The 68,823-nt window shown below is 48.3% G+C and overlaps 2 protein-coding genes and 1 long non-coding RNA gene across 4 annotated transcripts; 2 read left to right on the forward strand and 1 right to left on the reverse strand.

Moving 5' to 3' along the window:
- The first annotated feature begins 1,451 nt into the window (after nucleotides 1-1,451).
- Nucleotides 1,452-8,582, forward strand: LOC130212241 (mitochondrial fission regulator 1-like). Its single transcript, XM_056443434.1, has 5 exons — nucleotides 1,452-1,482; nucleotides 1,762-2,019; nucleotides 2,108-2,368; nucleotides 7,078-7,218; nucleotides 7,668-8,582. The coding sequence occupies exons 1-5, from the start codon at nucleotides 1,452-1,454 to the stop codon at nucleotides 7,712-7,714; spliced, it is 738 nt and encodes a 245-aa protein (XP_056299409.1). The 3' UTR covers nucleotides 7,715-8,582.
- Nucleotides 8,583-11,417: 2,835 nt separating this feature from the next.
- LOC130212267 (uncharacterized) lies at nucleotides 11,418-13,482 on the forward strand. Its single transcript, XR_008835266.1, has 3 exons — nucleotides 11,418-12,800; nucleotides 12,882-12,959; nucleotides 13,397-13,482. It is a non-coding gene; the product is annotated as an uncharacterized LOC130212267 (long non-coding RNA).
- Nucleotides 13,483-13,554: 72 nt separating this feature from the next.
- On the reverse strand, nucleotides 13,555-36,793 carry LOC130212230 (guanine nucleotide-binding protein G(q) subunit alpha-like). 2 transcript variants are annotated; one of them, XM_056443421.1, is made up of 7 exons: nucleotides 36,629-36,793; nucleotides 35,931-36,115; nucleotides 35,164-35,318; nucleotides 34,908-35,036; nucleotides 33,228-33,357; nucleotides 32,933-33,086; nucleotides 13,555-13,728 (listed from the first exon to the last, which is right to left on the reverse strand). In XM_056443421.1, the coding sequence occupies exons 1-7, from the start codon at nucleotides 36,762-36,764 to the stop codon at nucleotides 13,568-13,570; spliced, it is 1,050 nt and encodes a 349-aa protein (XP_056299396.1). In that variant the 5' UTR covers nucleotides 36,765-36,793; the 3' UTR covers nucleotides 13,555-13,567. The 2 variants fall into 2 exon arrangements, with proteins under 2 accessions (XP_056299396.1, XP_056299395.1); XM_056443420.1 differs by lacking the exon at nucleotides 13,555-13,728 and adding an exon at nucleotides 28,400-29,005.
- Between the last annotated feature and the right edge of the window lie 32,030 nt (nucleotides 36,794-68,823).

Genomic DNA, 68,823 nt, shown 5'->3' on the forward strand with positions numbered 1-68,823 from the left:
GTAGTGACTATTCTCTGGTGTAATGAAGTCTCTACATAGTTAATGTGGTAGTGACTATTCTCTGGTGTAATGAAGTCTACATAGTTAATGTGGCAGTGACTATTCTCTGGTGTGTAATGAAGTCTCTACATAGTTAATGTGGTAGTGACTATTCTCTGGTGTAATGAAGTCTCTATATAGTTAATGTGGTAGTGACTATTCTCTGGTGTAATGAAGTCTACATAGTTAATGTGGTAGTGACTATTCTCTGGTGTCATGAAGTCTACATAGTTAATGTGGCAGTGACTATTCTCTGGTGTTAATGAAGTCTCTAGGCTTCATAGTTAATGTGGTAGTGACTACTCTCTGGTGTGTAATGAAGTCTCTACATAGTTAATGTGGTAGTGACTATTCTCTGGTGTAATGAAGTCTCGACATAGTTAATGTGGTAGTGACTATTCTCTGGTGTGTAATGAAGTCTCTACAAAGTTAATGTGGTAGTGACTATTCTCTGGTGTAATGAAGTCTCTACATAGTTAATGTGGTAGTGACTATTCTCTGGTGTGTAATGAAGTCTCTACATAGTTAGTGTGGTAGTGACTATTCTCTGGTGTTAATGAAGTCTCTACATAGTTCATGTGGTAGTGACTATTCTCTGGTGTTAATGAAGTCTCTAGGCTACATAGTTCATGTGGTAGTGACTATTCTCTGGTGTAATGAAGTCTCTACATAGTTAATGTGGTAGTGACTATTCTCTGGTGTAATGAAGTCTCTACATAGTTAATGTGGTAGTGACTATTCTCTGGTGTAATGAAGTCTAGATAGTTAATGTGGTAGTGACTATTCTCTGGTGTAATGAAGTCTCTACATAGTTAATGTATTAGTGACTATTCTCTGGTGTAATGAAGTCTCTACATAGTTAATATGGTAGTGACTATTCTCTGGTGTAATGAAGTCTACATAGTTAATGTGGTAGTGACTATTCTCTGGTGTAATGAAGTCTCTACATAGTTAATGTGGTAGTGACTATTCTCTGGTGTAATGAAGTCTACATAGTTAATGTGGTAGTGACTATTCTCTGGTGTAATGAAGTCTACATAGTTAATGTTGTAGTGACTATTATCTGGTGTAATGAAGTCTCTACATAGTTAATGTGGTAGTGACTATTCTCTGGTATTCATGAAGTCTCTATCATATTAAATATTAAAATAGACAATCTTCTCTCTGAAGGTCTCGTATAGTCAGTTTCATAACCAGTTATAGGTGCCTCTCGTGAAGCTCTTTATTAAAGCTTATAACTCAAGTCAGATTATTTAATTTATTTAAATGTGTGAATTTCGTTGCAGATCCGAGGCTTTGTTCTTCGCTGCCTTGTTTCCTTCTCGCGAGGCGATGAGCGTCAGGACTTCCTGTGGGTCCAGGATGTGGTCATCCGCCCTGTAGAAGCTGATGAAGACGGAGCTCGACGCAGGATGGAGGTCGCTTCCCTCTGCCTACTGCTCTGTAAGTAATCCCCTGAACGTCCCTGTTAACTAAATATGAGAAGATGCTAAATGTATATTGCTCAAAGAAAATAAAAAACCCTCTTGTAACTGAACAAGCTGATAAAAAGGTGAATTTCTAAAGATGCAAATCGAGGTTTCAACTTTGGTCTCCAACCTTCTGGAGCTGCTCCGCTCGTTTCCACCCGAGTGTCTGCCGCTTCATGCAGGAGGCGCAGTGGGTGGAGACGAGCTGGAGGAGGCGCAGGTGGTAACTCGGTGGGCTCCTCCTCCCTCTCAGCCACGCTGAGCGTCACTCCCAACAGATCCCAGTTCTTCCGGCACGACCAGATCTCCTTGAGGTGTGAGGCGGACTCCGGCGGCTGGACGGTGAGGCGGAACGTCTCGTCTCAGACGTCGGACCCGTGCAAGTTCGGCTGGGGGATCCCGGGGGAGTCCTCCTGCACCCTGAAGGACGCCTACCAATCCGACACCGGGGTGTACTGGTGCGAGTCTCTGCAGGGGGGGTGCAGCGACGCGGTCAACATCACCGTGACGGGTAACGTGTGCACCCATTGGTTGAGCCATCCAACAGGAGTCTACGAGTCTTTAACACGAGCACGGGACTGCCTTCTGGTGCTCGGCAGGCGGGGAAGTGATCCTGGAGAGCCCGGCGCTTCCTGTGCCGCAGGGGGAGGAAGTGACGCTTCGCTGCGCCCACAAGGAAGAAGACGAAGACGAGGCCACGTCGGGGTTCTCTGCCGTCTTCTACAAGAACGATGTGTTCATGAGCACTGAGGCTGCAGGAAAGATGCAACTCCCAGCGGTGTCCAGGTCTGACGAAGGCTTCTTCAGGTGTGAGCACCCCACGAGGGGGAAGTCCCCCCAGAGCTGGCTGTCGGTGGCAGGTGATGTTCCGCTTCCTGTTTACTTCATCTTGTTCTCTCCACTGGGAAAGCATCTTAGAGGGCACATCATCATGTTCTCTCCACTGGGAGAGCATCTTAGAGGGCACTTCATCATGTTCTCTCCACTGGGAGAGCATCTTAGAGGGCACGCCATCATGTTCTCTCCACTGGGAGAGCATCTTAGAGGGCACGCCATCATGTTCTCTCCACTAGGAGAGCATCTTAGAGGGCACGTCATCATGTTCTCTCCACTGGGAGAGCATCTTAGAGGGCACTTCATCATGTTCTCTCCACTGGGAGAGCATCTTAGAGGGCACGTCATCATGTTCTCTCCACTAGGAGAGCATCTTAGAGGGCACTTCATCATGTTCTCTCCACTAGGAGAGCATCTTAGAGGGCACTTCATCATGTTCTCTCCACTAGGAGAGCATCTTAGAGGGCACTTCATCATGTTCTCTCCACTAGGAGAGCATCTTAGAGGGCACGTCATCATGTTCTCTCCACTAGGAGAGCATCTTAGAGGGCACTTCATCATGTTCTCTCCACTAGGAGAGCATCTTAGAGGGCACTTCATCATGTTCTCTCCACTGGGAGAGCATCTTAGAGGGCACTTCATCATGTTCTCTCCACTAGGAGAGCATCTTAGAGGGCACGTCATCATGTTCTCTCCACTGGGAGAGCATCTTAGAGGGCACTTCATCATGTTCTCTCCACTAGGAGAGCATCTTAGAGGGCACTTCATCATGTTCTCTCCACTGGGAGAGCATCTTAGAGGGCACTTCATCATGTTCTCTCCACTGGGAGAGCATCTTAGAGGGCACTTCATCATGTTCTCTCCACTAGGAGAGCATCTTAGAGGGCACGTCATCATGTTCTCTCCACTAGGAGAGCATCTTAGAGGGCACGTCATCATGTTCTCTTCACTAGGAGAGCATCTTAGAGGGCACGTCATCATGTTCTCTCCACTGGGAGAGCATCTTAGAGGGCACTTCATCATGTTCTCTCCACTAGGAGAGCATCTTAGAGGGCACGTCATCATGTTCTCTCCACTGGGAGAGCATCTTAGAGGGCACTTCATCATGTTCTCTCCACTGGGAGAGCATCTTAGAGGGCACTTCATCATGTTCTCTCCACTAGGAGAGCATCTTAGAGGGCACGTCATCATGTTCTCTCCACTAGGAGAGCATTTTAGAGGGCACGTCATCATGTTCTCTCCACTGGGAGAGCATCTTAGAGGGCACTTCATCATGTTCTCTCCACTAGGAGAGCATCTTAGAGGGCACTTCATCATGTTCTCTCCACTAGGAGAGCATCTTAGAGGGCACGTCATCATGTTCTCTCCACTGGGAGAGCATCTTAGAGGGCACGTCATCATGTTCTCTCCACTGGGAGAGCATCTTAGAGGGCACGTCATCATGTTCTCTCCACTGGGAGAGCATCTTAGAGGGCACTTCATCATGTTCTCTCCACTAGGAGAGCATCTTAGAGGGCACTTCATCATGTTCTCTCCACTGGGAGAGCATCTTAGAGGGCACTTCATCATGTTCTCTCCACTAGGAGAGCATCTTAGAGGGCACGTCATCATGTTCTCTCCACTAGGAGAGCATTTTAGAGGGCACGTCATCATGTTCTCTCCACTAGGAGAGCATCTTAGAGGGCACTTCATCATGTTCTCTCCACTAGGAGAGCATCTTAGAGGGCACTTCATCATGTTCTCTCCACTAGGAGAGCATCTTAGAGGGCACGTCATCATGTTCTCTCCACTAGGAGAGCATCTTAGAGGGCACTTCATCATGTTCTCTCCACTAGGAGAGCATCTTAGAGGGCACGTCATCATGTTCTCTCCACTGGGAGAGCATCTTAGAGGGCACTTCATCATGTTCTCTCCACTGGGAGAGCATCTTAGAGGGCACTTCATCATGTTCTCTCCACTGGGAGAGCATCTTAGAGGGCACGTCATCATGTTCTCTCCACTGGGAGAGCATCTTAGAGGGCACTTCATCATGTTCTCTCCACTGGGAGAGCATTTTAGAGGGCACGTCATCATGTTCTCTCCACTGGGAGAGCATCTTAGAGGGCACTTCATCATGTTCTCTCCACTGGGAGAGCATCTTAGAGGGCACGTCATCATGTTCTCTCCACTAGGAGAGCATCTTAGAGGGCACTTCATCATGTTCTCTCCACTAGGAGAGCATTTTAGAGGGCACGTCATCATGTTCTCTCCACTGGGAGAGCATCTTAGAGGGCACTTCATCATGTTCTCTCCACTGGGAGAGCATCTTAGAGGGCACTTCATCATGTTCTCTCCACTAGGAGAGCATCTTAGAGGGCACGTGATCATGTTCTCTCCACTGGGAGAGCATCTTAGAGGGCACGTCATCATGTTCTCTCCACTAGAAGAGCATCTTAGAGGGCACGTCATCATGTTCTCTCCACTAGGAGAGCATCTTAGAGGGCACTTCATCATGTTCTCTCCACTAGAAGAGCATCTTAGAGGGCACTTCATCATGGTCTCTCCTTAGAGGGCACGTCATCATGTTCTCTCCACTAGGAGAGCATCTTAGAGGGCACGTCATCATGTTCTCTCCACTAGGAGAGCATCTTAGAGGGCACTTCATCATGTTCTCTCCACTAGGAGAGCATCTTAGAGGGCACGTCATCATGTTCTCTCCACTGGGAGAGCATCTTAGAGGGCACTTCATCATGTTCTCTCCACTAGGAGAGCATCTTAGAGGGCACGTCATCATGTTCTCTCCACTAGGAGAGCATCTTAGAGGGCACTTCATCATGTTCTCTCCTTAGAGGGCACGTCATCATGTTCTCTCCACTAGGAGAGCATTTTAGAGGGCACGTCATCATGTTCTCTCCACTGGGAGAGCATCTTAGAGGGCACGTCATCATGTTCTCTCCACTGGGAGAGCATTTTAGAGGGCACGTCATCATGTTCTCTCCACTGGGAGAGCATCTTAGAGGGCACGTCATCATGTTCTCTCCACTAGGAGAGCATCTTAGAGGGCACGTCATCATGTTCTCTCCACTAGGAGAGCATCTTAGAGGGCACGTCATCATGTTCTCTCCACTAGGAGAGCATCTTAGAGGGCACGTCATCATGTTCTCTCCACTGGGAGAGCATCTTAGAGGGCACTTCATCATGTTCTCTCCACTAGGAGAGCATCTTAGAGGGCACGTCATCATGTTCTCTCCACTGGGAGAGCATCTTAGAGGGCACTTCATCATGTTCTCTCCACTGGGAGAGCATCTTAGAGGGCACGTCATCATGTTCTCTCCACTGGGAGAGCATCTTAGAGGGCACGTCATCATGTTCTCTCCACTGGGAGAGCATCTTAGAGGGCACGTCATCATGTTCTCTCCACTGGGAGAGCATCTTAGAGGGCACTTCATCATGTTCTCTCCACTAGGAGAGCATCTTAGAGGGCACTTCATCATGTTCTCTCCACTAGGAGAGCATCTTAGAGGGCACTTCATCATGTTCTCTCCTTAGAGGGCACGTCATCATGTTCTCTCCACTGGGAGAGCATCTTAGAGGGCACTTCATCATGTTCTCTCCACTAGGAGAGCATTTTAGAGGGCACTTCATCATATTCTCTCCACTGGGAGAGCATCTTAGAGGGCACGTCATCATGTTCTCTCCACTAGGAGAGCATTTTAGAGGGCACGTCATCATGTTCTCTCCACTAGGAGAGCATCTTAGAGGGCACTTCATCATGTTCTCTCCTTAGAGGGCACGTCATCATGTTCTCTCCACTGGGAGAGCATCTTAGAGGGCACGTCATCATGTTCTCTCCACTAGGAGAGCATCTTAGAGGGCACATCATCATGTTCTCTCCACTAGGAGAGCATCTTAGAGGGCACTTCATCATGTTCTCTCCACTGGGAGAGCATCTTAGAGGGCACGTCATCATGTTCTCTCCACTGGGAGAGCATCTTAGAGGGCACTTCATCATGTTCTCTCCACTAGGAGAGCATCTTAGAGGGCACGTCATCATGTTCTCTCCACTGGGAGAGCATCTTAGAGGGCACTTCATCATGTTCTCTCCACTGGGAGAGCATCTTAGAGGGCACGTCATCATGTTCTCTCCACTGGGAGAGCATCTTAGAGGGCACTTCATCATGTTCTCTCCACTAGGAGAGCATTTTAGAGGGCACTTCATCATGTTCTCTCCACTAGGAGAGCATTTTAGAGGGCACGTCATCATGTTCTCTCCACTGGGAGAGCATCTTAGAGGGCACGTCATCATGTTCTCTCCACTAGGAGAGCATCTTAGAGGGCACGTCATCATGTTCTCTCCACTAGGAGAGCATCTTAGAGGGCACGTCATCATGTTCTCTCCACTAGGAGAGCATCTTAGAGGGCACTTCATCATGTTCTCTCCACTAGGAGAGCATCTTAGAGGGCACGTCATCATGTTCTCTCCACTAGGAGAGCATCTTAGAGGGCACTTCATCATGTTCTCTCCACTAGGAGAGCATCTTAGAGGGCACTTCATCATGTTCTCTCCACTAGGAGAGCATCTTAGAGGGCACGTCATCATGTTCTCTCCACTAGGAGAGCATCTTAGAGGGCACTTCATCATGTTCTCTCCACTAGGAGAGCATCTTAGAGGGCACTTCATCATGTTCTCTCCACTGGGGCCTTATTTTTAAAAGTTAAATATAATTCAGGACTTGTGTCTCTTTGGTCCTCCCAGTGAGCCCTCCTCCTCCTCCTCCTCCTCCTCCTCCTCCTCCTCTCATGTCTCTTCCCCGGCTGCTGTGCTCCATCCTGCTCTTCGTCCTCTACACCGTCCTCCTCCTGGTCTCCATGTACATGTACCGGAAGACGGCTCGAGGTGAGAACCCCTTTAGGACCTGGGGGCCACCTCAAGGCCCCCTTAAGGTGCACAGGTTCTGTCACACGGATGTCATCTGCTGCCTCACCACTAGATGGCACTACATCCCACACATACCACAGTACTGATGCCACACCGGGAACGCTCCTTCATTTCGTAAGAGCCTCAGAGTATTTGAAGTCGTCAGTAACATGTTGTTATGTTTCTGATGTTTATGGATTATAAAAACAGAAACAGTTTGCTGTTCAATGAGAGGTGAAAGTCTCGTGTGGCTGAGGACTCGTTTGATTCGGTGGTTTTCGGTGTGAAGTTGTTCTCTTGAAAGTCGACGCGGTCGGAGGCGCGTGGTTTCCTCTGGAACCGGTTGTCACGGCAACAACGATGACGCCACACTGAAGGCGTAGCTCTCGCTCTGCTTGACCCTCTCTCTCTCTCCGGTCGCTCTGCAGCTCGAGCTGATGCCAAACAGAGAGCTGAGCATCTCGTTATGGAATGACGACGATGAGGAAGATGAAGAAGACGATGATGAAGAAGACACTTTTTAGTCATCTTTTTTTCTAAAATTGCGTCTATTTTTTTTTTCATCTCTTAGCTACTGTATGAAGGATGGAACCTGAAAAAACAAATAATTCATTAATTAAAACAAACAAATAGATAGATAGATGAATAAAATCAAAATACATAACAATGTAAAAATTATATATTCTTTTTAAAAAATGAAATAGCTGAATTAAAACAGAAATATCAATAATTACGAATTATTAATGCATTAATTTAAAAAAAAAACATTTTATACTGACTTTATTTAACCAAATAATTCAATTGAGAACCAGTTATATATATATATATATATATATATATATATATATATATATATATATATATATCCTTCATCAGCATTAGATCTTTTTTTGGAGAGATGCAGTACTACCAATCGGCCAGCAGGTGTCATCAATGTACCGTTTCAATGCTTTTAAATCAGCTGTAATGAAACGTGTGTTGCGTTCATGGGTCTGAACTTTGCAGAACTCGCACATAACTTTGCTTCATGGACAGAAGTGACTCAAGTTGATGGGATGACGTCACAGGAAGCAGAGACGAGGAGGAGGAGTCAGAATGATGGCTCTGCAATCAGTGACGTGTCAGGTTACCTGGGGTCAGGTGTGGCTCACAGGTAAAGGATTCCCTTGATGACTCAGTGAAGGAATGAGGACTCGAACTCGTTTGTCAAATAGTTTCCAGAAGCTGCGCCCTGTTGACTTGTTTACACAAACAACGTAACAAATATATAATTTAGTTGAAGTTCAAAGTGTGTTCCTTTGTGTATTGTGTTGCTAAGGCAGACGAATAAAAAGATAAATGGGTGTAAATGTGATTTTATTTAAACAATAATCTGCGGCTTGTTATTCAGTCATCAATAAATATTATATAGTTTAAATCAATGGGCAGCACGGTGGCTCAGTGGGTAGCACTGTCGCCTCACAGCAAGAAGGCCCTGGGTTCGAATCCCGGTCGTTCCAGGTCCTTTCTGTGTGGAGTTTGTATGTTCTCCTCGTGCCTGCGTGGGTTTCCTCCGGGTACTCCGGTTTCCCCCACCATCATAAAGACATGCACCGCAGCCTCACCCCGGTTCGTATGGATGTGAATGAATGTTGGTGGTGGTCGGAGGGGCCGTAGGCGCTGATTGGCTGCCACGCTTCCGTCAGTCTGCCCCGGGGCAGCTGTGGCTACTGATGTAGCTTTCCACCACAGGGATGACTGTGTGTGTGTGTGACTACTGGACTCTGTACTCTGTAAAGCGACTTCGGGTGCCTTGAGAAGCGCTATATAAAATAAATGATTATTATTATTATTATTATTATTATAATTTGCTTCGTTTTCACTATTTATCAATTCTTGGTGGAACTACATTATTTATATATTTGTATTTTGTCCTATTTATGTATATTTTATTAGGTTCTGACACACTCAACTTTTGTATATTGTTAATATATTAAAATAAGTAAAAATTTAAGTGACAACAAATATATATCAATGAACAAAAAATAAGGTAAATGTACTTTAAAAACTTTTAAACCGTTAAAAAAAAAATATTATAAGAATTACTTTAAATTGTCACTTTCGGAAAATAAAATAAATAATCAAAGTTAAATTTTTACAATAATTCCTTGTGTAATCTAAAACATTTAGATTAAATAGTTGCATTATATTTATTTTACATTTGGGTTTATAAATATAATTTCCGAAGGATTTCGATTTTATTCATTTTATTTGTATTTATTCTTATTTATTGGTTGGTTTACACATGTTTCTCTACGTCAGGGGTGTCAAACTCATTTTTTTAAGAAAAGGCATCATATTTATTTCATGCCGTCGCGGCCACATAAAATGACGTGGCGGGCCACATTTGGCCCGCGGGCCTTGAGTTTGACACGTATGCTCTACGTGTACGCACGAGGTCGTTGAGCCCATTCATAAGAATGTCACATGATACTCATCGATGACTCATCGAGAGTCGATTACAATCCAAACAAACAATTAAAATGACAGCAACCACTCGACGCAGCGTTATGACGTCGGACGTGTGACGTCAGGTCACGTGCGCGTGGTCCTCCGTACATCCAGCCCGCTGCCCCGGCAGCAGCGCTCCTCAGGCGGCTCCCGGACATCTCTCTCCCCGCTGCATGCTTCAGCTCCGCGGCTTCCAGCTGCTCTCCGCGTGGCTCGCGGTGACCATGGCGGTCCGGACCGGAGGTGAGTCAGGAGGACAAGTTATGATCTGTAGTTCTGATATAATAATCCGGTTTTATGTGTGCGTGTTTGTTTATGAGTGAAGTTAACACGTTGTCTCTTTTTTAAATGTATTTTATTTAAAAGAAACAGCTAAACAAACTGATATGCCATGAATAATGTAGCTTCAGGTACACACATATATAATATATATATGTGTATGTATATACTATATATATATTCAGTCCTTCAGACATGTGTGAACGTGGTTCCCTGGTGTCTGACTCAAGTGACTCAGAGGAAATCCTCCCTGAGCTTCCAGAACCTTCCAGACCCGTGGCCTCTGTCTAGGTTCTGAGTGGACCTACTTGAGGCCCTCTGTCCTCTTGTGTTGACTCTGTTGGTGTTCTTCTTAATCCAACTCTTCCTCCTTCCTGCCGTCGTCCTCCAGCTCCCCCTCGGGTCATCGGGTCCGGCGAGCCGGTCCGGGTCTCGGCGGGCGCCGACGTGGTCCTGCCCTGCCGCCTGAAGCCCAGGTACGACGCGGAGGGCTTGACGGTGGAGCGGACCAAGCCCGACGCCGCGGCCCGGCCCAGCCGCGTGGAGTACTGTTAAGAGAGACGCGTACGTGAACCGATTCGGTCGCCTCGGGTGGGAGACGGAAAGAAAAGTCACGCCGCAGTCTTCTCGTGTAGGGGAAACCGGGAGAGGAGAGGAGCGGGGAGGGGGGGGGGGGAACGAGACGGGAGAGGAGAGATGGAGAGGAGGGGGGGAAAGGTTTGAGGTGCGAGTCAGCTCACACCGGGTACTTTATTGAGGGAAATAATCGTGCTCTAAGGACAGACGTGTAGCAAACTGTCGTAAAAGCACGTCGGCGGCGCTGCTAACCTGTCGCACTGGAGAGGACGCGGGTCCACGGGTCACGATGCCCGGCCTCTCTTCTGACGACCGCCCCGGTCACGGTATCCTCGCCGTATGCTTCGAGGGGGAACGGGAAACTCGAGCGAGGGCGAAGACCGAGTTAAGGGGGTGAGGAGGCGGAGATCAGTAACTCCCTCTATATGATTCTGCGATCGTTCGGGCCTGATGAGCGACGCGCGTGCACCTCGACAGTGGTTGCTGTTTGGCTCGGCGCGCGACACCCCGGATGATGTCAGATCGATCTCCGCGGAGAGAAACGCTGTGTATTCAATTATCTGGTCTCCTCCCAACCCGCTCGAGGGTACAAGGCTCGTAGAGCGGCTGGCGGGACACTTATTAATATCCTATTTTTAGGACAACCTCCGCGACGAGGACTCGGTGTTACGAGTCCCTCTCTTGGTCCCCGAACCACCCACGGCTCGGCGGAGAGACGGAGGTCTACCGGCTGCAGCGATATCTCTCTTTAGTACAAAATGTCAGTTACCAGTGTGTGAGAAATCAGTATGTGCCCTGAGTGACGTAGATCAGTGGGTGTAGCCGTGCAGATGTCGCTCAGACTCACCTCGGGGGCGGCGGGGGTCCGCTCTCGGGTCTCCGCCTTTGGTCTCCTCGGGTGGGTCGACAGGTGAAGAAATAGGGCTCACAAAAAAGTAGGTCCACGAACCGAATGTAAAGTTTAAGACTGCAAGGCAGCCAAGTATTTTATTCAAAAAAAAGAAGAAAGAAATAAACAAAGTACAATTATAAGTGAGTTCCCTCTCGGGAGCCTGACGCAAAAGTCACAAGAACTCAAAAAAACTCTCCTTTTCTTCAGCACCGAAGAAAAGAAGAAAAATAGACAAAGTACGTCAGGCGCCCGTGAGTTCTTCACGGACGCCTGACGCAAACCACAGCATATGAAAAAACCCTTTTTTCTCAAAAACTCTCCCAAAGACCCTTTTTTCCTTTTCCCTGTTCATCACCTTTATACCCTCGGCTCCTCCCACTTTTACCGGATATCCGTCCCCCTCTTTGGGGTGCTGATGGGGGGTTCATCCCCCCCCCCCCTCTCTTCCTGAGAGGTTCTGGAGAGACTCTCTGTCCCACTTTAAAGAGGGGGACCGTTGTCTTCTCCTATCTCTCAGGCACTTAGGGTACCCTCTTTATGATCCTTTCAGACTTGGTGAGACTTCCCGATGCCAGTGACATCAAACACACTCTAACCGGGGGTCAGGATACAGAACATATTGGGAGACATATATTACATTATCATATCAAAGACCATTGATCTACAGGCAGGTTAACACACATGAATCCAGGCTGGTGTTTATTCACTCCGTAGTAACATCCTCTCTGGCCCATTTGGTCAGGATTTGGGCTCCTGAACACACAATCAACCAGGTCTTCATTTGAATATCACAAGAGGTGCCATGGTTACCTCTCGTGTCGAGCCGGTTGTAAACGCCTCCGCTGACCCCTCAGGACCCCTGTTCTGTCACACCTGGCCCTCTGCTTATCGTCCCAGCGATGGCCTCGACGCTTTTATTTGATCTTACAGCCACTCTGCCTGTCGGCCGGCCTGATGGATGCCTTGTTGCTTTCCTGTTGTTGTAGTCTAATGGAACTGGGGTCCCCTTTGATCTGTTTTATTACTCACATTCCGCATTCACTTTTCCCGGCCTGGTCTACTCTTGCTAATCCCAGAAAAATTCGCATTTATTTGTCCCACTTCTAACAGTACGTCCTCTTCTACCGGGACGGCCGCGAGGTGCCGGACCTGAAGCTGGCGGCGTACGTCCGCCGGGCGGCGCTGTTCCCGGAGCGCCTGAAGCACGGGAACCTCTCCCTGAGCATCCGGAACGTCACGCCGGCCGACCAGGGGAGCTACCGCTGCTTCGTGCCCACGCTGCGGGGCCCGCTGCCGGCCTCCACCGTGCAGCTGCTGGTCGGGGGTGAGCGGGCCTCGTGGTGGTGTTGTTGTTGTTGACGCTTTGTGTTCTGTGATCTTCCATCTTTAATATGGTTGTTTTCAGCAACGCAATCTGAGGAAACCACAGCGCCGCCCAGAACCCTCCCAAATCCAGAAGAACACCGAGAGACGGATGTTACAGGTGAGAGAACCGTCTACTCAGACCTGCATTCTGTCTTCTGACCACCAGGGGGCGACTCCTCTGGTTGTATAGAAGTATATGCTTCATGTGTTGGAGCTGCATTCTCTCTCCTGACCACCAGGGGGCGACTCCTCTGGTTGTATAGAAGTCTATGCTTCATGTGTTGGAGCTGCATTCTGTCTTCTGACCACCAGGGGGCGACTCCACTGGTTGTATAGAAGTCTATACTTCATGTGTTGGAGCTGCATGCTCTCTCCTGACCACCAGGGGGCGACTCCTCTGGTTGTATAGAAGTCTATGCTGCATTCTCTGTCCTGACCACCAGGGGGCGACTCCTCTGGTTGTATAGAAGTCTATGCTGCATTCTCTCTCCTGACCACCAGGGGGCGACTCCTCTGGTTGTATAGAAGTCCATGCTCACAGCTCTTGCCTCTCAGTTTCTCCGTCAGGTGGGCGCCTCCATCACGGCGCTCTGGTCCCGGTGGGCGTCGGCCTCCTGCTGGTCGGTGGCGTCGGAGTTTGTTTACACAAATGTAAACCTGGAAAACCAAACGTGAGAACGAGTCGTCTCCTTTAGTCGATCCTGAGCGGCTCTCTGGGACTTTGTTTCATACGTCTTGTTTTTTGTCGCCGCCCCGCTGACGGTGTAGTGCCTTGCTCAAAGGCCGGTGGTTTGAATGCAGAGCAGCCCGTCCTGCCTCGTGTGTTGAGGTCTTCACGATGACCTGAAGCCGACCTCTAGGGGTCTGGGGCTTCGGAGGATTCTGGTCTAGGAAATAAGGAAATGATGGCGAATTGAAAAGACACTTGCTGGATTATTTTCTCTGGAAAACGTCGAAGGAAGGAAGGAAGGAAGGAAGGAAGGAAGGAAGGGGGGGGGGGGGCAGGTTTGAAGCCTCAAAGCTTTTAGAACCACAACTACAGTCATTTTATTGTTCTGACCACAAATCTAAATAATGATAAACAGTTTAAGAACAAAAGGTCCTCCGCTCTGACTCAGCCCTATAATGATAGTAATAACAAATATACATTGTCATTATATATAATATGGTTAAAGTCATTCATGAACCAACTTTGTTTTTCCTGAACAGTCCTCATGGACTTCTCCCTGAATCTGTTCTGTCTCTCCCTGTTTGTCACGATACTCATATTATAACTTCTATACATATTACATACCTGCCATAAATATCATGATACCCGATACCAGAATTCAATACAATACCATAAAAACAATATGGTACCATAAATACGAGACTGGTATATTTATCTATTATAGTAATAAATAAAACATCTGTATGGTTCACTTTTTACCAACTTTTTCAACTTAACAAATGACAGTAATATTAGTATTAATACAGCCAGATATGAATGAAACTACATGGTTCCATCATAGCATTGATGATCCACTATGAGGCCGTTAGTCTCTGACCAGATGATCCACAGTTCATCAGGATGAGCAGCTGGAGAGTTACACAACTTTACACACTGAAACATTTCAATTCAGTTTATTTGTATAGCCCAATTTCACAAATTACAAATTTGTCTCGGAGTGCTTTACAATCTGTACACATAGACATCCCTGCCCCAAAACCTCACATCGGACCAGGAAAAACTCCCAAATAACCCTTCAGGGGGAAAAAAAGGGAAGAAACCTTCAGGAGAGAACAGAGGAGGATCCCTCTCCAGGATGGACAGATGCAATAGATGTCATGTGTACAGAAGGACACTTCTGGCATCTTTTTATTTTTTAAGCCGAAGTCTCTAAGCTCCGCCACTTCTCTCGCTGTGAGCTGCGCAGCGCAGTGTGCGCAGACAGCTCGACACGGAGCAGCGTGTTAAGAATATAAAAATACATACATAGTACCCCATGTCCCTCACTTTGCATTAAGGCCCCGAAGCACCAAACCTTGTGTCCTTCTATGACTCGATTCCGTTTTCGGGCTCTGACCAGAGAGAACAGCTCATACTCAGCTCACCCACATGTTTTGGAACATACTGTCACTGCTGGATAAGAAGCACAGATACTGTAGGAACAAACACTTCTGGACCTCGGCCAGAAGATCACACATCCACACAGGGAAGATAATCAGGAACTCTGTGCAACCCTTGGCTCTGACCTCATCCTGACTGCTCAGTCGTAGAATTGAGAATTAAATAAGAGCCGTACCTGTCACCGTCAAAGAACTTGTCTATGTAAGCAACAGATAGTTTCAATGCCTTTTAGTTTCTATTATATTAAAGAAACTGCACAGCTCCTGCTTTAGATGGAGAACAACACACACACACACTGATTATGATGATGACGAGAAGATCGTGAGCCAAGAGGGTGGCACCACCCTGAGCTCCATCAGAAGGTGTTCAAAGTCTAAACCAGGAACACCTCCATCTGTTTTAACCAACCAGTGCTGCTGTCGTGAGCCCAGAGGGTGGGACCACCCTGAGCTCCAACGATGAGACGGACAAAGATTAAACCGAGTGACGTCTCCATCTATATTATCTAATCACGCTGCTCTTAAAGATATAAAGAGTCATGTTCTCCTGGAGAACTCCAGTCTGTTACTGAACGATGCTTTGAGCTGACTTCATCCAGGCCCGTGCTGCACGTTAAATGTTTTGTGTCTTTGAGACTTTTGTTCTACCACACTTAATTAAATCCACTTTGTTTTGAATTTTACTTTGCCGTCCTGGTCATCTTTTCCCAACCTTCGACAAATTGGTGACCCTGACGTGATATAACGGTGAAAAGGTGACCATTTTTGGACGAAGAGGTGCGAGTCCCCCGACCCGTGCCTGGAGATCCAAGAAACCTGAGAGAAGTCCATCGGCAGATTACACATCCATCCTCAACTGGTCTCAGGCGCCTGAACAAATAAAAAGGTACGCAGAAACCTATTTAATTGAATTCTGTATATTGTAGTTATAGTAAAAAAAACAAATTTGACCAGAGGATGCGTGAGTAAAATGTCATAGTCATTGTAGTGTGTTAAAACAAAAAATTTAGATTTACAGTGGTAAAAGTGTGTTAGAAAACTGTTCCAGGGCATTGTTGATGACTATGTGATAAAAAAGAGAAGTTCCGCGTCGTAAAACGAGCGTGTAAATTGCTTCGGAGTTCTGATAAAAACTCTGGAAGTTTCGCGTCGTAAAACGAGCGGGTAAATTGCTTCAGAGTTATGATTAACTCTGGAAGTTTTGTGTCATAAAAAAGAGAAAAAGAAACGAGCGGGTAAATTGCTTCAGAGTTCTGATTAAAACTCTGGAAGTTTCGCGTCGTAAACATATTAAAAGCACGAGCGTGTAGATCGTGTATGAGTCTCTGTAATACTGTGCCGTATCTGGAAGAGATCGGACAGGTTTCTACGGAGGTGCTCTGGACGTTGCCGTCGTTGCAGATCAAAATGATGAATGTGTAAATTGCTTCTGTGAGGTTGGATACTGTGCCGGGTTCGAAGACCGGACAGGTGTCTGGATGCCACTCTGGGAGTTTCATGTTTTTATAAGCGTGTAAATTGCTTTTGTGTTTTTTGTGTTTTTTTGTGTGTTTTTTATTTTATTTTATTTTTTACATTTTTTTTTAACACGTTTCTGTAAATACTAGTTTTGAGTCGTAATATATAAGATGAACATGGTTTAAAATGATTCAGTCGGATGTTATAGAATTTGAAACGGAGGAAGATTTTAATAAATTTATAATTGATGAAGACATATCTGTGATAAAACAAGACGATACAATTACGAGTCCTGACACTGAGGTTGATATAACTGAGGTTCGATCTGCGGACGATTTGAATAAACTGCTTAGACCTAAAGTTGAAAAATCCCCAGAAAAAAAGCTGAAAAAATAAAATAACAGGAGCGGCCCCTCCCCTACCCACTTAGGATGATAGCCTCGCTGTGCTCAGCTGCACTCTCTGCGTCCCCCCGCAAAGCGCGCCGCCTTCACAGGACGGAGCACAGTCCACTTTCCGCCTCCACCTGAACTTGAGCTCTGAGGGAGTTCTCCTCTCTTCTTGTGGTTAAGTACACACACATACTACATTAGCCAAACTGAGGTCGACATACTATGAATTGGAAGTGTACGACCATTTTTTATTAAATTTAAAAAAATGTTTTAGATAAATGCATTATTTTAAATTGTTCTTTACATTTATTGATCAATTGATTCATTAATTGTTTTTTTGCCTGGCTAGCTCAGTCGGTAGAGCATGAGACTCTTAATCTCAGGGTTGTGGGTTATTAATTTTTTAATTGATTTTTTATTTTATTTTTATAGTTATTTATTTTATATTTTTATTATCATTTTTCCTCAATCTCTCTAAAAGATTTGACCCCTTTCAAGCATATCTACAGTTTTTCAGCCACAAGGCACCTCGGTGCAGCAGACAGCAGCACAAACACCTGGACCATACGTCCCTTATAATCCGTATCCAGCCCCTCCGCTACATCCATACGCACCGATCTATCATCAGCCACAGCAAGCCGCGTTGCGCCGCAGTTCCCTCACACATTATGTCCCGCAACAGGCGGGTCAGCAGCCCCACATTGGGCGCCACCGTAGGGAAGACGGTGGGTGAGGGGAAGTTGGCGCAACGGAGGCTTTAGACGGAATATTAATAACTTTTAAATTATAGTCAGGCTGGACATTGGGCTAATGTTTGTCCTTTTCTACCACAGGGTTAGCAGTCTCAGTCAGGACCGCTTCAGTGCTCCCATAATGTCTAACCCCGCCATAACAAGCATCCAACACATAGCCACAGCCACAAGGCAACAGTGATCCACGGCACCAGGCCCGGACCAGAGACACAACATTAGGCGTGCCCAGATCCAACAGCTGACAGCGAACTGTATCCACTGAACAGAAATGTGCCACGCCCACGGGTCAGCCAATGATTCAACTGGAGACTAAAGAGACACTGAACAGGAAGCAAAGGTCTGGTGAGACAGAGTAGATGATGATGACATCACACCTCTGCATGACACCAGCCAGCAGTGGAGACTTTGGTTCAAAGTCCTGCATCCCTACTCGCCACCAGGGGACCAAAGACATTGTGCCCTTAACTCCTCCTTGATACAGGATGAGATCTGAGATCCTGAGGGACTGCCTGCAACACGAGATTGAGGTTCGTGAAGACCCAGCTGAGGAGGCTTGGAGATCTATGCAGAGAAGCAAGGAGTAGCAGCGGCCGGTGAATGAACACCAGAGCTGCAGACTGTATGCAGTCGTTGACACCGCAGCTCCACATCACAGTGTTGGTCCAGAGTGGAGGCAAAGAGAAGAACAATGGTGAAAGCAGAGGTTGAGGCTATGGACTGGGTGCACACACACAAATTAACACTGGCATTACTCCACATTTGAGAACATGTACAGAATTGCACACACATCGGAGGTCCATTTAGTATTAGAAACACATGCTTAGCCACACACATAGTAAGAGAGAACACTGATCATGGGGACACTGACAACATGCTTAGCTTATTTCCAGACACTTTGTGGACTAAAGGGTGAACTGATGTGTGACTGACTCCGATGGCTCCCGTAGAGATAGAATTAAACCCGCGTACGATTCCATTTTAATCGTCATCAGCATCCCTTAAGGATGAAACAGACTGTAGGAATTTCTAAAACCATAGAATGGCTGTTATAGGCAGGTGTACTGGAGGGGACGAGGGCTCCCTGGAATACACCAATTAATTATTTTTTCTTCTAGATGTCGACTCTGTTCATTAAGAGTATTATTATTGAAAAGGACGGATTTAGGAATTCCGTCCTATTTCAAAAGGGGGAGGGAAGCACATGACAATCTATGTTGACGCCAGAGTCCCCAGAGGAGGGCCCCCGAGTACAGACCAATATATCAGATATCAGTAGGTTTAGAATCAGGGACCCTGACGGGAACCATTAGAAAATTGAAAAAAATGTTGTGCACAAATATATAGTGCACACGCACACACTCAAGGTATAGAGTTTCAAGACGCATCAGGTCTGACAATGGAACACATTTCAACAACAAACACTTGGCAGAAGTTGAACGAGCACTGGGCATAACCCACAAGTTTGGGTCGGTATATCATCCTCAGTCTCAGGGGCTAGTCGAAAGAGCCAATTAGACGATAAAATGGAAGATAGCAAAAATGTGCGATGGCACCAAGATTACATGAGTGGAGGCGTTACCACTGGCATTGATGTCGATGAGAACATCACCAGGTGGGGATACGCATTTGAGACCGCATGAGTTGTTGACCGGCAGGAGAATGCCGGGCCACCCAGAGATGGAGGTCATATGCCATCTCTGGATGTTAGCGAAATCGAAATGAGTGAATACATGGCTGCACTAATATCTCTTATCAAAGATCTCTCCAACCAGGTTGTTCGTGCCCAGTCGATTGATCCGGAAGGAAGAGAGTCAAAGGTAAAGGTAGGAGACTGGGTCAGAGTTCGAGTTCACAAAAGAAAGTGGACTGAACCCAGGTGGACTGGACCGTACGAAGTGAAGGAGGTTACGTCACACTCGGTCCAGGTCAGAGGCAAGGCGGGTGCGAAGTGGCATCACCTGACACATTGTGCCCCAGCTCCAAGTCCGTTAAGGACATTGAACGAAGTAAGAACTGATTTGGAAAAATGCCAAGAACAAACAGAGTCTTCGGACAATGTTCCGGAAAAGCCGGAACTCGGGTGAACAGTGATTGGGAAGGCGGGTGGAAAATAGAGTCCCCTTCAAAATCTTCAGATGTGATAACATACGTGGATTTGACCAACTTCACTGCTAACGACCAATTAGAAATAGAAACAGGTTTCAATGGAGACCAAAACCTCTGGTTACCACAACTTAGTTATACCACTAGAACTCAAAATGGATCTAGCTGCTTAGCATGCGCTGCTGCCCGCCCCAGATGGACAACTGCCCCAATCAACCCTGTTCATGATATTGTCGGGTTTGAATGCATGAGGAGATTGTTTTCGCCCCGACCAGGGGTCATAACTAACTGTAAAACTCTCAGCATCTTGTTCCCTGCAGTTTCTCCCACAACGCCGCCCATGGGAGTCCTGTCCCACCAGGTCCCTTACAGTCCGCCTGATTGAAACTACCAAAGAGAAAAAGATGCTCTACATAGCCAACAGATGTCCCTGTTAGGACCATGCAGTGTTCCTGATTGGGCATGTATTGAACCATATGAGGGACTAACAGAAGATGTAAAGGGGGAGGGTTTGATAAATGACACTTTTGAAAAGAAAGAAGATTAAAAGCCCAGTTATAGAATAACACTAAATGATAGAGTTCACACCATTAAGGTGTGAAAAGGGGGATTTGTTAAGAATATAAAAATACATACATAGTACCCCATGTCCCTCACTTTGCATTAAGGCCCCGAAGCACCAAACCTTGTGTCCTTCTATGACTCGATTCCGTTTTCGGGCTCTGACCAGAGAGAACAGCTCATACTCAGCTCACCCACATGTTTTGGAACATACTGTCACTGCTGGATAAGAAGCACAGATACTGTAGGAACAAACACTTCTGGACCTCGGCCAGAAGATGACACATCCACACAGGGAAGATAATCAGGAACTCTGTGCAACCCTTGGCTCTGACCTCACCCTGACCGCTCAGTCGTAGAATTGAGATTTAAATAAGAGCCATACCTGTCACCGTCAAATAACTTGTTTATGAAAGCAACAGATAGTTTCAATGCCTTTTAGTTTCTATTATATTAAAGAAACTGCACAGCTCCTGCTTTAGATGGAGAACAACATACACACACACTGATTATGATGATGACGAGAAGATCGTGAGCCAAGAGGGTGGCACCACCCTGAGCTCCATCAGAAGGTGTTCAAAGTCTAAACCAGGAACACCTCCATCTGTTTTAACCAACCAGTGCTGCTGTCGTGAGCCCAGAGGGTGGGACCACCCTGAGCTCCAACGATGAGACGGACAAAGATTAAACCGAGTGACGTCTCCATCTATATGATCTAATCACGCTGCTCTTAAAGATATAAAGAGTCATGTTCTCCTGGAGAACTCCAGTCTGTTACTGAACGATGCTTTGAGCTGACTTCATCCAGGCCCGTGCTGCACGTTAAATGTTTTGTGTCTTTGAGACTTTTGTTCTACCACACTTAATTAAATCCACTTTGTTTTGAATTTTACTTTGCCGTCCTGGTCATCTTTTCCCAACCTTCGACAAGCGCGTGCGCTCTGATCGCTCTCTTAATGAAGTATCGATACTAAAAATATGCTAAATCACATCGTGTTTAACGTACGGGTACTTTGTTAGCATCGCTACATCGTGCAGCGTGACAGGAGTAGATGTAGTGGCTAACATTCAAGCTAACCTGAACCCCCAAACGATGAAGACATCTGAACGCTGATTGGCCGAGACGCGACACGCCCCATCAAAGATGTTTTATTGCGAAGAGCACCACTCCACACTGTTCTCCGCGTCTCACTGCAATCTCAACGGCAGCGGGCCAGGTGACTCCGCCCCCCCCCCCCCCCCCCCAAAACACAAACTCTTCGGATCTCCACGATTCACGTGGATGACCTATTTTGAGTTCAAAACGGTGAATTTCACCGAAAGGTGACAAGTTTGCAGGTATGATTTAAACTATTTATGTTTCAGTGATACTGTGATGTATACTCCATGTACTTATACATGTTTACTTCTGTTACATGTGATGTATACTCCATGTACTTATACATGTTTACTTCTGTTACATGTGATGTATACTCCATGCAGTGGCGGGCTGTCAGGGCCAGCAAGGCCTTCTCTGCTGGCCTAAACATCATCAGAATATATATTTTTTTCTAAATATATTTTCCCACAAATATGTATTCAATTATTTCCCAGGGTAAGAGTTATTCTCTTAATTTCATAGCGTTCCTCTTGGTTGCGCATACACAGAGTTTTCACGAAATGTTTAATCATGGAAATTTGGTTTAACGTCATGGAAAGGTCCTGGAGACCCACTGGTCACCATGGTGATGAACCTGTTCATTGGTCATGAGGATGAACCTGTTCATTGGTCATGAGGATGAACCTGTTCATTGGTCATGAGGATGAACCCTGTTCATTGGTTATGAGGATGAACCTGTTCATTGGTCATGAGGATGAACCTGTTCATTGGTCATGAGGATGAACCCTGTTCATTGGTCATGAGGATGAACCTGTTCATTGGTCATGAGGATGAACCTGTTCATTGGTCATGAGGATGAACCTGTTCATTGGTCATGAGGATGAACCCTGTTCATTGGTCATGAGGATGAACCTGTTCATTGGTCATGAGGATGAACCCTGTTTATTGGTCTTGAGGATGAACCTGTTAATTGGTCATGAGGATGAACCTGTTCATTGGTCATCAGGATGAACCTGTTCATTGGTCGTGTGGATGAACCTGTTCATTGGTCGTGTGGATGAACCTGTTCATTGGTCGTGTGGATGAACCTGTTCATTGGTCATGAGCAGTGGCGGCTCCTGAAAAAATTCTCAGGGGGGGCAATTTTTTTGATAATGATTAACCCAAAACCACAGACCTTCAGACAGCTGTCTATGTGTAGCATCATCACAATGCCATCAAGTCATGTGACTCCAGTCAGTGTGACGGCTGTGACTGAACTCTGCCTGTGAGCTTGTAGTTAGTTCATAAGCACAGACAGTCTGAGGCCGTCTGTTAGCTGCTGTCAGTAATCCAGCTCCTGGTCTTTGATTTGGTGATTTTTTTCAACAAGATTTAAATAATTATAATAATAATAAATATCAGATCCCCATTTGTGACTCCTGCATCTGAGCTTTTTCAAATAATAGAATAAATGCAATTGTAATTACTTTCAAGTAAACCAGATTGCTCCACCAGACAAGAAAAAAGCTCAATGTTGAGCTTTTGTTTTGAAGGGCAACACCAGAAAAGCCGAACTCACGGAGGTAAAACCTGGCAAGTCGCCAATAATCTCGGCTGTCGCGCATGCGCAGGCGCAACTTGTTAATGCCGTAACGTAAACATTTACACTAAGGTACAGGCATCTCAACATTTATTTATTGATGACTTAGTTTTATGTCTTTGTACTTTGACCTTGTGTAACATGTGAAGTTATCAATAAAGGTATTTCTGCATTTCCCCTGCGCCTCACCTCTCGTCCTACGTTCCTTTCAGGAGCACAGCTGACAACACGGCTGTCAGAGAACCCGTTTACAGGCGTTCATTAAAATCAGGCGGAGATCTTTTCTGACGTCGATCGTCAGGAAGAAAACGTTTCAGAAGACACTTTAGAAAATGTTCGAGAATGAGGAACAATGTGTTTCTGATTTTATTTTCATTTTATTTTGGAGAGTGACAGCGAACGTCTCCGAGATCTACCGGTCGATCGCGATCGACGTGTTGGCGACCGCTGCTCTAGGAGGTCCGACTTATATTGTTGCCAATGTGTCTTCATTGTTACGCCGACCGAAAGGAGTCTCTTTCAAAGAAAGAATTGAATCGCTGCTGTTGCCCTGAGCACCGGCCATCTCGACTGAATACGCCTCTGTCGAAGCTGTATGACGACTGAGACGCTTTTACGCCGATTACTGATGACAAGACCTGAGGAGCGACTCCTCCCGGAAGCCATAGAGAATGCATTGAGAGCTCTGTTTTGTGAAAAAAATGGGTTTAACATTGGAGTCAATGGGAGAGGTCTGGGGCGATTTTCATTTCGCCCAAAGTCGCCCCAGAAGGGGCGGGGCCATTTGAAGCACGACTTTAGGCTAACTGAATGACTGTTACCTGATTGGACAATGACATACAGAGGCAGAGCAGACGTCTAGTGGTAGAATGCGACTTTTTTCTTTTCTTTTTTCTTTTCCCCCTACGCAGTGCGTCGCCCCAATCGCCCTTATGGACAAGCCGCCCCTGGTCATGAGGATGAACCTGTTCATTGGTCATGAGGATGAACCTGTTCATTGGTCGTGTGGATGAACCTGTTCATTGGTCGTGTGGATGAACCTGTCCATTGGTCATGAGGATGAACCTGTTCATTGGTCGTGTGGATGAACCTGTCCATTGGTCATGAGGATGAACCTGTTCATTGGTCGTGTGGATGAACCTGTTCATTGGTCATGAGGATGAACCTGTTCATTGGTCATGAGGATGAACCTGTTCATTGGTCATGAGGATGAACCTGTTCATTGGTCATGAGGATGAACCTGTTCATTGGTCGTGTGGATGAACCTGTTCATTGGTCATGAGGATGAACCTGTTCATTGGTCGTGTGGATGAACCTGTTCATTGGTCATGAGGATGAACCTGTTCATTGGTCATGTGGATGAACCCGTCACAAACAGACTGGCAGCGGTTTACTCTCCTGAGTTGGCTATTTATGGGTTAAACGCCTCATACGGTGAGGGGGCGTGGCTTATCTCTGTTGCCTTTCTCCATGGAAAAATATGTTCAGCTATCCGCCACGGAATAAATAACAGCTTTTTCTACGTTCTACTTCTTGTGGAAATGCCACACACGTCGTGACATGTAGCGCCCTGGTGTCTGGGGTCATGACGTCACCCGGAGGCGCACTCAGCTCCGTGAATGTCTCCGACTACGTGAAGGACTTCCGCTTCCAGCGCCACGTGAGCAGCAGCAGCCAATTAGATTCACTAACGGAGGAGCAGCTCAGCGCTGATTGGCTCTCACAACGCAGCGTTCTCTCTCCTCTCGCTCCGCTCTGGTTTCTCCTGCGCCGCTCTGCCCTCAACTCAACTTTGTTTATACTCCGCGACTTATTGAGCGCTGTGATAATTGCGCGACACAACGAATCGAGAATGAAATTCGTCGCCAACTATTTTAATAATCGATTTTTATCGATTTTATTAGGGATGCACCGATCTGATCGGCGCCGATCTGATCGGCCGATATTCCCATTATCGGTTTTGATCGGCGTTCTCAAAACGGCCGATCAGATGACGTAACATCTGCGAGAAAAACTATCAGACGTTTCAATCGCGGCGCACCTCAACGGAGACGATGCGCCCGGCGAGGGCCGCAGAGGTCAGAGGGGATCCTCACCACCGAGCGGCGTCCCCGTCCCCCGAGTTGAATCTCTGGGTCGACTCAGCCGACTCTCACACGTCTGCCCCTAGAGATGCTCACGCTAAACACATTCCATCGGGAGCAAAGAGGGTTTTGTTAGCGGAAGGATTTTTTGCAAAGTTAGCGGAAATAACCACGTGAAACAACATCCGTTTTTCAAAATAAGATGTCGACAAATCATACACGAACATATACAAGTAAACAATGAACTGATTTTGTATCTTTATAGATCATTTCTGAGATTTAGCTTAAATTATGCTAACATTAAAACATTTTTACTGTACCAAGGAAGAATTTATAAAAATAAGTCAGACTTTTGTATGTTAAACAAAGTCCTGTCTATAGATTTCCCCAAGAGTTCCAGGAAATGAATGATGCAGATGTGTTCCATACATATCTGAAATCCCCTACAATAGCAATCAAACAATTTTAATGTATCAATTAGGACATTTTTCAAAGTAAAAGTCCTAAATGTTTAAAGAAATCTGTAATTTCTTTAATGTTTGAGTTGCTTTATATATGTATTTCCTCATAGTCCTCGGCAATAATGCTACACAATAAATAGAATGCTTCAATCGACACCGTGATCGGTATTATCGGATCGGCAGATACTGATTTCAGTGATCGGTGATCGGCACCAAAAACCTGATTGGTGCATCTCTAGATTTTATCGATTCGTGGTTGCAGCCCTAGACCACATCATTTCTACTCAAACGGTAATACTACATTTACATGTATCGAGCATTGTATTCAGATAGTTCACTGCTCTTGTGAACCTATGACCTTTGGTAAACCAATTTCAAACCCCAAACCAGTTGGTCCACATGAGTAAAGGTGTGTTTTCAGAAGAGATATGAAGAATCTTTAAAAATGGAACTTCAATGTTCAGCTTTAGGGCCCTATCTTGTCTTTCCACTTGTACCTGAGGACAATGTGCCTCATCATCTGGAGCTGAGCTTGTTCTGGAATGTGTGATGTAAACACGTGGGCATGTGTCACATGCTGCCGCCTTCAGAAGGTGAATGTGCGTGTGTTTGTGGAATGGAGACATGAGGTTTCAGAGGGGGACGTGTGAAGTCAGTTCCCAAGGCCACTAGTTCTGGTTCTGCTCAGTGTTACAGAGGACCAGCGGGTCCAAATACTCCTTGTTTGACTAATCTGATATTTCACTGAAGAAACGATTCATCATCCACGATGTTGAATACCTCGCTGCCACTTCATAGGGAGGAGCCTCTCTGAGGACTCAGCTCAGCAGAGGGAGGAGCCTCTCTGAGGACTCAGCTCAGCAGAGGGAGGAGCCTCTTTGAGGACTCAGCTCAGCAGAGGGAGGAGCCTCTCTGAGGACTCAGCTCAGTGGGAAGTCTTGTCTTTCAAAACAAATACAGTGAAACAAGTGTGTAAGATACAGGCTGTCTGAAGGGATTCCTCTTTTAAAGATCTAGTCTTTAGCAGAAAAAACACTTTTCATCGCGATTAATGAATTTCAGAATGTGAGATTAATTAAATTTGTTTTAATCTATTGACAGCCCAATTATTTATATATATATATATAAATATAATTTCGTGTTTGAAATCAAATCAAACCTTTTGGAAAAAGCTTTTTATTCCATAAATTCTTTGTTTTCTTTTGGGTCCTTGTCAAAGCTCATGTACCATGTGATTAAGGTGTATGATAGTAAGGTGCTCTGTGATTGGTGCTCCACCCCCACACACACACTTGTAAATGAGTTAAAGTTGCATTTCTCAGGAGGCGGGGCTACAGCCCTCAGGAGGCGGGGCCTCTGTCATCAGGGTGCGCACAGGATGTGATTTGTTTGTTTCCGCCACGTGTCCTCTGCGGTCCTCTGAGGAGCGTCCTCTGATGACCTCTGAGGAGCGTCCTCTGATGACCTCTGAGGAGCGTCCTCTGATGTCCTCTGAGGAGCGTCCTCTGATGACCTCTGAGGAGCGTCCTCTGATGACCTCTGAGGAGCGTCCTCTGAGGTCCTCTGAGGAGCGTCCTCTGAGGAGCGTCCTCTGATGACCTCTGAGGAGCGTCCTCTGATGACCTCTGAGGAGCGTCCTCTGATGACCTCTGAGGTCCTCTGAGGAGCGTCCTCTGATGTCCTCTGAGGAGCGTCCTCTGAGGTCCTCTGAGGAGCGTCCTCTGATGACCTCTGAGGAGCGTCCTCTGATGACCTCTGAGGAGCGTCCTCTGAGGTCCTCTGAGGAGCGTCCTCTGATGTCCTCTGAGGAGCGTCCTCTGATGACCTCTGAGGAGCGTCCTCTGATGACCTCTGAGGAGCGTCCTCTGATGACCTCTGAGGAGCGTCCTCTGAGGAGCGTCCTCTGATGACCTCTGAGGAGCGTCCTCTGATGACCTCTGAGGAGCGTCCTCTGATGACCTCTGAGGAGCGTCCTCTGAGGTCCTCTGAGGAGCGTCCTCTGATGACCTCTGAGGAGCGTCCTCTGATGACCTCTGAGGAGCGTCCTCTGATGACCTCTGAGGTCCTCTGAGGAGCGTCCTCTGATGACCTCTGAGGAGCGTCCTCTGATGACCTCTGAGGAGCGTCCTCTGATGTCCTCTGAGGAGCGTCCTCTGATGACCTCTGAGGAGCGTCCTCTGATGACCTCTGAGGAGCGTCCTCTGAGGTCCTCTGAGGAGCGTCCTCTGAGGAGCGTCCTCTGATGACCTCTGAGGAGCGTCCTCTGATGACCTCTGAGGAGCGTCCTCTGATGACCTCTGAGGTCCTCTGAGGAGCGTCCTCTGATGTCCTCTGAGGAGCGTCCTCTGAGGTCCTCTGAGGAGCGTCCTCTGATGACCTCTGAGGAGCGTCCTCTGATGACCTCTGAGGAGCGTCCTCTGAGGTCCTCTGAGGCGTCCTCTGATGTCCTCTGAGGAGCGTCCTCTGATGACCTCTGAGGAGCGTCCTCTGATGACCTCTGAGGAGCGTCCTCTGATGACCTCTGAGGAGCGTCCTCTGAGGAGCGTCCTCTGATGACCTCTGAGGAGCGTCCTCTGATGACCTCTGAGGAGCGTCCTCTGATGACCTCTGAGGAGCGTCCTCTGAGGTCCTCTGAGGAGCGTCCTCTGATGACCTCTGAGGAGCGTCCTCTGATGACCTCTGAGGAGCGTCCTCTGATGACCTCTGAGGTCCTCTGAGGAGCGTCCTCTGATGTCCTCTGAGGAGCGTCCTCTGAGGTCCTCTGAGGAGCGTCCTCTGATGACTTCTGAGGAGCGTCCTCTGAGGTCCTCTGAGGAGCGTCCTCTGATGACCTCTGAGGAGCGTCCTCTGATGACCTCTGAGGAGCGTCCTCTGAGGTCCTCTGAGGAGCGTCCTCTGATGTCCTCTGAGGAGCGTCCTCTGATGACCTCTGAGGAGCGTCCTCTGATGACCTCTGAGGAGCGTCCTCTGATGACCTCTGAGGTCCTCTGAGGAGCGTCCTCTGCGTGACGATGTCCTCTCTCCTGGTTCAGGTATTCAGAGGAATGCGGTTCAGGAATGTTTGGTTTGGTTTCAGGACCGTCAGGTGGGCGTGGAGTAAAGTGTGGTGGAATGCAGTTATGTAGAGGTGTGGTAAATTTAGGGTTGCCATGCAGTAAAGCAGAGTGTTGTGGAGTAAAGTAGGGTTGCCATGCAGTAAAGCGGGGTGTCGTGTCATAAAGTATGTTGGGTAGACCCATATCGGCGTAGCGACACACTCAATGGCCCTAATGTCGTGTGACGTCACCATAACGACTATCATCAGCAGATATTACCATAGCAACCAGTTTATGTCCATCCCGAGTCTCTTGTTCTGCTCCTTCAGGTCCGTCTCTAAACGAGCCTGAAGGAGTTGACGTAGCTGAAGAAGATGTGGTTCTTCACCGCCGTGAAGACGAAGCGGACGTTGCCCGTGTCCGTGGCGCAGGTGAAGTGGGAGTAGATGACGTCTTTCTCGTTGGGGCTGAGACCGACAAACATCTCCAGGATGAATTGTTGTGCCGCTCTGACGTCCCTCTGGGGCCCTGGAGGGCCGAGAGGCTCAAGGTTAAAGAGGTCAAAGACGCTTCAGGCTCAGGAATAGGACGCTGACATATAAAAAGGGCATTTCCTTCTTTTTTTTTATCACATTAACTTTTAACCAAAAGCTCGCACAAAAATCATTGTTCAATTCAATATAACAGCTATACTTAATGTTTTATTTATTTATATGTATAAATAAATATATGTATTTATTTATTCATTTATTTGTATATTTATATATACATATATTTAAAGATACATTGATTCTTTTGTCTTTATACATATATACACTACCGTTCAAAAGTTTGGGGTCACTTAGAAATGTCTTTATTCTTCAAAGTAAAGCTCTGTTTTTTCAATAAAGATAACATTAATCATAAATACCCTCTCTACATTGTTAATGTGGTAAATGAGTCTTCTAGGTGGAAACGTCTGGTTTCTAATGACATGTCTCCAGAGGTGTATAGAGGCCCATTTCATCATCACTCCAGTGTTCTGATGGTACATTGTGTTATCGCCTTAGAAGACTAATGTCTGATTAGAAAACCTGTGCAATTATGTTAGCACAGCTGAAAACAGTTATGCTGGTGATATAAGCTACAACTGGCCTTCCTTTGAGCTTGAAGTACAAAATTAATACAAAAATATTAATCATTATTTCTAACCTTGTCAATGTCTTGACTATATGTTCTATGAAATGTTCAATTCATTTATAAATAAAAGTGAGTTTTCATGGAAGACACGAAATTGTCTGGATGACCACAAACTTTTGAACGGTAGTGTAGATATAAATATTATATATATATTAGTGCTGTGAAAAATAACGCGTTAACTCAGTTAATTCAATTACAGGTTTAACTAGTTGTTGTTTTTTTACGCATTTAACGCATGCGCAGAATGAGCTTCCAATCCGTCTGTTGTTGGTCGTCGGGACGAAAAAAAAGTCACTTGCAAAATGAGCTTCCAATCCACCACTTCAATCTGAACTCTGTCCGCTCTCATGCAGACGGTCTGTTCATCGGTAATGATCCTTCCGCAGGTTCACCTCCGGAAACCTTGTTACGACTTCTACTTCCTGTAGATCAGGGTCTCAACACGTCGATCGCGACCTGCCAGTCGATCGCGGCGTAGTGTCGGTAGATCGCATGACATTAAAGAGATTGGCCCGCCCCCTGACATGTTCTCTATAGCACGTCTTTGTTCTTTTATTAAACTAAACGTCTGTTGTTGATCGTATCTCCACAGCAGCATGTCATCTCTGTCTCTTCGCGTTGCGTTAACACTTATCGATCTCCGTCTGGCGCGCCACAGAGCTCCGTGCGCGCGCATCGGGACCGAGCAAAAACAAAGTCACTTGTCAATCTGTCCACCTGTCCGGGCCGGTGAGGTTTCAGCTTTGCAGCGTGTCCCCGCCGTCCCTTTCATCACGGCCCAGTTCATGAAGAAAACCCACACAGTCAGTTTGCCTCAGCAGCTGCTAGAGGAAGACTAGAGGCCTTTAGATTGTATCATGGTGGAGTTAATGGTTGACAAACAAGAGACAAATGCTCTGTTTAACCCTCCTGTTACCTTTACATTTACTAACATATTTTACACTCGGGGTCAATTTGACCCCAGCAATTAAAACCTCCAGAAAATTATTAGAATTAATATTGTTTCCCAAGTTTAAATGTGAGGTACTTTATGTTTGTTTGTTGACTACCTAAATAGCCCTTTAAATAAATAAAAAAGTTGATATTTCTTATATGTTTGACACAGTGAAAAACAGCCTGGGGTCAAATTGACCCCAAAGAACACCGACATTAAACATTGAATGGGGTCAAATTGACCCGAAAGGTAACAGGAGGGTTAAACATTCTGTTTAGGATGAAGATGTATTAATGTTCCATATGGAAGAAAACTGCTAAATAACTGCTGAGTTGCAGCACCATTGTATAGAAGAATGTATAAATGTATATATCCGTCTTTTGTCATAAATCTCTATGTTCTCACAAAATATACCGAGAATATCGGTAATATGTGATTAATCATGATTAATCCACAAAAACCTGTGATTAACCCGATTAAAATTTGTAATCGTTTCACAGCCCTAATATATATATACACTACCGTTCAAAAGTTTGGGATCACTTAGAAATGTCCTTATTTTTCAAAGAAAAGCATTGTTTTTTTCAATGAAGATAACATTAAATCAATTAGAAATACCCTCTCTACATTGTTAATGTGGTAAATGACTCTTCTAGGTGGAAATGTCTGGTTTCTAATGAAATATCTCCAGAGGTGTATAGAGGCCCATTTCCATCAACTATCACTCCAGTGTTCTGATGGTACATTGTGTTATCGCCTTAGAAGACTAACGGATGATTAGAAAACCCTTGAAAACCCTTGTGCAATTATGTTAGCACAGCTGAAAACTGTTTTGCTGATGAGAGAAGCTATAAAACTTGCCTTCCTTTGAGCTAGTTGATTATCTGGAGCATCACATTTGTGGGTTCGATAAGACTCTCAAAATGGCCAGAAAAAAAGAACTTTCATGTGAAACTCGCCAGTCTATTCTTGTTCTTAGAAATGAAGGCTATTCCATGCGAGAAATTGCAAAGAAACTGAAAATTTCCTTCAGCGGTGTGTACTACTCCCTTCAGAGAACAGCACAAACGGGCTCTAGCCAGAGCAGAAAGAGAAGTGGAGGCCCCGTGCACAACTCAGCAAGAAGACAAGTACATTAGAGTCTCTAGTTTGAGAAATAGGCCTCACAGGTCCTCAACTGGCAGCTTCTTTAAATGGTACCCAAAAACGCCAGTGTCAACATCGACAGTGAAGAGGCGACTCCGGGATGCTGGCCTCTAGGCAGAGTGGCAAAAGAAAAGCCATATCTGAGACTGGCCAATCAAAGAAAAGATTGGTATGGGCAAAAGAACACAGGCATTGGACAGAGGAAGATTGGAAAAGGTGTTCTGGACAGATGAATCCAAGTTTGAGGTGTTTGGATCACAGAAGAACATTTGTGAGGCGAGAACAGGTGAAAAGATGCTGGAAGAGTGCCTGACACCATCTGTCAAGCATGGTGGAGGTCATGTGATGGTCTGGGGCTGCTTTGGTGCTGGGAAAGTGGGAGGTACCAGGTCAAAGGATTTAAATAAGGAAGGCTATCACTCCATTTGGCAACGCCATGCCATACCCTGTGGGCAGCGCTTGATTGGAGCCAATGTCCTCCTCCAACAGGACAATGACCCAAAGCACACCTCCACATTGTGAAGAACTCTTGAGGGAAGAAGCAGGCAGCTGGCTGTCTGTAATGGAGTGGCCAGTCACCAGATCTCAACCATTGAGCTGTTGTGGGAGCAGCTTGACCGTATGGTCCTCAAGAAGTGCCCATCAAGCCAATCCAACTGGTGGAGGGGCTTCAGGAAGCGTGGGGTGACATTTCAACAGATTACCTCAACAAACTAACAGCTAGAATGCCAAAGGTCTGCAATGCTGGAATTGCTGCAAAAGGAGCATTCTTTGACGAAAGCAAAGTTTGAAGAAAAGAATTAATACTTCAAATACAAATCATTATTTCTAACCTTGTCAATGTCTTGACTATATTTTCTATATATTTTGCAACTAATTTGATAAATAAGTGTGAGTTTTCATGGAAAACACGAAATTGTCTGGGTGATCCCAAACTTTTGAACAGTAGTATATATACTTATATTGTTTAAAAATATACATTTATATGTATTTTTTTATATATATGGATATAATTTATAAATATATATTTATTTATATATCAAAATATTATTATTATTATTAATTCCTGAAATAAGCAGAGTGTGTTTTATTGCTGATAAATTTCACTTTTCTTCTCTTTTTGAAAACTGCCACTTTTCACAATCATGTCACCTTTTAAAGAAAAGGTCATTCTAAATGAACGGGTTTCCTCTCACCGTCATATTCAGGAAAGTAGTCGCCCAGATGCGAGAGCAGGATCTTCTCCTCCAGTAAGTCCATCTTGTTGAGGAACAAGATGACCGACGACCCGCGGAACCAGCCGGAGGTGACGATGGTCTGGAACAGCGCCAAGCTCTCCTGCATGCGGCTCTGGAGGAACGAGGACCGTTAGACAGCCTTCACCTGACTCGCCTGGAAGAGCCACAAAGACCTCGGGATCAAAGCCCACTGCGGGTGGAGAAGTCACGGTCTCCACCCTGCTGCTCCGGTGTCGTGCAGTCGGCCTCTCACCTCCCCCACGGACTCGGCCAGCTCCTGGTCGTACTCGCTGATCGCCACCAGGAACATGATGGAGGTGACCGCCTCAAAACAATGGAGCCACTTCCTCCTTTCTGACCGCTGGCCGCCGACGTCCACCATCCTACATGGTGGAGGAGACATGGTGGAGTAGACATGGTGGAGTAGACATGGTGGTGTAGACATGGTGGTGTAGACATGGTGGAGTAGACATGGTGGTGTATACATGGTGGAGGAGACATGGTGGAGTAGACATGGTGGAGGAGACATGGTGGAGTAGACATGGTGGAGGAGACATGGTGGTGTAGACATGGTGGCGTAGACATGGTGGTGTATACATGGTGGCGTAGACATGGTGACGTAGACATGGTGACGTAGACATGGTGGAGGAGACATGGTGGAGGAGACATGGTGACGTAGACATGGTGGAGTATACATGGTGACATAGACATGGTGGAGGAGACATGGTGGAGGAGACATGGTGACGTAGACATGTGGAGTAGACATGGTGGAGTAGACATGGTGGAGTAGACATGGTGACGTAGACATGGTGGAGTAGACATGGTGGAGTAGACATGGTGACGTAGACATGTGGAGTAGACATGGTGGAGTAGACATGGTGGAGTAGACATGGTGACGTAGACATGGTGGAGTAGACATGGTGGAGTAGACATGGTGGTGTAGACATGGTGGAGTAGACATGGTGGTGTAGACATGGTGACGTAGACATGGTGGAGTAGACATGGTGGTGTAGACATGGTGGAGTAGACATGGTGGTGTAGACATGGTGGAGTAGACATGGTGACGTAGACATGGTGACGTAGACATGGTGGAGTAGACATGGTGGTGTAGACATGGTGACGTAGACATGGTGACGTAGACATGGTGACGTAGACATGTGGAGTAGACATGGTGGAGTAGACATGGTGGAGTAGACATGGTGACGTAGACATGGTGGAGTAGACATGGTGGAGTAGACATGGTGGAGTAGACATGGTGGTGTAGACATGGTGGTGTAGACATGGTGGAGTAGACATGGTGGTGTAGACATGGTGGAGTAGACATGGTGGTGTAGACATGGTGACGTAGACATGGTGACGTAGACATGGTGACGTAGACATGGTGGTGTAGACATGGTGGTGTAGACATGGTGGAGTAGACATGGTGACGTAGACATGTGGAGTAGACATGGTGGAGTAGACATGGTGGAGTAGACATGGTGACGTAGACATGGTGACGTAGACATGGTGGAGTAGACATGGTGGAGTAGACATGGTGGTGTAGACATGGTGGAGTAGACATGGTGACGTAGACATGGTGGCGTGGCCGTACTCACGAGCGTTGTCTTGGTCCTCGATGACCTCACCGCTATGACCTCACCGCTATGACCTCACCGCTATGACCTCACCGCTATGACCTCACCCCTATGACCTCACCGCTATGACCTCACCGCTATGACCTCACCGCCATGACCTCACCGCTATGACCTCACCGCTATGACCTCACCGCCATGACCTCACCGCTATGACCTCACCGCTATGACCTCACCGCCATGACCTCACCGCTATGACCTCACCGCTATGACCTCACCACTATGACCTCACCGCTATGACCTCACCGCCATGACCTCACCGCTATGACCTCACCGCTATGACCTCACCGCTATGACCTCACCTGAACCTGACGCTCTCCAGCGTGAAGAAGTACTCCAGGATCCCCGTCGTGGGCGCCCTGACCCTCAGGACGTCCTGCTGCGTCGGCAGGTAACACGTCTCAGAAATGCGGATGATGTCATTCAGAAAGCTGTTGAAACACAAGGAAAGGAGTTAGGAAAAGGAAACGAGAGTGATGAGGACATTGGAGACATTGGTGCGTCCTTACTCTTGGACCTTAAATGGAAGAGGAGTCACGAGCTTCTGCTCACACTCACTAGTTGGCGGAGTCCGACAGCTGGTACTTCCTCTTCTGACCGTAACATTCCTGGATCCCCGGGTCGCTCCACAGGCTCCTGATGGCCTCGGCGTGAGGGTCACTCAAGGTCGTCACCTTCACCACGTCGACGCCGCGGACGATGCTGGCGTTCGCCTGGACGACAGAGCGACGCCCTGAAATGAGTTGCCTTCAGGAACAAATGTGCAGGCGGATGCATGGTGTCGCCTTCGGGTTCTGGCTCCATCTGGATCCATTTTCTGAGTGGGTTGTAATACTCATTTTGGCCAGAAAGGCTGAGGGGCAGCACTAATAGAGGCCCTGCAGGAATGATTCGATATCCCGATACTTCAACACCAGGTTCTTCAGTCGTAGCTCTACGAACCTGGTCTAAAGAACTACATGTGGTCTTCATATGGATCTGACAAGAGGTCAATATTCATCCAACACATGCAACGTCATTCCTCGAGCATACAGGATGTGTATTGGACGTCTGACCCTGAAGGTATCACCCAGCACCATTAGAACCAAACCACCTCCAGTCAACCGATACCTTCCTAGAATAAAATGTACACCAGCTTAATGGGTCCGCAGACAGGGGCTGAGTCCTGAACCCTGGGACCCCCCTTCCTCTCTTTACTTGTCACTGACTCGGGACGCTTCACATTCCTGCAGTCACACGTTCCAAAGGGACGGAACTCTCTGGGCTCAGGAAACATGACCAGAAGTCCGTCCCCTGAAACACACTGAAGAAGGGCTCAACGGTACCTGGTTGTGTTGGTACTTGTAGGGGATGTGAAGGGCGTCCATGGCCTGGATCATGGCCTGCATGGCCGAGAAGATGTTCTGGTAGACCAGCCGGGAGAAGTCCCTCTTGTCCTGGTCAGAGTACCCGGAGCCGTGGATGATCCTCATCTGCTTGATGAAAGTGCTCTTCCCACTCTCCCCAGTTCCTACAGCCAACCAGCAGATAACCGACATGATGAATCCACGACCGCCTCAGAGCCCTTGAGCACGTCTCTTTCCATCGGAGCGTCTTCCCCTCGTAGGAGACGCCGTCGTCTTCACGCCGGCGTTCCTTCGCGGTCTTCGTGGTTCTGTCTTCCGGGACTCGGCGTGTGAGGACACGCTCAGAACCAGCGCCTGGGCTTCGTCTCCTGCCGCCTGTGTTTATGTTTCAGACACGTTTCACGACGTGTTTATTCGGGTCGCTGGACTGAAGAAGCCCCTCCCCCTGCAGCTGAACAAGCTGCATTCATAGATATAGATTAGAGCTAATATAGATATAGATAATAGATATTATAGATATAGATCATATAGATAATATAGATTATAGATCATATAGATGATATAGAAATAGATAGATATAGATTATTGATAATATAGATTATAGATAGATCTAGATCCTCTCGATGCTCCTGGTGTTGCTGTGCGGGGCGTCGGTTGAGATCCCTCTGCCTCCTCACCCAGCAGCAGCAGCTTGTATTCCCGCCGCAGCTCCTTCCTCTCCCACCGCAGCCGCCTGTCGATGGCGGCGCTGAGGACTCGAGCCTCTTCGGCCTCGGCGCCGAGGCAGCAGGCGCCGGCCGAGCTCATGGTCATGAGGAGGAGACGAGGAGGAGACGAGGAGGAGACGAAGAGGAGACAAGGAGGAGATGAAGAGGAAACGAGGAGGAGACGAGGAGGAGACGAGGAGGAGACGAAGAGGAGACGTCTGCAAGGTGTCTGGCTTCACAGAGAGAAGAAGAAGCTCTGGTCCTGGGTTCTGGACCATGTGACGGGGGGGCTGCTCCTCCTCCTCCTCCTCCTCCTGCTCCTCCTCCTGCTCCGGGTAGAGTCCTCCTACCTAAACAGGAGTTAGAGAGGAGCAGATACAGCATGGAGATCCAAGTCCTGGTCCTCTTTAGACCTCAGTGTAGTCCTGGTCCTCTAGAGACCTCAGTGTAGTCCTGGTCCTCTTTAGACCTCAGTGTAGTCCTGGTGATCTTTAGACCTCAGTGTAGTCCTGGTCCTCTTTAGACCTCAGTGTAGTCCTGGTCCTCTAGAGACCTCAGTGTAGTCCTGGTCCTCTTTAGACCTCAGTGTAGTCCTGGTCCTCTAGAGACCTCAGTGTAGTCCTGGTCCTCTATAGACCTCAGTGTAGTCCTGGTCCTCTTTAGACCTCAGTGTAGTCCTGGTCCTCTAGAGACCTCAGTGTAGTCCTGGTCCTCTTTAGCCCTCAGTGTAGTCCTGGTCCTCTTTAGACCTCAGTGTAGTCCTGGTCCTCTTTAGACCTCAGTGTAGCCCTGGTGCTCTTTAGACCTCAGTGTAGTCCTGGTCCTCTAGAGACCTCAGTGTAGTCCTGGTCCTCTAGAGACCTCAGTGTAGTCCTGGTCCTCTTTAGACCTCAGTGTAGTCCTGGTCCTCTAGAGACCTCAGTGTAGTCCTGGTCCTCTTTAGACCTCAGTGTAGTCCTGGTCCTCTTTAGACCTCAGTGTAGTCCTGGTCCTCTAGAGACCTCAGTGTAGTCCTGGTCCTCTAGAGACCTCAGTGTAGTCCTGGTCCTCTAGAGACCTCAGTGTAGTCCTGGTCCTCTTTAGACCTCAGTGTAGTCCTGGTCCTCTTTAGACCTGAGTGTAGTCCTGGTCCTCTTTAGACCTCAGTGTAGTCCTGGTCCTCTAGAGACCTCAGTGTAGTCCTGGTCCTCTTTAGACCTCAGTGTAGTCCTGGTCCTCTTTAGACCTCAGTGTAGTCCTGGTCCTCTTTAGACCTCAGTGTAGTCCTGGTCCTCTTTAGACCTCAGTGTAGTCCTGGTCCTCTAGAGACCTCAGTGTAGTCCTGGTCCTCTTTAGACCTCAGTGTAGTCCTGGTCCTCTAGAGACCTCAGTGTAGTCCTGGTCCTCTTTAGACCTCAGTGTAGTCCTGGTCCTCTTTAGACCTCAGTTTAGTCCTGGTCCTCTTTAGACCTCAGTGTAGTCCTGGTCCTCTTTAGACCTCAGTGTAGTCCTGGTCCTCTAGAGACCTCAGTGTAGTCCTGGTCCTCTAGAGACCTCTGTAGTCCTGGTCCTCTTTAGACCTCAGTGTAGTCCTGGTCCTCTAGAGACCTCAGTGTAGTCCTGGTCCTCTAGAGACCTCTGTAGTCCTGGTCCTCTTTAGACCTCAGTGTAGTCCTGGTCCTCTATAGACCTCAGTGTAGTCCTGGTCCTCTAGAGACCTCTGTAGTCCTGGTCCTCTTTAGACCTCAGTGTAGTCCTGGTCCTCTATAGACCTCAGTGTAGTCCTGGTCCTCTTTAGACCTCAGTGTAGTCCTGGTCCTCTAGAGACCTCTGTAGTCCTGGTCCTCTTTAGACCTCAGTGTAGTCCTGGTCCTCTAGAGACCTCAGTGTAGTCCTGGTCCTCTTTAGACCTCTGTAGTCCTGGTCCTCTTTAGACCTCTGTAGTCCTGGTCCTCTATAGACCTCAGTGTAGTCCTGGTCCTCTTTAGACCTCTGTAGTCCTGGTCCTCTATAGACCTCAGTGTAGTCCTGGTCCTCTTTAGACCTCTGTAGTCCTGGTCCTCTTTAGACCTCAGTGTAGTCCTGGTCCTCTAGAGACCTCAGTGTAGTCCTGGTCCTCTAGAGACCTCTGTAGTCCTGGTCCTCTTTAGACCTCAGTATAGTCCTGGTCCTCTAGAGACCTCAGTGTAGTCCTGGTCCTCTTTAGACCTCAGTGTAGTCCTGGTCCTCTTTAGACCTCAGTGGAGTCCTGGTCCTCTTTAGACCTCTGTAGTCCTGGTCCTCTAGAGACCTCAGTGTAGTCCTGGTCCTCTAGAGACCTCAGTGTAGTCCTGGTCCTCTTTAGACCTCAGTGTAGTCCTGGTCCTCTTTAGACCTCAGTGTAGTCCTGGTCCTCTTTAGACCTCAGTGTAGTCCTGGTCCTCTTTAGACCTCAGTGTAGTCCTGGTCCTCTAGAGACCTCAGTGGAGTCCTGGTCCTCTAGAGACCTCAGTGTAGTCCTGGTCCTCTATAGACCTCAGTGTAGTCCTGGTCCTCTTTAGACCTCAGTGTAGTCCTGGTCCTCTTTAGACCTCAGTGTAGTCCTGGTCCTCTATAGACCTCAGTGTAGTCCTGGTCCTCTTTAGACCTCTGTAGTCCTGGTCCTCTAGAGACCTCAGTGTAGTCCTGGTCCTCTAGAGACCTCAGTGTAGTCCTGGTCCTCTAGAGACCTCTGTAGTCCTGGTCCTCTTTAGACCTCAGTGTAGTCCTGGTCCTCTAGAGACCTCAGTGTAGTCCTGGTCCTCTTTAGACCTCTGTAGTCCTGGTCCTCTTTAGACCTCTGTAGTCCTGGTCCTCTATAGACCTCAGTGTAGTCCTGGTCCTCTTTAGACCTCTGTAGTCCTGGTCCTCTATAGACCTCAGTGTAGTCCTGGTCCTCTTTAGACCTCTGTAGTCCTGGTCCTCTTTAGACCTCAGTGTAGTCCTGGTCCTCTTTAGACCTCAGTGTAGTCCTGGTCCTCTAGAGACCTCAGTGTAGTCCTGGTCCTCTAGAGACCTCTGTAGTCCTGGTCCTCTTTAGACCTCAGTATAGTCCTGGTCCTCTAGAGACCTCAGTGTAGTCCTGGTCCTCTTTAGACCTCAGTGTAGTCCTGGTCCTCTTTAGACCTCAGTGGAGTCCTGGTCCTCTTTAGACCTCTGTAGTCCTGGTCCTCTAGAGACCTCAGTGTAGTCCTGGTCCTCTAGAGACCTCAGTGTAGTCCTGGTCCTCTTTAGACCTCAGTGTAGTCCTGGTCCTCTTTAGACCTCAGTGTAGTCCTGGTCCTCTTTAGACCTCAGTGTAGTCCTGGTCCTCTAGAGACCTCAGTGGAGTCCTGGTCCTCTAGAGACCTCAGTGTAGTCCTGGTCCTCTATAGACCTCAGTGTAGTCCTGGTCCTCTTTAGACCTCAGTGTAGTCCTGGTCCTCTTTAGACCTCAGTGTAGTCCTGGTCCTCTATAGACCTCAGTGTAGTCCTGGTCCTCTTTAGACCTCTGTAGTCCTGGTCCTCTAGAGACCTCAGTGTAGTCCAGTGAATAATGTGGGCTACGTAGACAACTGGAAGACTTTCTGGGGAAAACCTGATCTGATGAGGAGAGACGGCATTCATCCCACGTTGGACGGAGCGCGTCTCATTTCTGCGAATATGACCAAGTTGATCACCGGACTTAATCTATGACAACCCAGGGTTCAGATCAGGAACCGGGAGCAGAGTTGTAGTTTAACACCCTTCTCTGCTCTTCCATTCGAGCAGTTACCCACCCTTGACTTTAGAGTAGAGACTGTGTCTGTCCCACGGCCACTTCAATGAAATAAATCAAAAGTAAGCAGAAGAGGAGTCGTACACAATAACCTTATACAAGTTAACACCATTATTTCAGCAGTGCAACAAAATAGGTCTATTAAATGTGGTCTCTTAAATATTCGATCTCTGTCATCTAAAGCTGTGTTACTGAATGATTTAATATCAGATAATCACATTGATTTATGTTGCCTAACTGAAACCTGGCTGAGCCATGAAGAATATGTCTGCCTGAATGAATCGACTCCTCCAAGTCATATTAATACTCACATTCCTCGAGGCACCGGTCGAGGAGGTGGAGTAGCAGCCATCTTTGAATCGAGCCTATTAATTAATCCTCAACCAAAATTACACTCCACCTCATTTGAAAGCCTTGTTCTTAGTCTTTCACATCCAACCTGGAAAACACTACAGCCAATTCGATTTGTGATTCTGTACCGGCCACCAGGTCCATATTCAGAGTTTATATCTGAATTCTCAGAATTTATATCAAGTTTGGTTCTTAAAACCGATAAAGTTATTATTGTTGGAGATTTTAATATCCATGTGGATGTTGATAATGATTGCCTTAGTGCTGCATTCATCTCCTTGTTGGACTCGATTGGCTTCTGTCAGAGAGTACAGAAACCCACTCACAGCTTTGGCCACACGCTTGATCTTGTTCTTACTTATGGCGTTGACATTGAGCATTTGAACATCTTCCCACAGAATCCTCTTCTGTCAGACCACAACCTCATAACTTTTGAATTTATACTACCGGAGTGTACTCCGTTAGTCAAAAGTTTCTACACTAGATGTCTAACTGATAGTGCTGTAGCTAAATTTAAAGAAGCGATTCCTTCTGTATTTGATTCGATACCACCTCAATATAACAGAGGACTCCTGGTCTAACTTTAGTCCGTCCCAGATTGATCATCTTGTTGACAGTGCCATAGGCTCTCTGAGAATGACACTGGACTCGATAGCCCTCTGAAGAAGAAGACAGTGAGGAAGAGGAGGTTTGCTCCTGGTATAACCCTCAGACCCGCAAACTGAAGCAAACGTCACGAAGCTTGAGAACATATGGCGTTCAACTAATCTCGAAGAATCCCGCTTAGTTTGGCGAGATAGTCTTAAGACATATAAGAAGGCCCTCCGTAATGCCAGAGCAGCCTATTACTCATCAGTAATAGAACAAAATAAAACAACCCAGGTTTCTCTTCAGCACTGTAGCCAGGCTGACAGAGTCACAGCTCTGTGGAGCCGAGCATTCCTATAAACCTTAGTGGTAATGACTTTATGAACTTTTAATGAAAAGATTTTAACTATTAGGGACAAGATTAATAATCTCTTGCCCATAACCAGTGCCAATCTGTCCTCAAGTGGAATGGCCTTGAAACCGCTGTATGCCCTGGTGTATATTTGGAGGGCTTTTCTCCCATCAACCGTGACCAATTCTCTTCAACGGTTTCTACTTCGAACACGTCTACCTGTCTCTTGGACCCCATCCCGACGAGGCTGCTTAAAGACGTTCTGCCTTTAATTGGCGGCTCTATTAGATAATTTCAATGTGTCTCTGCTAACAGGCCACCACACTCCTTCAAGGTGGCTGTTATTAAACCTCTCCTGAAGAAGCCCACTCTGGATCCAGAGGTATTGGCTAACTACAGACCGATCTCTAACCTCCCCTTCCTCTCCAAGATCCTTGAGAAAGTGGTCGCAAATCAGTTGTGCGACTTTCTACATCATAATAGTTTATTTGAGAAATTTCAATCAGGATTTAGAAAACACCACAGCACCGAGACGGCACTGGTGAAAATTACAAATTACCTCTTAATGGCAGCAGATAAAGGACTCCTCTCTGTACTGGTCTTGTTAGACCTTAGTGCTGATAGAGGACTCATCTCTGTACTGGTCTTGTTAGACCTTAGTCCTGATAGAGGACTCCTCTCTGTCCTGGTCTTGTTAGACCTTAGTGCTGATAGAGGACTCCTCTCTGTACTGGTCTTGTTAGACCTTAGTCCTGATAGAGGACTCATCTCTGTCCTGGTCCTGTTAGACCTTAGTGCTGATAGAGGACTCCTCTCTGTACTGGTCTTGTTAGACCTTAGTCCTGATAGAGGACTCCTCTCTGTCCTGGTCTTGTTAGACCTTAGTCCTGATAGAGGACTCCTCTCTGTACTGGTCTTGTTAGACCTTAGTGCTGATAGAGGACTCCTCTCTGGCCTGGTCTTGTTAGACCTTAGTGCTGATAGAGGACTCCTCTCTGTCCTGGTCTTGTTAGACCTTAGTGCTGATAGAGGACTCCTCTCTGTCCTGGTCTTGTTAGACCTTAGTGCTGATAGAGGACTCCTCTCTGTCCTGGTCTTGTTAGACCTTAGTGCTGATAGAGGACTCATCTCTGTCCTGGTCTTGTTAGACCTTAGTGCTGATAGAGGACTCCTCTCTGTACTGGTCTTGTTAGACCTTAGTGCTGATAGAGGACTAACTCTGTACTGGTCTTGTTAGACCTTAGTCCTGATAGAGGACTCCTCTCTGTACTGGTCTAGTTAGACCTTAGTGCTGATAGAGGACTCATCTCTGTCCTGGTCTTGTTAGACCTTAGTGCTGATAGAGGACTCCTCTCTGTACTGGTCTTGTTAGACCTTAGTGCTGATAGAGGACTCCTCTCTGTACTGGTCTTGTTAGACCTTAGTCCTGATAGAGGACTCCTCTCTGTACTGGTCTTGTTAGACCTTAGTGCTGATAGAGGACTCCTCTCTGTACTGGTCTTGTTAGACCTTAGTCCTGATAGAGGACTCCTCTCTGTCCTGGTCTAGTTAGACCTTAGTCCTGATAGAGGACTCCTCTCTGTACTGGTCTTGTTAGACCTTAGTGCTGATAGAGGACTCATCTGTACTGGTCTAGTTAGACCTTAGTGCTGATAGAGGACTCATCTCTGTACTGGTCTTGTTAGACCTTAGTGCTGATAGAGGACTCCTCTCTGTACTGGTCTTGTTAGACCTTAGTGCTGATAGAGGACTCATCTCTGTACTGGTCTTGTTAGACCTTAGTGCTGATAGAGGACTCCTCTCTGGCCTGGTCTTGTTAGACCTTAGTGCTGATAGAGGACTCCTCTCTGTACTGGTCTTGTTAGACCTTAGTGCTGATAGAGGACTCCTCTCTGTACTGGTCTTGTTAGACCTTAGTGCTGATAGAGGACTCCTCTGTCCTGGTCTTGTTAGACCTTAGTGCTGATAGAGGACTCCTCTCTGTCCTGGTCTTGTTAGACCTTAGTGCTGATAGAGGACTCATCTCTGTCCTGGTCTTGTTAGACCTTAGTGCTGCATTCGACACCATTGACCATGACATCCTGTTACAGAGACTGGAGCAGTCGATTGGCATTTCAGGCACGGCACTAATTTGGTTTAAATCCTATTTATCAGATCGATCTCAGTTTGTATTTGTAAACATGGGCCTGTAAAACCCAAATTTAAACACGCCCCTTTTTAAACCCCCCCGGCCTTTTTTTTTGGGGGGGGGGGGTTATTTGGGGCCCCCCAAAAAAACCCCCCCTTTTGGGGGCCCCCCCTTTTTTTTTTAAACCCGGTACCTTTTTTTTAGGGGGGGTTTTTTTCCCCCCCCGGTTTGGCCCCCGGGGTTCCCCCCCCTTTTTTTTTTTCCCCCCCCTTTTTTGGGGTCCTTTTTAAGACCCGGGGGCCCCCCCCCCAAAAAAGGAAGTTTTTCCTTTTATTTTTTTTTTTTTTTTTCCCCTTTTTTTTTTCCCCCCTTGGGCCTGGGGTTTTTTCCCCCCCCCTTTTTTCCTTTTTCCCCCCGGGTTTTCCCTTTTAAATTTTTTTTTCCCCCTCGGGGGGTTTTTTTTTCCTCTTGGGGCCCTTTAAGCCTTTTTGGGGTTTTGGCCCCCCCCCCCCCGGGGGGGCCCCCCCCGGGGGTTTTTCCCCCCAAATTGTCCCCCCTTTTTTTCCCCCCCCCCCGGGGGGGTTCCCCCCCCTTTTTTGGGCCCCCCCCTTTTTTGGGGTCCCCCTGGGGGGGTTTTTTTTTCCCTTTTTTCCCCCCCCCCCCCTTGGCCCGGGAGCCTGGTTTTGGCCCGGGGGGGGAAAAGCCTTTTTCCCCCCCCGGGGGGGAAAGGGGGCCTTTTTTTTGGGGCCCTTTTTTTTTTCCCCGGCCCCCCTTTTGGGGCCCTTTTTTGGGGAAGTTTTTTTTTTTTTTTTTTCCCCCCCCCTTGTAGCCCCCCCCCCGGTTTTTCCCCCCGGGTTTCCCCCCGGGTTTTAAATTTGGGGCCCCCCTTTTTTCCCCCTTTTTTTTGGGCCTTTTTTTCCCCTTGGGGTTTTTAGCCTTTTTGGGGCCTCTTAACCCGGGGGCCTCAAAGGGGGTTTTGGCCTCTTAAGGGGGGGCCCCCCTTAAGCCTTTTTTCCCCCCCCTTTTTAAGACCTTTTTTTTTCCCCCCCCCCTTTTTTTTGGGGTTTTTTTTAGCCTTTTTTCCCCCCAAGCCTTTTTTGGGGCCTCTTAAGGGGGGGCCCCCTCAAACCCGGGGGCCTCAAACCCGGGGGCCTCAAACCCGGGGGCCTCAAACCCGGGGGCCTCTTAACCCGGGGGCCCCCCCAAAAACCCGGGGGTCCTTTTTAAACCCGGGGGGCCTCAAACCCGGGGGCCTCTTAAGGGGGTTTTTTGGCCCCCCCGGGGGGCCCTTTTTTTTTGGGGGGCCCTGGTTTTTTTTGGGGGGCCCTTTTTTTTTGGGGGGGCCTTTTTTTGGTCCTTTTTTTTTGGTCCTTTTTTTTTGGGGGGCCCTGGTTTTTTTTGGGGGGCCCTTTTTTGGGGGGCCCCCCCCGGGGGGGCCCCCTTTTCCCAAATTTGGCCCTTTCCCAAATTTGGCCCTTTTCCCCCCCCCCCCCCGGGGGGGAAACCCTGGTTTTTTTTGGGGGGGGGCCCCTTGGTTTTTTTTGGGGGGCCCTTTTTTTTTGGGGGGCCCTGGCCCTGGGGGGGCCCCCCCCGGGTTCCCCCCCCAAATTTGGCCCTTTTCCCCCGGGTTTTCCCCCCGGGTTTTCCCCCCCCGGCCCTTTTCCCCCGGCCCCCCCCGGCCCCCCCCGGCCCTTTTAACCCGGTTTTTTTTAAACCCTTTTTTTTTAAAATTTTTGGTCCTTTTTTTTTGGCCCTTTTTCCCTTTTTGGCCCTTTTTTTTGGGGGGGGCCCTGGCCCTTTTTGGTCCTTTTTTTTTGGGGGGCCCTTTTTTTTTGGGGGGTTTTTTGGCCCTTTTTTGGGGGCCCTTTTCCCCCGGCCCCCCCCGGCCCTTTCCCCCGGCCCCCCCCGGCCCCCCCCGGCCCCCCCCGACCCCCCCCGGCCCAAACCCGGTTTTTTTTAAAACCTCAGTGTAGTCCTGGTCCTCTAAAACCCGGTTTTTTTTAAAACCCGGTTTTTTTTTAACCTCAGGGGCCGGCCCCCCCCGGCCCCCCCCGGCCCCCCGGGTTTTCCCCCCCCTTTTTTTTTTTTTTTGGTCCTTTTTTTTTTTATTTTTATTTTAAAAATTTTTTTTTTTTTTTTTTTTGGGGGGCCCTTTTTTTTTGGGGGGCCCTGGCCCTTTTTTGGCCCTTTTCCCTTTTTGGTCCTTTTTTTTTGGTCCTTTTTTTTTTTTTTAAAAATTTGGCCCTTTTCCCCCGGGTTTTCCCCCCGGGTTTTCCCCCCGGGTTTTCCCCCCGGGTTTTCCCCCCCCGGCCCCCCCCGGCCCCCCGGGTTTTCCCCCCCAAAATTTGGCCCTTTTAAAAATTTTTGGTTTTTTTTAAAAGGGTTTTCCCCCCGGGTTTTCCCCCCGGGTTTTTTTTTTTGGGGGCCCGGGCCCGGTTTTTTCCCCCTTTAAGGGGGGGCCCCCCTTGGGGGTTTTTCCCCCCCCCTTTTTTCCCCCCCCTTTTTTCCCCCCCCCCCTTTTTTCCCCCCTTTTTTTCCCCCGGTTTTGGCCCGGGCCCCCTTTTCCTTTTCCCCCGGGGGTTTTTTTAAACCCGGTTTTTTTTAAGACCCGGTTTTTTTTAAACCCGGTTTTTTTTTTCCCCGGGTTTTTTTTTCCCCCCGGCCCCCCCCGGCCCTTTAAACCCGGTTTTTTTTTAAACCCTTTTTTTCCCCCTTTAAAACCCGGTTTTTTTTTTTTGGGGGGGCCCTGGCCTCGGAAGGGGGTTTTTGGCCTAAAAAGGGGGGCCCCCCAAAACCCCCCCCAAGGGGGGCCCTGGTTTTTTTTGGGGGGCCCTGGCCCCCCGGTTTTTCCCCCCAAGCCTTTTTTGGCCCTTTTTTTTTTTTTTTGGGGGGGTTTTTCCCCCCCCTTTTTCCCCCCCCCCTTTTTTTTTTTTTTGGGGCCCCCTTTAGCCTTTTTTTCCCCCCCCCCTTTTTTTTTTAAATTTTTTTTTTTTTTCCCCCCCTTTTTTTTTGGGGGGTTTTTTCCCTTTTTGGTCCTTTTTTTTTTTTTTTTTTTTTTCCCCCCCCCGGGTTTTCCCCCCGGGTTTTTTAAAAATTTGGCCCTTTTAAAAATTTTGGTCCTTTTTAAATTTGGCCCTTTTTTTGGCCCTTTTTTTTTTTCCCCCCCCTTTCCCGGGGGGGCCCCCCCCTTTTTTTTTTGGGGGGCCCTGGGGGCCCGGTTTTTCCCCCCTTTTCCCCCCCCCCCTTAAGGGGGTTTTGGCCTCAAACCCGGGGGCCTCAAACCCGGGGGCCTCCCCGGTTTTTCCCCCTTAAGCCTTTTTTCCCCCGGTTTTTCCCCCCCGGTTTTTCCCCCCTTTAGCCTTTTTTTCCCCCTTTCCTTTTTTCCCCCCTTTTCCCCCTTTTTTTCCCCCCCCCTTTTCCCCCTTTTTTTTTTTTTTTTCCCCCCTCAAGGGGGTTTTGGCCTCGGGCCCCCGGTTCCCCCCCCCCGGGGGGCCCTGGCCCTGGGGGGGCCCCCCCCTTTTTCCCCTTTTTTTTTGGCCCTTTTTGGGGGTTTTTCCCCCCGGCCCCCCTTTCCCCCGGGCCCCCGGTTTTTTTCCCAGGGCCCCCTTTTCCCCCGGCCCGGGCCCCCTTTTCCCTGGTTTTTTTTGGGGGGCCCTGGTTTTTTTTGGGGGGCCCTGGCCCGGGGGGCCCCCTTTCCCGGGGGGGCCCCCTTTTCCCGGGGGGGCCCCCTTTCCCGGGGGGGCCCCCTTTTCCCGGCCCCCTTTTCCCTTTTTTTAACCCGGGGGCCTTTTAAGCCTTTTTTGGCCCTTTTCCCTTTTTCCCCCGGCCCTTTTCCCCCGGGGGGGTTTTTAGCCTTTTTGGCCCTTTTTGGGGGGGGGTTTTTTTTTTTCCCCTTTTTTTTTTTTCCCCCCCCCCCTTTTTTCCCCCTTTTTTAGCCTTTTTTCCCCCTTTAGCCTTTTTTTCCCCCTTAAGCCTTTTTTTTTTTCCCCCTTTGGCCCCCGGCCCTTTTAACCCGGTTTTTTTTTTTTTTTTTTTTTTGGGGGGGGGGGTTCCCCCCCCCCGGGGGGCCCTGGTTTTTTTTGGGGGGTTTTTTTCCCTTTTTTTGGGGTTTTTTAGCCTTTTTTCCCCCCCCCCCCTTTTTTCCCCCCCCCCTTCTTTCCCCCCCCTTTTTTCCCCCCTTTTAAGCCTTTTTTCCCCCAAACCCCCCCCCCCCTTTTTTTGGCCCTTTTCCCTTTTTGGTCCTTTTTTTTTTTTTAAAAAATTTGGTTTTTTTTTTTGGGGGGCCCTTTTTTTGGGGGGCCCCCTTTTCCCGGGGGGCCCCCCCCGGGGGCCCCCCCCGGGGGGGCCCCCTTTTCCCGGGGGGGCCCCCTTTTTTTTTGGTCCTTTTTTTTTGGTCCTTTTTTTTTTTTTTTTTGGCCCTTTTTTAAAATTTGGTTTTTTTTAAAATTTTTGGCCCTTTTAAAAACCCCCTTTTCCCTTTTTTTTTTTTTTTTTTTTTTAAACCCGGTTTTTTTTTCCCCCCGGCCCTTTTAGACCTCAAGTCCTGGTCCTCTAAACCCCCGGCCCTTTTAAGACCTCAGTGTAGTCCTGGTCCTTTTTAAGACCTCAGTGTAGTCCTGGTCCTCTAAAACCTCAGGGGGGTTTTTTTTAAAAACCCGGTTTTTTTTTAAACCCTTTTTTTCCCCCTTTAGCCCTTTTTTTCCCCCCTTTTCCCCCGGGTTTTCCCCCCGGGTTTTCCCCCCGGGTTTTTTTTTAAATTTTTTTTTTTTTGGGTTTTTTTTAAAATTTGGTTTTTTTTAAAATTTGGGCCTTTTTTTGGCCCTTTTTCCCCGGGCCCCCGGTTCCCCCAGGGCCCCCTTTTCCCCCGGCCTCTTTAAGGGGGTTTTTGGCCTCGGGTTCCCCCGGCCCTTTTTGGTCCTTTTTTTTTGGTCCTTTTTTTTTGGGGGGCCCTGGCCTCTTTAACCCGGGGGCCCCCCCGGGGGGCCCCCCCTTTTTGGTCCTTTTTTTTGGCCCTTTTCCCCGGGGGGCCCCCTTTCCCAAGGGTTTTCCCCCTTTTTTGGTTTTCCCCCCGGGTTTTCCCCCCGGGTTTTCCCCCCTTTTTTGGGCCCCCCCCGGCCCCCCGGGTTTTCCCCCCGGGTTTTCCCCCCGGGTTTTTTTTTTCCCCGGGTTTTTCCTTTCCCGGGTTTTCCCCCCTTTTGGCCCTTTTTTTTTTTTAAAAAGGGGGGGGTTTTTTTTAAAAACCTCAGTGTAGTCCTGGTCCTTTTTCCCCCGGCCCCCCCCGGCCCAAGACCTCATTTAGTCCTGGCCCCCCCCCGGGGGGGGCCCTTTTTTTAAGGGGGTTTTCCCCCGGGTTCCCCCCGGCCTCCCCCCCCCGGGGCCCCCCCGGGGGGCCCTGGTTTTTTTTGGGGGGTTTTTCCCGGGGTTTTTCCCCCCCCCCCGGGTTTTCCCCCCAAACCCGGTTTTTTTTTAAAGGGGGGGAAAAAAAAATTTTTTTTTCCCCGGTTTTCCCCCCGGTTTTTTTTCCCCCCGGTTTTCCCCCCCCTTTTTGGTTTTCCCCCCAAAGGTTTTTCCCCCCGGGGGGCCCCCAAATTTTTCCCCTTTTGGCCCCCCCATTTAAAGCCGGTTTCCTCTAAACCCCAGGTTCCGGGCCCAAGCCTGTGTAGTCCGGTTCCCCCGGTGTCCTGGTTCGGGAAAATTTTCTGGGGAAAACCCCCTTAAAAGGGGGGGTTTTTTTAAAAAAATTTTTCTTTAAAACCCCCCCCCCCGGCCCAAAAAACCCCGGCCCCCCCGGGGGGGCCCCCCCCCCCGGGTTTCCCCCCCCAAAAATTTTTCCCCTTTTTTTTGGCCCTTTTTTGGCCCCCCCTTTTTTGGTTTTTTTTGGGGGGGGTTTTTTTTTTAAAAAGGGGGGTTTTTTAAAAAGTCCGGGGTTTCCCGGGGGCCCCCCAAAAGGGGGGGCCCTTTTTTTGGGGGGCCCCCCCTTTTTTTTTTTTTGGGGGGGCCCTGGAGGGGGGGGCCCGGGGCCCCGGGGGGGTTTTTGGGGGGGGCCCCCCCGGGGGGTTTTTCCCTCGGGTTTTTCCCCCCCGGGGGGGAAAGGGCCCCTTTTCCCCCCCCGGGGGGGGGGGGGGGGGCCCGGGTTTTTTTGGGGGTTTTTTTTTTGGGGGGGGCCCGGCCTTTTTTCCCCCCCCCCCCGGGGGGGTTTTTTTGGGGGTTTCCCAAAAAAAAACCCCCCCCTTTTTTTTCCCCCCCGGGGGGGGCCCCCCCCGGGGGTTTCCCCGGGGGGTTTTTTTCCCGGGGGGGCCCCGGCCCGGGGCCCCGGCCCCCGGGGGGGCCCGGTTTTTTTTTTGGGGGGGGGGTTTTTTTTTTTGGGGGGTTTTGGGCCCGGGGGTTTTGACCCCCCCCCCCCCCCTTTTTTTTTTTCCCCCCCCCCCTCTTCTTTTTTTCTTTTTCTGCCCCCCCCTTTTTTTTTTTTTTTTTTTTTTTAAAAAAAAAAAAAAACCCCCCCTTTTTTTTTTGTTTTAAAGGGTTTTTTTCCCCAAAAAAGGGGGGAAAAAGGCCTGGGGGGGGGTTTTTTTTTGGGGGGGGGGGGCCCCCGGGGGGGGCCCCCTTTTTTAAAACCCCCCCCCGGGGGGGGGTTTTAAAACCCTTTCCCCCCAAAAGGGGGGTGGGGGCCCTTAAAATTTTTTAAAATTTTTTTTTGGGGGGGGAAAAACCCGGGAAAATTTTTTTGGGGGGGGGGGGGTTTTTTCCCGGGAAACCCCCCGGGGGGGGGGGTTTAATGGGGGGAAGTTTTTCCCCGGGGGGGAAAAACCGGGGGAAAAAGGGTTTTTTTTTTAAAAAAAAGGGGCCCCCGGCCAAAAAAAAGGGGGAAAAGGGGGGCCCCCAAAAAAACCCTTAAAGGGGAAAATTTCCCCCCGGGGGGGGAAAAACCCGGGGTTTTTTTCCCGGGGGGAAAAAAGGGGAAAAAAATTTTTTTCCCCCCCCCCCTTTTAAAAGGGTTTTTTTGGGGGGCCGGGGGGGTTTTTTTTTTTTGGGGGGGTTTTTTGGGAAAACCCCCCCCTTTTTTTTTAAACCCTTGGGGGGGGAAAAAGGGTTTTTTAAACCCCCCCCAAAAGGGTTTTTTTGGGGGGTTTTTTTTAAAAAGGGGGTTTTGATTTTTTCCCCCGGGCCCCCCCCCCCTTTTTTTTTTTTCCCCAAAAATTTTTTTTAAAAGGGCCCAAAAAAGGGGCCCCCCTTTTGGGGGTTTTTTTTTTTTTTAAAAAAAAACCCCCCCCCCTTAACCCCCAAAAGGGGGGGGGGCCCCCAAAAAAATTTTTTTTGGGGGGGGGTTTTTTTTTTTTTTGGGTTTTTTTAAAAAAAAAAAGGGGTTTTTTTTTTTAAAAAAAAAAAAAAGGGGGGGGCCCCCCCCCCGGGGCCCCCTTTTTTAAAAAAAACCCCGGTTTTTAACCAATTTGGGGCCCCCATTTTCCCCCTTTTCCCTTTAAGGGGCCCGGGGGTTTTTTTGCCCTTTTTAAAACCCAAATTTTTTCCCCCCCCCCCCTTTTTTTTTTTGGGGGTTTTTTGGGTTTTTTTCCCTTTGGGGCCCCCCCCGGTTCCCCCCCCGGGGGGGGTTTTCCCCCCCCCCCCAAAAAAAAATCCCCCCCCAAAAAACCCCCAAAACCCCCCCTTTTAAAATTTTTTTTAAAAAATTTTTTTTAAAAAGGGGCCAAAAAAACCCAAAAACCCCAAAAAACCCCTTTTTTTAAAAAAAATTTTTCCCCAAAAAGGGGGGGAAAACCCCCAAAAAATTTTTTAAAGGGGTTTAAAAAAAAAAAAAAAACCCCCTTTTTTTAAATTTTTGGGGTTTTTTTAAATTCGGCCCTTTTAAAAAAAAATTTACCCTTTTTTTTTTGGGGCTTTTAAAAAAAAAAACCTTTTTTTAAAAAACCCCTTTTTTTTCCCCCCAAAAGGTTTTTAAAAAATTTTTTAAAATTTTTTTTCCCGGGGCCCTTAAAAAAAAAATTTTGGGGTTTAAAAACCTTTTCCCCAAAAAACCCTTAAAAAAAATTTTTTTCCCCCCAAAAAATTTTTCCCTTAAGGAAAAAAATTTTTTTCCCCAATTTAAAAAAAAAACCACCCCCCCCTTTTTTTTTCCCCTTGGAAAAAAAAAAAATTTTTTTTAAAATTTTTTTTTCCCCCCGGGGGTTTTTTTCCAAAAAACTTTTTTGGCCTTTAAAGGCCCTTAGGGGCCCTAAAATTTTCCGGGCTTTTTTTTTGGAAAAAAAATTTTGGGGGGGGCCCCTTTTTTTTTTCCCCCCCCTTTTTTTTTTTTAAAATTTTTTGGGGAAAACCCCCCCCAAAAAAAAAGGGCCCCCTTTTTTTTTTTTTTTTTTTTTTTTTTCCCCAAAACCCCCCCCCCCCTTTTTTTTTTTGGGGGAAAAAAAAAAAAAAACCCTTTTTTTTTTAAAAAAAAACCCCAAAAAACCCCTTCCCTTTTTTTTGGGGGAAAGTTTTTTTTTTTTTTAAAAAAAAAATTTTTTTAAACTTTTTTCCCCCTAAAAAAAAATTTTTTTTTTTTTCCCCCCAAAAAAATTTTTTTGGGCCCCCCCTTTTCCCCCCCCCTTTTTTTGGGGGGGGGGGGTTTTTTTTTTTTTTTAAAAAAGAAAAAAAACCCCCCCTTTTTTTTCCCCCCCCAAAAAAAAAAAAAAAATTTTTTTTTTTCCCCAAAAGGGGGTTTTCCCCTTTTGGGGCCCCCCCCTTTTCCCCCCAAAGGGTTTTTGGGGGGGGCCCCTTTTTGGGGTTTTTCCCCCCTTTTTTGGGGGAAAAATTTTTTAAAAAAAAATTTTTTTTTTTTGGGGGGTTTCCCCCCTTTAAAAGGGTTTTAAAAAGGGGGCCCAAAAAGTTTTTTCCCTTTTTTTTTTCCCCTTTTTTTTTTTAAAACCCTTTTTTTCCTTTCCCCGGGTTTTTTTCCCCCCGGGGGAAAAAAAAAACCCCCCCTTTTGGGGGGGAACCGGCCCAAAACCCCCCCCCGGGGCCCCCCTTTCCCCCCCTTTTTTGGGGGGGTTAAAAGGGAAATTTTTTTTAATTTTTTTTTTTTTTAAAAAATCCCCCAAAAAAAAACCCCCTGGGGGAAATTTTTGGCCCCCCAAAGGTTTTTTTTCCCGGGTTTTTTTTTTTTTTCCCCCTTTTTTTTTTGGGCCCTTTTTTTCCCCCAAAAATTTTTTGTTTTTTTTAAAAAATAAAATTTTTTTAAGCCTAAATAAAACCTTTTTCCCCCCAAAAGGGGTTGTTTCCCCCCAAAAGCCCTTTTTTGGGGGGGTTTAAGCCTAAATGAGCCGGGCCCTAACCCTTGTAGCCCTTTTTTAAATTTTCCGGGCCTTTAAAACCCGGGCCCTTTTCCCCCCAAACCCGGGGTTTCCCCCCATTTTTGGGGCCCAAGCCTAAATTTTTTTTTTTTTTAAAATTTTTGGGCCTTAGCCTAAATGAAGCCGGGAAAAAAAATTTAGCCCTTTTTAAAAAATTTTAGTCCTGGTCCTCTTTAGACCTCAGTGTAGTCCTGGTCCTCTTAGACCTCAGTGTAGTCCTGGTCCTCTTTGGACCTCAGTGTAGTCCTGGTCCTCTTTAGACCTCAGTGTAGTCCTGGTCCTCTAAGACCTCAGTGTAGTCCTGGTCCTCTTAGACCTCAGTGTAGTCCTGGTCCTCTAGAGACCTCTGTAGTCCTGGTCCTCTAGAGACCTCAGTGTAGTCCTGGTCCTCTAGAGACCTCAGTGTAGTCCTGGTCCTCTTAGACCTCAGTGTAGTCCTGGTCCTCTTTAGACCTCAGTGTAGTCCTGGTCCTCTAGAGACCTCAGTGTAGTCCTGGTCCTCTAGAGACCTCAGTGTAGTCCTGGTCCTCTTTAGACCCAGTGTAGTCCTGGTCCTGGTCCCCTAGAGACCTCAGTGTAGTCCTGGTCCTCTTTAGACCTCAGTGTGGTCCTGGTCCTCTAGAGACCTCCAGTGTAGTCCTGGTCTCTCTAGACCTCAGTGTAGTCCTGGTCCTCTTTAGACCTCAGTGTAGTCCTGGTCCTCTAGAGACCTCAGTGTAGTCCTGGTCCTCTAGAGACCTCTGTAGTCCTGGTCCTCTAGAGACCTCAGTGTAGTCCTGGTCCTCTTTAGACCTCAGTGTAGTCCTGGTCCTCTTTAGACCTCAGTGTAGTCCTGGTCCTCTTAGACCTCAGTGTAGTCCTGGTCCTCTAGAGACCTCTGTAGTCCTGGTCCTCTTTAGACCTGGTCCTCTTTAGACCTCAGTGTAGTCCTGGTCCTCTTTAGACCTCAGTGTAGTCCTGGTCCTCTAGAGACCTCAGTGTAGTCCTGGTCCTCTTTAGACCTCAGTGTAGTCCTGGTCCTCTTTAGACCTCAGTGTAGTCCTGGTCCTCTAGAGACCTCAGTGTAGTCCTGGTCCTCTAGAGACCTCAGTGTAGTCCTGGTCCTCTTTAGACCTCAGTGTAGTCCTGGTCCTCTAGAGACCTCAGTGTAGTCCTGGTCCTCTAGAGACCTCAGTGTAGTCCTGGTCCTCTGAGACCTCAGTGTAGTCCTGGTCCTCTAGAGACTCCAGTGTAGTCCTGGTCCTCTATAGACCTCAGTGTAGTCCTGGTCCTCTTTAGACCTCAGTGTAGTCCTGGTCCTCTAGAGACCTCAGTGTAGTCCTGGTCCTCTAGAGACCTCTGTAGTCCTGGTCCTCTTTAGACCTCAGTGTAGTCCTGGTCCTCTTTAGACCTCAGTGTAGTCCTGGTCCTCTAGAGACCTCAGTGTAGTCCTGGTCCTCTAGAGACCTCAGTGTAGTCCTGGTCCTCTTTAGACCTCCATGTAGTCCTGGTCCTCTTAGACCTCAGTGTAGTCCTGGTCCTCTAGAGACCTCAGTGTAGTCCTGGTCCTCTTTAGACCTCAGTGTAGTCCTGGTCCTCTTTAGACCTCAGTGTAGTCCTGGTCCTCTTTAGACCTCAGTGTAGTCCTGGTCCTCTTTAGACCTCAGTGTAGTCCTGGTCCTCTTCGGGCCACTTTAGACCTCAGTGTAGTCCTGGTCCTCTAGAGACCTCAGTGTAGTCCTGGTCCTCTTAGACCTCAGTGTAGTCCTGGTCCTCTTTAGACCTCAGTGTAGTCCTGGTCCTCTAGAGACCTCAGTGTAGTCCTGGTCCTCTTTAGACCTCTGTAGTCCTGGTCCTCTTTAGACCTCAGTGTAGTCCTGGTCCTCTAGAGACCTCAGTGTAGTCCTGGTCCTCTAGAGACCTCAGTGTAGTCCTGGTCCTCTTTAGACCTCAGTGTAGTCCTGGTCCTCTAGAGACCTCAGTGTAGTCCTGGTCCTCTAGAGACCTCAGTGTAGTCCTGGTCCTCTTTAGACCTCTGTAGTCCTGGTCCTCTAGAGACCTCAGTGTAGTCCTGGTCCTCTAGAGACCTCAGTGTAGTCCTGGTCCTCTTTAGACCTCTGTAGTCCTGGTCCTCTATAGACCTCAGTGTAGTCCTGGTCCTCTAGAGACCTCAGTGTAGTCCTGGTCCTCTTTAGACCTCAGTGTAGTCCTGGTCCTCTTTAGACCTCAGTGTAGTCCTGGTCCTCTAGAGACCTCAGTGTAGTCCTGGTCCTCTATAGACCTCAGTGTAGTCCTGGTCCTCTTTAGACCTCAGTGTAGTCCTGGTCCTCTAGAGACCTCAGTGTAGTCCTGGTCCTCTAGGACCTCAGTGTAGTCCTGGTCCTCTTTAGACCTCAGTGTAGTCCTGGTCCTCTTTAGACCTCAGTGTAGTCCTGGTCCTCTTTAGACCTCAGTGTAGTCCTGGTCCTCTAGAGACCTCAGTGTAGTCCTGGTCCTCTTTAGACCTCAGTGTAGTCCTGGTCCTCTTAGACCTCAGTGTAGTCCTGGTCCTCTTAGACCTCAGTGTAGTCCTGGTCCTTAGACCTCAGTGTAGTCCTGGTCCTCTAGAGACCTCAGTGTAGTCCTGGTCCTCTAGAGACCTCAGTGTAGTCCTGGTCCTCTTAGAGACCTCAGTGTAGTCCTGGTCCTCTTAGACCTCAGTGTAGTCCTGGTCCTCTAGAGACCTCAGTGTAGTCCTGGTCCTCTTTAGACCTCAGTGTAGTCCTGGTCCTCTAGAGACCTCAGTGTAGTCCTGGTCCTCTTAGACCTCAGTGTAGTCCTGGTCCTCTTTAGACCTCAGTGTAGTCCTGGTCCTCTTTAGACCTCAGTGTAGTCCTGGTCCTCTAGAGACCTCAGTGTAGTCCTGGTCCTCTAGAGACCTCAGTGTAGTCCTGGTCCTCTAGAGACCTCAGTGTAGTCCTGGTCCTCTTTAGACCTCAGTGTAGTCCTGGTCCTCTAGAGACCTCAGTGTAGTCCTGGTCCTCTAGAGACCTCAGTGTAGTCCTGGTCCTCTTTAGACCTCAGTGTAGTCCTGGTCCTCTTTAGACCTCAGTGTAGTCCTGGTCCTCTAGAGACCTCAGTGTAGTCCTGGTCCTCTTTAGACCTCAGTGTAGTCCTGGTCCTCTAGAGACCTCAGTGTAGTCCTGGTCCTCTAGAGACCTCAGTGTAGTCCTGGTCCTCTAGACCTCAGTGTAGTCCTGGTCCTCTTTAGACCTCAGTGTAGTCCTGGTCCTCTTTAGACCTCAGTGTAGTCCTGGTCCTCTAGAGACCTCAGTGTAGTCCTGGTCCTCTAGAGACCTCAGTGTAGTCCTGGTCCTCTTTAGACCTCAGTGTAGTCCTGGTCCTCTTTAGACCTCAGTGTAGTCCTGGTCCTCTTTAGACCTCAGTGTAGTCCTGGTCCTCTTTAGACCTCAGTGTAGTCCTGGTCCTCTAGAGACCTCAGTGTAGTCCTGGTCCTCTTTAGACCTCAGTGTAGTCCTGGTCCTCTATAGACCTCAGTGTAGTCCTGGTCCTCTTTAGACCTCAGTGTGGTCCTGGTCCTCTATAGACCTCAGTGTAGTCCTGGTCCTCTAGAGACCTCAGTGTAGTCCTGGTCCTCTTTAGACCTCAGTGTAGTCCTGGTGCTCTAGAGACCTCAGTGTAGTCCTGGTCCTCTTAGACCTCAGTGTAGTCCTGGTCCCTGGACCTCAGTTTAGACCTCAGTGTAGTCCTGGTCCTTTAGACCTCAGTAGTCCTGGTCCTCTAGAGACCTCAGTGTAGTTCTGGTCCTCTTAGACCTCAGTGTAGTCCTGGTCCTCTAGACCTCAGTGTAGTCCTGGTCCTTTAGACCTCAGTGTAGTCCTGGTCCTCTAGAGACCTCAGTGTAGTCCTGGTCCTCTAGAGACCTCTGTAGTCCTGGTCCTCTTTAGACCTCTGTAGTCCTGGTCCTCTAGAGACCTCTGTAGTCCTGGTCCTCTAGAGACCTCAGTGTAGTCCTGGTCCTCTAGAGACCTCAGTGTAGTCCTGGTCCTCTTTAGACCTCAGTGTAGTCCTGGTCCTCTTTAGACCTCAGTGTAGTCCTGGTCCTCTATAGACCTCAGTGTAGTCCTGGTCCCTTTGGAGACCTCTGTAGTCCTGGTCCTCTAGAGACCTCAGTGTAGTCCTGGTCCTCTATAGACCTCAGTGTAGTCCTGGTCCTCTTTAGACCTCAGTGTAGTCCTGGTCCTCTAGAGACCTCAGTGTAGTCCTGGTCCTCTAGAGACCTCAGTGTAGTCCTGGTCCTCTAGAGACCTCAGTGTAGTCCTGGTCCTCTGTAGACCTCAGTGTAGTCCTGGTCCTCTTTAGACCTCAGTGTAGTCCTGGTCCTCTAGAGACCTCAGTGTAGTCCTGGTCCTCTTTAGACCTCAGTGTAGTCCTGGTCCTCTAGAGACCTCAGTGTAGTCCTGGTCCTCTAGAGACCTCAGTGTAGTCCTGGTCCTCTTAGACCTCAGTGTAGTCCTGGTCCTCTAGAGACCTCAGTGTAGTCCTGGTCCTCTTTAGACCTCAGTAGTCCTGGTCCTCTTAGACCTCAGTGTAGTCCTGGTCCTCTATAGACCTCAGTGTAGTTCTGGTCCTCTTTAGACCTCAGTGTAGTCCTGGTCCTCTATATACCTCAGTGTAGTTCTGGTCCTCTGTAGACCTCAGTGTAGTCCTGGTCCTCTAGAGACCTCAGTGTAGTCCTGGTCCTCTTTAGACCTCTGTGTAGTCCTGGTCCTCTTTAGACCTCAGTGTAGTCCTGGTCCTCTAGAGACCTCAGTGTAGTCCTGGTCCTCTAGAGACCTCAGTGTAGTCCTGGTCCTCTTTAGACCTCAGTGTAGTCCTGGTCCTCTTTAGACCTCAGTGTAGTCCTGGTCCTCTAGAGACCTCAGTGTAGTCCTGGTCCTCTTTAGACCTCAGTGTAGTCCTGGTCCTCTTTAGACCTCAGTGTAGTCCTGGTCCTCTTTAGACCTCAGTGTAGTCCTGGTCCTCTTTAGACCTCAGTGTAGTCCTGGTCCTCTTTAGACCTCCTCTTTAGACCTCAGTGTAGTCCTGGTCCTCTAGAGACCTCAGTGTAGTCCTGGTCCTCTAGAGACCTCAGTGTAGTCCTGGTCCTCTTTAGACCTCAGTGTAGTCCTGGTCCTCTAGAGACCTCAGTGTAGTCCTGGTCCTCTAGAGACCTCAGTGTAGTCCTGGTCCTCTTTAGACCTCAGTGTAGTCCTGGTCCTCTTTAGACCTCAGTGTAGTCCTGGTCCTCTTTAGACCTCAGTGTAGTCCTGGTCCTCTAGAGACCTCAGTGTAGTCCTGGTCCTCTTTAGACCTCAGTGTAGTCCTGGTCCTCTTTAGACCTCAGTGTAGTCCTGGTCCTCTGTAGACCTCAGTGTAGTCCTGGTCCTCTAGACCTCAGTGTAGTCCTGGTCCTCTTTAGACCTCAGTGTAGTCCTGGTCCTCTTTAGACCTCAGTGTAGTCCTGGTCCTCTTTAGACCTCAGTGTAGTCCTGGTCCTCTTTAGACCTCAGTGTAGTCCTGGTCCTCTTTAGACCTCAGTGTAGTCCTGGTCCTCTTAGACCTCAGTGTAGTCCTGGTCCTCTTTAGACCTCAGTGTAGTCCTGGTCCTCTTTAGACCTCAGTGTAGTCCTGGTCCTCTAGAGACCTCAGTGTAGTCCTGGTCCTCTTTAGACCTCAGTGTAGTCCTGGTCCTCTAGAGACCTCAGTGTAGTCCTGGTCCTCTTTAGACCTCAGTGTAGTCCTGGTCCTCTTTAGACCTCAGTGTAGTCCTGGTCCTCTAGAGACCTCAGTGTAGTCCTGGTCCTCTAGAGACCTCAGTGTAGTCCTGGTCCTCTTTAGACCTCAGTGTAGTCCTGGTCCTCTTTAGACCTCAGTGTAGTCCTGGTCCTCTTTAGACCTCAGTGTAGTCCTGGTCCTCTAGAGACCTCAGTGTAGTCCTGGTCCTCTTTAGACCTCAGTGTAGTCCTGGTCCTCTAGAGACCTCAGTGTAGTCCTGGTCCTCTTTAGACCTCAGTGTAGTCCTGGTCCTCTAGAGACCTCTGTAGTCCTGGTCCTCTATAGACCTCTGTAGTCCTGGTCCTCTAGAGACCTCAGTGTAGTCCTGGTCCTCTTTAGACCTCTGTGTAGTCCTGGTCCTCTAGAGACCTCAGTGTAGTCCTGGTCCTCTTTAGACCTCAGTGTAGTCCTGGTCCTCTTTAGACCTCAGTGTAGTCCTGGTCCTCTAGAGACCTCTGTAGTCCTGGTCCTCTATAGACCTCTGTAGTCCTGGTCCTCTTTAGACCTCAGTGTAGTCCTGGTCCTCTAGAGACCTCAGTGTAGTCCTGGTCCTCTAGAGACCTCAGTGTAGTCCTGGTCCTCTAGAGACCTCAGTGTAGTCCTGGTCCTCTAGAGACCTCAGTGTAGTCCTGGTCCTCTATAGACCTCTGTAGTCCTGGTCCTCTTTAGACCTCAGTGTAGTCCTGGTCCTCTAGAGACCTCAGTGTAGTCCTGGTCCTCTTTAGACCTCAGTGTAGTCCTGGTCCTCTATAGACCTCAGTGTAGTCCTGGTCCTCTAGAGACCTCTGTAGTCCTGGTCCTCTTTAGACCTCAGTGTAGTCCTGGTCCTCTTTAGACCTCAGTGTAGTCCTGGTCCTCTAGAGACCTCAGTGTAGTCCTGGTCCTCTATAGACCTCAGTGTAGTCCTGGTCCTCTAGAGACCTCAGTGTAGTCCTGGTCCTCTAGAGACCTCTGTAGTCCTGGTCCTCTTTAGACCTCAGTGTAGTCCTGGTCCTCTAGAGACCTCAGTGTAGTCCTGGTCCTCTAGAGACCTCAGTGTAGTCCTGGTCCTCTTTAGACCTCAGTGTAGTCCTGGTCCTCTATAGACCTCAGTGTAGTCCTGGTCCTCTTTAGACCTCTGTAGTCCTGGTCCTCTTTAGACCTCAGTGTAGTCCTGGTCCTCTAGAGACCTCAGTGTAGTCCTGGTCCTCTTTAGACCTCTGTAGTCCTGGTCCTCTAGAGACCTCAGTGTAGTCCTGGTCCTCTAGAGACCTCAGTGTAGTCCTGGTCCTCTTTAGACCTCTCAGTGTAGTCCTGGTCCTCTAGAGACCTCAGTGTAGTCCTGGTCCTCTTTAGACCTCAGTGTAGTCCTGGTCCTCTTTAGACCTCTGTAGTCCTGGTCCTCTATAGACCTCAGTGTAGTCCTGGTCCTCTTTAGACCTCAGTGTAGTCCTGGTCCTCTAGAGACCTCAGTGTAGTCCTGGTCCTCTAGAGACCTCAGTGTAGTCCTGGTCCTCTAGAGACCTCAGTGTAGTCCTGGTCCTCTATAGACCTCAGTGTAGTCCTGGTCCTCTAGAGACCTCAGTGTAGTCCTGGTCCTCTAGAGACCTCAGTGTAGTCCTGGTCCTCTAGAGACCTCTGTAGTCCTGGTCCTCTATAGACCTCAGTGTAGTCCTGGTCCTCTTTAGACCTCAGTGTAGTCCTGGTCCTCTAGAGACCTCAGTGTAGTCCTGGTCCTCTAGAGACCTCTGTAGTCCTGGTCCTCTTTAGACCTCAGTGTAGTCCTGGTCCTCTTTAGACCTCAGTGTAGTCCTGGTCCTCTAGAGACCTCAGTGTAGTCCTGGTCCTCTAGAGACCTCAGTGTAGTCCTGGTCCTCTTTAGACCTCAGTGTAGTCCTGGTCCTCTTTAGACCTCAGTGTAGTCCTGGTCCTCTAGAGACCTCAGTGTAGTCCTGGTCCTCTAGAGACCTCAGTGTAGTCCTGGTCCTCTTTAGACCTCCTCTTTAGACCTCAGTGTAGTCCTGGTCCTCTTTAGACCTCAGTGTAGTCCTGGTCCTCTTTAGACCTCAGTGTAGTCCTGGTCCTCTTTAGACCTCCTCTTTAGACCTCAGTGTAGTCCTGGTCCTCTTTATACCTCAGTGTAGTCCTGGTCCTCTAGAGACCTCAGTGTAGTCCTGGTCCTCTAGAGACCTCAGTGTAGTCCTGGTCCTCTTTAGACCTCCTCTTTAGACCTCAGTGTAGTCCTGGTCCTCTAGAGACCTCAGTGTAGTCCTGGTCCTCTAGAGACCTCTGTAGTCCTGGTCCTCTTTAGACCTCTGTGTAGTCCTGGTCCTCTAGAGACCTCAGTGTAGTCCTGGTCCTCTAGAGACCTCAGTGTAGTCCTGGTCCTCTAGAGACCTCAGTGTAGTCCTGGTCCTCTAGAGACCTCAGTGTAGTCCTGGTCCTCTATAGACCTCAGTGTAGTCCTGGTCCTCTAGAGACCTCAGTGGAGTCCTGGTCCTCTAGAGACCTCAGTGTAGTCCTGGTCCTCTAGAGACCTCAGTGTAGTCCTGATCCTCTAGAGACCTCAGTGTAGTCCTGGTCCTCTGTAGACCTCAGTGTAGTCCTGGTCCTCTAGAGACCTCAGTGTAGTCCTGGTCCTCTTTAGACCTCTGTAGTCCTGGTCCTCTTTAGACCTCTGTAGTCCTGGTCCTCTATAGACCTCAGTGTAGTCCTGGTCCTCTTTAGACCTCAGTGTAGTCCTGGTCCTCTTTAGACCTCAGTGTAGTCCTGGTCCTCTTTAGACCTCTGTAGTCCTGGTCCTCTTTAGACCTCAGTGTAGTCCTGGTCCTCTGTAGACCTCAGTGTAGTCCTGGTCCTCTGTAGACCTCAGTGTAGTCCTGGTCCTCTAGAGACCTCAGTGTAGTCCTGGTCCTCTTTAGACCTCTGTAGTCCTGGTCCTCTTTAGACCTCTGTAGTCCTGGTCCTCTATAGACCTCAGTGTAGTCCTGGTCCTCTAGAGACCTCAGTGTAGTCCTGGTCCTCTATAGACCTCCGTGTAGTCCTGGTCCTCTAGAGACCTCAGTGTAGTCCTGGTCCTCTAGAGACCTCAGTGTAGTCCTGGTCCTCTTTAGACCTCAGTGTAGTCCTGGTCCTCTAGAGACCTCAGTGTAGTCCTGGTCCTCTTTAGACCTCAGTGTAGTCCTGGTCCTCTTTAGACCTCTGTAGTCCTGGTCCTCTATAGACCTCAGTGTAGTCCTGGTCCTCTAGAGACCTCAGTGTAGTCCTGGTCCTCTAGAGACCTCAGTGTAGTCCTGGTCCTCTAGAGACCTCAGTGTAGTCCTGGTCCTCTAGAGACCTCAGTGTAGTCCTGGTCCTCTATAGACCTCAGTGTAGTCCTGGTCCTCTAGAGACCTCAGTGTAGTCCTGGTCCTCTAGAGACCTCAGTGTAGTCCTGGTCCTCTTTAGACCTCTGTAGTCCTGGTCCTCTATAGACCTCAGTGTAGTCCTGGTCCTCTTTAGACCTCAGTGTAGTCCTGGTCCTCTAGAGACCTCAGTGTAGTCCTGGTCCTCTAGAGACCTCTGTAGTCCTGGTCCTCTTTAGACCTCAGTGTAGTCCTGGTCCTCTTTAGACCTCAGTGTAGTCCTGGTCCTCTAGAGACCTCAGTGTAGTCCTGGTCCTCTTTAGACCTCAGTGTAGTCCTGGTCCTCTTTAGACCTCAGTGTAGTCCTGGTCCTCTTTAGACCTCAGTGTAGTCCTGGTCCTCTAGAGACCTCTGTGTAGTCCTGGTCCTCTTTAGACCTCAGTGTAGTCCTGGTCCTCTTTAGACCTCAGTGTAGTCCTGGTCCTCTTTAGACCTCAGTGTAGTCCTGGTCCTCTAGAGACCTCAGTGTAGTCCTGGTCCTCTATAGACCTCAGTGTAGTCCTGGTCCTCTTTAGACCTCAGTGTAGTCCTGGTCCTCTTTAGACCTCAGTGTAGTCCTGGTCCTCTAGAGACCTCAGTGTAGTCCTGGTCCTCTTTAGACCTCAGTGTAGTCCTGGTCCTCTAGAGACCTCAGTGTAGTCCTGGTCCTCTAGAGACCTCAGTGTAGTCCTGGTCCTCTTTAGACCTCTGTAGTCCTGGTCCTCTATAGACCTCAGTGTAGTCCTGGTCCTCTAGAGACCTCAGTGTAGTCCTGGTCCTCTAGAGACCTCAGTGTAGTCCTGGTCCTCTTTAGACCTCTGTAGTCCTGGTCCTCTATAGACCTCAGTGTAGTCCTGGTCCTCTTTAGACCTCAGTGTAGTCCTGGTCCTCTTTAGACCTCAGTGTAGTCCTGGTGCTCTAGAGACCTCTGTAGTCCTGGTCCTCTTTAGACCTCAGTGTAGTCCTGGTCCTCTTTAGACCTCAGTGTAGTCCTGGTCCTCTTTAGACCTCAGTGTAGTCCTGGTCCTCTTTAGACCTCAGTGTAGTCCTGGTCCTCTAGAGACCTCAGTGTAGTCCTGGTCCTCTAGAGACCTCAGTGTAGTCCTGGTCCTCTGTAGACCTCAGTGTAGTCCTGGTCCTCTTTAGACCTCAGTGTAGTCCTGGTCCTCTAGAGACCTCAGTGTAGTCCTGGTCCTCTAGAGACCTCAGTGTAGTCCTGGTCCTCTAGAGACCTCAGTGTAGTCCTGGTCCTCTAGAGACCTCAGTGTAGTCCTGGTCCTCTGTAGACCTCAGTGTAGTCCTGGTCCTCTTTAGACCTCAGTGTAGTCCTGGTCCTCTAGAGACCTCAGTGTAGTCCTGGTCCTCTAGAGACCTCAGTGTAGTCCTGGTCCTCTGTAGACCTCAGTGTAGTCCTGGTCCTCTTTAGACCTCAGTGTAGTCCTGGTCCTCTTTAGACCTCAGTGTAGTCCTGGTCCTCTAGAGACCTCTGTAGTCCTGGTCCTCTATAGACCTCAGTGTAGTCCTGGTCCTCTAGAGACCTCAGTGTAGTCCTGGTCCTCTGTAGACCTCAGTGTAGTCCTGGTCCTCTTTAGACCTCAGTGTAGTCCTGGTCCTCTAGAGACCTCAGTGTAGTCCTGGTCCTCTAGAGACCTCAGTGTAGTCCTGGTCCTCTAGAGACCTCAGTGTAGTCCTGGTCCTCTAGAGACCTCAGTGTAGTCCTGGTCCTCTTTAGACCTCTGTAGTCCTGGTCCTCTAGAGACCTCTGTAGTCCTGGTCCTCTTTAGACCTCAGTGTAGTCCTGGTCCTCTAGAGACCTCAGTGTAGTCCTGGTCCTCTTTGGACCTCAGTGTAGTCCTGGTCCTCTTTAGACCTCTGTAGTCCTGGTCCTCTTTAGACCTCAGTGTAGTCCTGGTCCTCTTTAGACCTCAGTGTAGTCCTGGTCCTCTTTAGACCTCTGTAGTCCTGGTCCTCTAGAGACCTCTGTAGTCCTGGTCCTCTTTAGACCTCTGTAGTCCTGGTGCTCTAGAGACCTCAGTGTAGTCCTGGTCCTCTTTAGACCTCAGTGTAGTCCTGGTCCTCTTTAGACCTCTGTAGTCCTGGTCCTCTAGAGACCTCTGTAGTCCTGGTCCTCTTTAGACCTCCGGTTGGCTCCTCCTCCTTCCTTAAAGCTCTTTAAGCATCAAACATCACAGGAATATTGACACGTCTGGTTTATTCATTTATTTGTTATTCAGGCGGATTTGACCTCAAATAAAACAGGAAATACATCAAACGATCATTGACTGTCAGTAAAGCGGGGTGTGGTGCAGTAAAGCAGGTTCTCGTGCAGTAAAGCAGGTTCTCGTGCAGTAAAGCAGGTTCTCGTGCAGTAAAGCGGGGTGTCGTGCAGTAAAGCGGGGTGTCGTGTAGTAAAGCGGGGTGTCGTGCAGTAAAGCAGGTTCTCGTGCAGTAAAGCAGGTTCTCGTGCAGTAAAGCGGGGTGTCGTGCAGTAAAGCGGGGTGTCGTGTAGTAAAGCGGGGTGTCGTGCAGTAAAGCGGGGTGTCGTGCAGTAAAGCAGGTTCTCGTGCAGTAAAGCGGGGTGTCGTGCAGTAAAGCGGGGTGTCGTGTAGTAAAGCGGGTGTCGTGCAGTAAAAGCAGGTTCTCGTGCAGTAAAGGGGTGTCGTGCAGTAAAGCGGGGTGTCGTGTAGTAAAGCGGGGTGTCGTGCAGTAAAGCGGGGTGTCGTGCAGTAAAGCGGGGTGTCGTGCAGTAAAGCAGGTTCTCGTGCAGTAAAGCAGGTTCTCGTGCAGTAAAGCGGGGTGTCGTGCAGTAAAGCAGGTTCTCGTGCAGTAAAGCGGGGTGCAGTAAAGCAGGTTCTCGTGCAGTAAAGCGGGGTGTCGTGCAGTAAAGCAGGTTCTCGTGCAGTAAAGCGGGGTGTCGTGCAGTAAAGCGGGGTGTCGTGCAGTAAAGCGGGGTGTCGTGCAGTAAAGCGGGGTGTCGTGTAGTAAAGCAGGTTCTCGTGCAGTAAAGCAGGTTCTCGTGCAGTAAAGCAGGTTCTCGTGCAGTAAAGCAGGTTCTCGTGCAGTAAAGCGGGGTGTCGTGCAGTAAAGCGGGGTGTCGTGCAGTAAAGCGGGGTGTCGTGCAGTAAAGCGGGGTGTCGTGCAGTAAAGCGGGGTGTCGTGTAGTAAAGCGGGGTGTCGTGCAGTAAAGCAGGTTCTCGTGTAGTAAAGCAGGTTCTCGTGCAGTAAAGCAGGTTCTCGTGCAGTAAAGCGGGGTGTCGTGCAGTAAAGCGGGGTGTCGTGTAGTAAAGCGGGGTGTCGTGCAGTAAAGCGGGGTGTCGTGTAGTAAAGCAGGTTCTCGTGCAGTAAAGCAGGTTCTCGTGCAGTAAAGCAGGTTCTCGTGCAGTAAAGCAGGTTCTCGTGCAGTAAAGCAGGTTCTCGTGCAGTAAAGCGGGTTCTCGTGCAGTAAAGCGGGTTCTCGTGCAGTAAAGCAGGTTCTCGTGCAGTAAAGCGGGTTCTCGTGCAGTAAAGCGGGTTCTCGTGCAGTAAAGCAGGTTCTCGTGCAGTAAAGCAGGTTCTCGTGCAGTAAAGCGGGGTGTCGTGCAGTAAAGCAGGTTCTCGTGTAGTAAAGCAGGTTCTCGTGTAGTAAAGCAGGTTCTTGTGCAGTAAAGCGGGTTCTCGTGCAGTAAAGCAGAGATGCGTGTCTGATCCTCTTATGTAACCCGACTCTTCCCCGATGTCTTTCAGTTAGCATAGCCGCGTGTTTCTTGCCAACACGATGAGTACGCCGTGTAAAGCAACGTGACGATGGATCCTTCAACAGTTCTTGTGTTTAGTTGTATTAAATGACGTGTTGCTGATGAGAGCGCCCTCTGCTGGACCGGAAGACCAAATGGACCACACCACTAGTTTCCTGTTTCGTACCGCAGTACTTCCTGTTGGCTGTAGGGGGCCCCGCCACAAGACGAAGGAGAGCAACGTCGTCTTCGATCATCGATCCACGATGGATCAATATTAATATGGATGAGCAGGATGGGATTGTTTTTAAGTCAGTTTGTCATTCAGTCGAATTAAAAAGGGGAAACACAAAGACAGTTCCTTAAATGTCACTGGATTAGTCCTCAATGCAGACCTGTAGTCCTCAATGAGGACCTGTAGTCCTCAATGCAGACCTGTAGTCCTCAATGCAGACCTGTAGTCCTCAATGAGGACCTGTAGTCCTCAATGAAGACCTGTAGTCCTCAATGCAGACCTGTAGTCCTCAATGAGGACCTGTAGTCCTCAATGAAGCCCTGTAGTCCTCAATGCAGACCTGTAGTCCTCATTGAAGACCTGTAGTCCTCAATGCAGACCTGTAGTCCTCAACGAGGACCTGTAGTCCTCAATGCAGACCTGTAGTCCTCAACGAGGACCTGTAGTCCTCAATGCAGACTTGTAGTCCTCAATGAGGACCTGTAGTCCTCAATGCAGACCTGTAGTCCTCAATGCAGACCTGTAGTCCTCAATGAAGACCTGTAGTCCTCAATGCAGACCTGTAGTCCTCAATGAAGACCTGTAGTCCTCAATGAAGACCTATAGTCCTCAATGCAGACCTGTAGTCCTCAATGAGGACCTGTAGTCCTCAATGAAGCCCTGTAGTCCTCAATGAGGACTTGTAGTCCTCATTGAAGACCTGTAGTCCTCAATGAGGACTTGTAGTCCTCAATGAAGACCTGTAGTCCTCAATGCAGACCTGTAGTCCTCAACGAGGACCTGTAGTCCTCAACGAGGACCTGTAGTCCTCAATGCAGACCTGTAGTCCTCAACGAGGACCTGTAGTCCTCAATGCAGACCTGTAGTCCTCAATGAAGACTTGTAGTCCTCAATGAGGACCTGTAGTCCTCAATGAAGACTTGTAGTCCTCAATGAGGACCTGTAGTCCTCAATGAAGACCTGTAGTCCTCAATGAAGACCTGTAGTCCTCAATGAAGACCTATAGTCCTCAATGAAGACCTGTAGTCCTCAATGAAGACATGTAGTCCTCAATGAAGACATGTAGTCCTCAATGAAGACCTGTAGTCCTCAATGAAGACATGTAGTCCTCAATGAAGACATGTAGTCCTCAATGAAGACCTGTAGTCCTCAATGAGGACCTGTAGTCCTCAATGAAGACTTGTAGTCCTCAATGAAGACCTGTAGTCCTCAATGAGCACCTGTAGTCCTCAATGAAGACTTGTAGTCCTCAATGAGGACCTGTAGTCCTCAATGAAGACTTGTAGTCCTCAATGAAGACTTGTAGTCCTCAATGAAGACCTGTAGTCCTCACGAGACGGCACTGGTGAAAATTACAAATGACCTCTTAATGGCAGCAGATAAAGGACTCCTCTCTGTCCTGGTCCTGTTAGACCTTAGTGCTGATAGAGGACTCATCTCTGTCCTGGTCTTGTTAGACCTTAGTGCTGATAGAGGACTCCTCTCAGTACTGGTCTAGTTAGACCTTAGTGCTGATAGAGGACTCCTCTCTGTCCTGGTCTTGTTAGACCTTAGTGCTGATAGAGGACTCATCTCTGTCCTGGTCTTGTTAGACCTTAGTGCTGCATTCGACACCATTGACCATGACATCCTGTTACAGAGACTGGAGCAGTCGATTGGCATTTCAGGCACGGCACTAATTTGGTTTAAATCCTATTTATCAGATCGATCTCAGTTTGTATTTGTAAACGATGATTCCTCGATAACCACCAACGTTAATCACGGAGTTCCACAAGGTTCCGTGCTTGGACCAATTTTATTTACCTTATACATGCTTCCTTTGGGCAATATTATCAGGAAACGCTCCATAAACTTTCATTGTTATGCAGATGATACTCAACTATATCTATCGATAAAACCAGAGGAGAGCAACCAACTCTGTAAAATTCAAGCATGTCTTAAAGACATAAAAACATGGATGACCTGCAACTTCTTGATGTTAAACTCAGACAAAACCGAAGTAATTTTAATCGGCCCTGAGCACCTCAGAGATCAATTATCTGGTGATGTGGATTCTGTAGACGCATTGCCCTGGCATCCAACACCACTGTAAAGAATCTTGGCGTTATCTTTGATCGGGACTTGTCCTTTAACTCCCACGTAAAGCAAATCTCAAGGACTGCATTCTTTCATCTACGTAATATTTCAAAAATCAGGCACATCTTGTCTCAAAAAGATGCAGAAAAATTGGTTCACGCGTTCGTTACTTCGAGACTGGATTACTGCAACTCCTTATTATCAGGCTGCTCTATAAGTCTCTTAGGTCAACTCCTTATTAGCAGGCTGCTCTAATAAGTCTCTTAGGTCCCTCCAGTTGATCCAGAATGCTGCAGCTCGTGTTCTCACTAAAACTAAGAAAAGAGATCACATCACTCCTGCACTAGCTGCTCTGCACTGGCTCCCAGTAAAATCAAGAATCACTTTTAAAATTCTTCTCTTAACCTACAAAGCCTTGATTGGTGATGCTCCATCATATCTTAAGGATCTTGTAGTACCATATTGCCCC

This window comes from Pseudoliparis swirei, chromosome 21 (genome assembly GCF_029220125.1).
Source record: "Pseudoliparis swirei isolate HS2019 ecotype Mariana Trench chromosome 21, NWPU_hadal_v1, whole genome shotgun sequence".
NCBI classification, from domain to species: domain Eukaryota; kingdom Metazoa; phylum Chordata; class Actinopteri; order Perciformes; family Liparidae; genus Pseudoliparis; species Pseudoliparis swirei.

Excerpts from the sequence above, each read along its gene's own strand:
- LOC130212230 (XM_056443420.1), bottom strand. The coding sequence starts at position 36,764 with ATGACCATGAGCTCGGCCGGCGCCTGCTGCCTCGGCGCCGAGGCCGAA. Across the intron at positions 35,319-35,930 it reads ACAAGTACCAACACAACCAG|GCGAACGCCAGCATCGTCCG; the intron begins GTACCGTTGAGC and ends TCTGTCGTCCAG. Across the intron at positions 33,358-34,907 it reads CTGGAGAGCGTCAGGTTCAG|GATGGTGGACGTCGGCGGCC; the intron begins GTGAGGTCATAG and ends TCCACCATGTAG.
- LOC130212241 (XM_056443434.1), top strand. The coding sequence starts at position 1,452 with ATGGAGGTCGCTTCCCTCTGCCTACTGCTCT. Across the intron at positions 2,369-7,077 it reads GAGCTGGCTGTCGGTGGCAG|TGAGCCCTCCTCCTCCTCCT; the intron begins GTGATGTTCCGC and ends TGGTCCTCCCAG. Across the intron at positions 7,219-7,667 it reads GTACCGGAAGACGGCTCGAG|CTCGAGCTGATGCCAAACAG; the intron begins GTGAGAACCCCT and ends GTCGCTCTGCAG.